This window comes from Triticum aestivum, chromosome 5B (assembly GCF_018294505.1).
Source record: "Triticum aestivum cultivar Chinese Spring chromosome 5B, IWGSC CS RefSeq v2.1, whole genome shotgun sequence".
Taxonomy (NCBI): domain Eukaryota; kingdom Viridiplantae; phylum Streptophyta; class Magnoliopsida; order Poales; family Poaceae; genus Triticum; species Triticum aestivum.
In genome coordinates, this window is record NC_057807.1 from 160,606,865 (window position 1) to 160,678,953 (window position 72,089).

The 72,089-nt window shown below is 47.9% G+C and overlaps 1 protein-coding gene across 1 annotated transcript; it reads right to left on the bottom strand.

Moving 5' to 3' along the window:
- Window positions 1-38,153: 38,153 nt before the first annotated feature.
- LOC123110909 (ATPase family AAA domain-containing protein FIGL1) lies at window positions 38,154-52,300 on the bottom strand. The gene is made up of 13 exons (XM_044531547.1): window positions 51,912-52,300; window positions 48,678-48,816; window positions 47,197-47,625; window positions 46,431-46,675; window positions 45,769-45,896; window positions 45,574-45,692; window positions 45,403-45,495; window positions 39,757-39,858; window positions 39,575-39,677; window positions 39,081-39,164; window positions 38,922-39,017; window positions 38,686-38,813; window positions 38,154-38,458 (listed from the first exon to the last, which is right to left on the bottom strand). The coding sequence occupies exons 1-13, from the start codon at window positions 52,208-52,210 to the stop codon at window positions 38,357-38,359; spliced, it is 2,067 nt and encodes a 688-aa protein (XP_044387482.1). The 5' UTR covers window positions 52,211-52,300; the 3' UTR covers window positions 38,154-38,356.
- Between the last annotated feature and the right edge of the window lie 19,789 nt (window positions 52,301-72,089).

The window sequence follows — 72,089 nt, forward strand, 5'->3', positions numbered from 1 at the left end:
GTCAAATTTTACAGTACCAAAAACTCGTTTAAGTTGATTAAACAGAAAGAGGGCTTTGAGACGAAACTTTAGGCGCTTGAATCGCCTGATTCCGATAAACAAGCGAAAAGATAAACTAAAACGAAAATCAGGGCAGAAATCACGATCGAAAATAATCGCGGAAAATCCCTGGAAAAAGAAAACTGACGAACAGGCTAATGAATGAGCGTTCGCTGTCTGCGGCTAAACGGTGAAAATCGTTCGTTAAAACGAACGAATGGGCGTTCGCTAAATAACTAAACCGAAAAAAAACCAATCTATAGAAAAAAATAAACCGCGGGTTCTAAAAAACCGTACGGTTTTCTGAAGAAAACCGGCGGCAGCGGGCGGCTCCGGCGGCTACCTCGACGGGACGGCGGCAGCGGCTCCGACGGATACGGCGTCGGGGGCGGGCTCCGGCGGCGTTGGGGTCGGGTGGTGGCGGGGTCGGCGGCGGCGCGGGGCTCCGGTGGCGCGGGCGACGGGCGGCGACGGCGGACCTCGCGCCTGTGGCGGCGACGGCTGGCGGTGGCGGCGCTGGCGGCGGTGGGGCTAGGGTTAGGGTTCGGCGGCGGGTGGGCTGAGGCGGCTCGGGCCTCGCTGGCGCGACTTATAAAGGGGCCGGCTTGGGGAGTCCTGGCAGGTTATGGCCCGAAGTCGGTTTCGTTTTTTTTTAAATAATTCTGCGCAGAAAAACAAAGAAAAGAAATACTAAACTGACTCAAAAATCCTAAAATAAATTTTCCCCGTCCGCTAAAAATATAGCGGACAAAGTGAACATTTATTTGGGCCTATAATGCAATTCTGAAAAACGTATATTTTTCCTAATTCAAATAAAACAACGACAAAACTCCGAATAAAATACTTATTTGATTTTAGTATTAAATCTCCAATACTTTTTTATTTTGGGAAATCATTTTATCCCCTCTCTTTTATTTTTATAAAAGAAATATTCGCAGAGAAAATAATTAAAATCAAACGATCCTCTTTTCAAAATTTGAGAAAACTCAAATCTGAAAATAATGAAATCTCCAACTCTCTCAGTGGGTCCTTGAGTTGCGTAGAATTTCTAGGATCAAGCCAAAGTGCAATAAAATATGATATGCAATGATGATCTAATGTATAATATTCCAAATTGAAAATTTGGGATGTTACAGTTTTCAGGCATCAAAAGATGGCCTGCCCGCTCAAAACTTCGCATGATACCTCCTTACTTTGCTCTTGATATTTTCTTAAGTTTCAATTCGAGAGTACTATCCGCCACCATCCCTGATGTTATCGACCAGATGGTCAATCTTGAAGAGGTCCGTTCTCCCGGGATACGCACCCTTTATTCTTTCGTAAGTACGATGGGATTCTTGAAGAAAGGATGTCGACTTCATCATGAGGACCTGAAACATAGAAATGAAGACATCAACGGAGTGGATCCACCTCTTCGAGAAGAGCAACCAAGGCCGAGGAGAATTGTTAGAATTTCGTAACCTAGTCTTACCCCTTACTCCACCCCTTAAATCTCAGAACGAGATTTCTTTTAGTGGAGGAGATTTGTAACACCCCCAGTGTCATGCTACAGTAACCTCACCCTAATGTGCCATGTCATCTTGTTTTATTAAGCCAATTGCCACTTATCCAAAATCAAATCAAATTCAAACTTAAATTACAAGTCAAAATTATTATTTCTTCAAACGATAAAACAAAATGTTCGCATTATTCTATAAAACAAAATGTTCGCATTATTCTATAAAATTCCCCGATCATTTTTCATGTTGTCAGGACCCCGACTCGATGTCACATTGATCTAGCCGGTAACACCTCATATCACTTTGCGGCCTCACGCACGGTATCCCCACGGGTGTCGCCTTACCTTTGCCCGGGACCGTTTGCGCCTTTTGGCTCACGTATATGATAGTGTCGCTAGCATCCATATGATAAGGAGCCCGGGCTAACATGACTAGTCGTAAAACCCAAAGTGGCACAGACTTACAGGGACAGGCATCCATGACCCAGCTTCGAACGTGTCGGTCATCAGCAAGTGGGTCCGGGCTGTAGCACTGGGCTAGCAGGACTCCGGTAAACCGGGCTGTAGCGGGCTAGCAGGACTCCGGTACTCAATGCGTGACATTTCCCCGAAGGGACAGACACCGGAACGAAGAAGGACACATGCCGGCCAGCCTAAGTGTTCCAGAGCAGTAGCAAGCTACCATGGCTCAGCGGTAACACTAGGAGACATTTCCCGGTAAGAGAGGCTACTAAGGATAAACAACTAGATAGTCAGATCCCACACATACCAAGCATTTCAATCATACACACAATATGCTCGATATGTGCAAATACAACAAGGCATCACAACATGACTCTATGACACAAGTACTTTATTTAAGGCTCAGAGAGCCATACATAACATACACAAAGGTACGGGTCACACGACCCAGCATTCAAGTCATACAGTCATACAAACCAGCAGCGGAAGTAACTTGTCTGAGTACAGACAACTAGAAAAATAAAAGAGGCTTGGAAAGCCTAGCTATACTACGTGGTCCTTCACAAGCTCAGGATCACCACCTGGGCCTTAGCCTACTCATTGATGTCAACGTCTACGTAGAACCCATCAGAAGGGGTTGCAGCGTCTTCTGTAAAAATGTAAATTATAGCAACATGAGTACAAAGGTACTCAGCAAGACTTACATCAGATCCTACATACATGCATATTATCAAGAAGGGTTGGTGGAGTTGTTGCAGCAAGCCAGCTTTGACTCTTGGCTAGGCTAACCTACGAGACTCCAACTTGAAATGGTTTTGCGTACACGAGTCCACTACTCACCAATTCAATACACTACCGAGGATCCACCTCCGTCTTCCTACGGAAGAGCCATCCTCGGCACTCACACTTATCTTGAGGCTTTTAGTAGTTTCCATTTACTTGTCTATGAACTGTATAGGCAACCAAGTAGTCCTTTACCGCGGACGCGGCTATTCGAATAGATCATGATAACCCTGCAGGGGTGTACTTCTTCATACACGCTCTCACCACTTACCGTCGTTTACACGACATGTACTCGGCAACCTTCAAGCGGAAGCCCAACGTGGGTGTCGGCCACGACCTACCTAATCACCTAAGCCTCCAGTCCAGGTTTATCGCCTATCCAGGTTCCATCCGTAGGGAGTCCGGCCGAGGTTTCCCATACGGCCCCGAACGATGTGAACAGGGTTCCCGAGATACCTAACGGGTATTCGGTACACCCGGCCACGTACCTACCGCATCACAGCCCACCCCTACGGTCAGCGCTGTCCACGGCCTCCAGTAGGCTACAAACACCAGAAACTACTTGCAACTCCTGGACGGAGAACTAGGGTGAATAAGAAGCCGAGAGGGTCCATTGGTTTCGGGCCCAATGCATGGTAGTAGCTGATTCTTAAATCACACATACAGATCTCAGTGCTTAAGGTCGGCTTCAATGAAACAACCCACCATGTACTCCTACATGGCCTCTCATCGATACCTTTACCAAATCGTGTTCACCACACCACTCTCATTACCGACATAATCATTTCACTCTAGCCCATCACCCAGATGAACCAGACCTGACACGACTCTAAGCATAGCAGGCATAGCAAGGTAGGAACAACACATACATATGGCTCAATCAACTCCTACACATGCTAGTGGGTTTCATCTAGTTACTGTGGCAATGACAGGTCATGCAGAGGAAGTGGGTTCAACTACCGTAGCACACAGCAGTTTGAAACGCGTTGTCTTAATGCAGTAAAAGAGAGCAGGAGCGAGAACATGGGATTGTATCGATATGATCAAATGGTTGGTTGCTTGCCTGATGGTTCGATGCACTGATACGGTTCTTCGTTAGGGTAATCACGGTACTCCTCGGAGGCAGAACCTGCCGCAAGAACACCGATACACAACCATCACCAAACAATGTGCAACAATATGATGCATGCATGAAACATAGCAATATGAGTGTGTTGGGCTAATGCAACTAAGACCAGAAGGGTTTGAACCAATTTGAATCAAAGATTCAAATTTCAAACTCAAATATGGTCCTTTAAAGTGTTTTTCCTTGTTCTGCATTAAACATCAAGTTAACTTGTTTAGTCATGCATGAAAATAGTACAGATGGATAGATTGGATTTTTCTGATCATTTTTCATATATAATTTGTCTGATTTGGAGTTACAGAATAAAAGTTATGAATTTTTAAAGTTTAAACTATATTCTGGAATTTCCTATATTAGATTAATTCCAGAAAATCAATTATTGCGTCGGCCTGACGTCAGTGTGACGTCAGCAGGTCAACGGGACATGTCCAGGTCAAACCTGACAGTGGGTCCCGCGTGTCAGGGTGATTAATTTAATTAAAGTTTAAATAAAACTAAACCTGTTTAATTAACAGGGCTGGGCCCCACCTGTCATTGACTCAGGGGAGTCAACCAGGGCCCACCCGTGGTCAAACCCGGGTCGGCTGCACCGGCGTTTAGCCGCCGGCGAGCCCGACGCGGCGGCGGAAGTGGTTTTGGCTGTTTCGGCCACCAAATGGGTCACGGAGACCACCGGAGTGGAGCTGAGGACGAGCCGCAGCTCTTGGTGGAGTCCGTTGGGGTCGGGGTGGCCGGAGTTGGCGCCGGCGACGACTTTGGCGGCCACCGGGGTTCGGCCGAAGACGAACTTGACGCTAGAGGGGTCGGTGAGGCTCGGGGAGTAGCTAGCTAGGTGCTACGGGACACGGTGAGTATGATGGACACCGTGGAGTGGTCGGAGGGTGACCGGGAGCACGTCGGCGACGAGCTCCACGGCGGTGGGTGCGGTTGAGCTCCGGGAGGTCGCTACACGGCTCGGGAGCAAGAAAAGGAGGGGGGAAAGATGGCTAAGCTCACAGTGAGTGCGACGAAGCCCTTGGTGCGGCCGGAGATGGACCGGAGCGACGACGGCGTTGAAGGGGATCTCCGGCGACGGCGGTTCGGGCGAGGTCGTTGCGGTGGACTCGGGCGTTGCGAGCGCTCGGGGCTCGGCTTGCTCGATGGAGTGGACAGCGGCGGAGCTCCTGGACACGATGAGAGGACGCACGGGCGGCGGGGAGCACGGCTACGACGAAGGCACGGCGATGGTGGCGTCGGTCATGGCGGGGGAGCGCGAGGGGGAGGAGCTGGAGAGAGGAGGGGGTGTCTGGGGGGTTCGGGGGAGCGAGGGAGGCTGATCCACGACGTCACCGGGCGCGGGGAGCGGCGAGGCGGCGAGCAGGTGCGTGGCGCGCGCTGTGGTCGCCGTCGGGCACCTGCCTGCCTGCCTGGCCGGCAAGCAGCTCGCTGGAGCGGCGCTGGGCTGGGCCGGCAGGTGGGCCGGGAGCAGGCGTCAGGTAAGTTTTTCCATTTTCTTTCTGTTTTCTGTTTTTTTAATACTTCTGCAACTTTGTTGAATTAAATAAAATACTTAGGCAACTCCTAAAATCACCAAACTACTCCTGGTCCATAGTTGGATTATTTCCAACATGAAACATTTTAGTTTGGAGATATTTGAGCATTTAAATATTTTATATAATTTTAAATGCCCAAATTCAAATATTTATGATTTAATTCAAAAACCCTAAGATGGCCTAGGAAAATGTGCATCACTTTTGGCAGAGGTTCTGAACCAAGACAAAAATGATGGGCATTTTAGAAGGGCATTTCAGGTTCATTGAAAAAGTTTTTAGTAAACCCTAATTGGTTTCAGAGGGGACTGGGGGTTCTGTCATCCCCATTTCAGGTTTCTGATGAAAGAGTAAACATGATGCAACACTCTAATGCATGGCTAACTAGGGTGTGACAACTCACCCCCACTCAAAAGAATCTCGTCCCGAGATTTGGGTTCCTCCGGAAAGAAGGCGGGATACTCAAGTCGAAGACGATCCTCCCTTTCCCAAGTTGCTTCATCCTCAGAATGGTGCGACCATTGTACTTTGAGAAACTTGATATTATGACGTCGAGTGGTACGCTCGGCCTGATCGAGGATACGAATGGGGTACTCTCGATATGTAAGATTATCTTGGAGATCAAGCGTTTCGTGGTCCACTCCACGGATAGGATCCGAGAAGCAACGCCTGAGTTGAGAAACGTGGAAGACATCGTGGACTCTGGAGAGGTGCGGAGGTAGTTCCAACTGGTAGGCAACTTCTCCTCGTTTAGCGAGAATGCGAAAAGGTCCAATGTAACGAGGAGCCAATTTGCCTTTGATGCCGAAACGATGGGTTCCCTTCAGAGGGGTAACCCGAAGGTAAGCCTTCTCGTCAACCTCGAAAGTCATAGCCTTATGTTTTCGGTCATATTGACTCTTTTGACGAGATTGGGCTGTTTTCAACTTTTCACGAACGATGCGAACTTGCTCTTCTGCTTCCTGAATCATATCCGGGCCAAAGAATTGTCTTTCCCCGGTCTCTGACCAGTTAAGGGGTGTTCGACACCGTCGTCCATAGAGAACTTCAAAAGGGGCTTTACCCAAGCTAGATTGATAGCTGTTGTTGTAAGCGAATTCGGCAAATGGAAGGCACTTCTCCCAATCCATTCCGAATGAGATAACAGAGGCTCGAAGCATGTCTTCTAGAATCTGGTTGACGCGTTCCACTTGACCACTCGACTGAGGGTGGAAAGCGGTGCTAAAGGAGAGACGGGTTCCCATAGCATTTTGGAAACTTTCCCAAAATCGAGAGGTGAAAAGACTTCCTCGATCCGAGTTAATTTCCAAGGGAACACCATGGAGAGACACTATTCGGGAGATGTATAAGTCTGCCAATTGACTAGCGGTTATACTCTCACGAACAGGTAGGAAATGGGCTACTTTGGAAAGACGATCGACAACGACGAAGATAGCATTATTCCCTCTCTTGGTCCTGGGAAAACCGGTAATGAAATCCATACTAATTTTATCCCATTTCCATTCAGGAATAGCTAAGGGTTGAAGGGTGCCAGCAGGCCGTTGATGCTCTGCTTTTACACGACGACAGACGTCGCAATTAGCAATATACTGAGCAATTTCTCTCTTCATCCTAGTCCACCAGAACCTCTGGCGTAGGTCCTGATACATCTTAGTACTACCGGGATGAATGGTGAGAGGAGATTCATGAGCCTCCTTAAGGATCAATCGCCTCAGGTTTCGCACTTTGGGAACCACTAGTCGATTCCCGAAGTATACGACCCCTTGATCATTAATGGAGAAACAATTCGCAACTCCTTTCTTGATGTTTCTCTTGATGCGGGAAATTCCCGGATCTACCTTCTGTGCCTTGACGATCTGGTCCGTAAGGGTAGGTTTCGCCACCAAGGTGGAAAGAAAACCTTGAGGAACAATGTGAAGGTTAAGCTTCCGAAATTCCTCATGGAGAAGCGGTTGACTTTGTTGTAACATTAGGTTGTTACAATAAGATTTACGACTTAGCGCATCAGCCATGACGTTGGCTTTCCCTGGGGTGTAAGTTATTCCTAAGTCGAAATCTGTGATCAACTCAACCCAACGTCTTTGCCTGAGATTCAAATCCGGTTGGGTGAAAATGTACTTCAGACTTTGGTGATCAGTGAATATTTCGCAACGGTTACCGAGGAGGTAATGTCGCCAGGTCTTAAGTGCATAGACTACGGCTGCAAGCTCTAGATCATGAGTAGGATAATTCTCCTCATGTGGGTGCAATTGCCGTGAAGCGTAAGCAATTACATGTCGATCTTGCATGAGAATGCAACCTAATCCTTGTCGCGAGGCGTCGCAGTAGATAACAAAGTCCTTAGAGAAGTCTGGCGGTACCAGTACGGGAGCAGAAGTCAGGCGTCTTTTCAGTTCCTGAAAGCTGTGCTCACATTGTGGAGTCCATTCGAACTTTTTATCTTTCTTGAGGAGTTCGGTTAGAGGTTTAGCAACTTTGGAGAAGTTCTCGACAAAGCGACGACAATAGCTCGCTAAGCCCAGAAAACTCCGAACTTGCTTGACCGATTCAGGTGGAGTCCAATTAAGGACGGCTTGAACTCGCTCAGGGTTAACAGCAATACCTTTACCAGATATTACATGACCCAGATAGGTCACTTCCGACAACCAGAATTCACATTTAGAAAATTTGGCATAAAGGCGATGCTCTCGAAGTTTCTTCAACACTAGCCTTAGATGTTCGGCATGTTCTTCCTCGTTCTTGGAGTAGATGAGTATATCATCGAGATAAACTACGACGAATTTATCCAAATACTCCATGAAGATTGAGTTCATTAACCGAGAAAAGGTGGCTGGAGCGTTGGTTAAACCGAAGGACATGACGGTGTACTCGTATTGGCCATAACGAGTAACAAAGGCCGTTTTAGGAATGTCCCCGTTTCTGATTTTGATTTGATGGTAGCCCAACCTCAAATCCATCTTGGAGAAGACTGAGGATCCAGCGAGCTGATCATACAGGTCGTTGATCCTGGGGAGCGGATATTTGTTCTTGATTGTGACCAAATTGACAGGTCGATAATCTACAACCATCCGGTCCGTACCATCCTTCTTCTTGACGAATAGGACGGGGCAAGCCCACGGAGATGAACTAGGTCGGATGAAACCCTTTTTCAAGGACTCATCGAGTTGTTTCTTAAGCTCGGCTAGTTCTAGTGGTGCCATCTTATAGGGTCTTCTAGCAATCGGAACGGTTCCTGGAATGAGGTCTATTACGAACTCAACATCCCTGTCAGGTGGAACACCTGGCAATTCCTCTGGGAAGACATCCGGGAAGTCACGGACTACCGGAACGTCCTCAAGGTCTGGCAAAGGGCTGGCGTTAAGAGAATATAATTGTCGCTTGGCTAATCGGGTCAAGACATTGACTATCTTCCCCGAAGGATGAGTGAGTTGAACAGTCCTAGAGAAGCAATCAATTTTGGCATGATGAGCTGACATCCAGTCCATACCCAAAATGATATTAATATCTGAAAATTTGAGAGCTATCAAAGATGCAAGGAAAACAAGTCTGTCGACTCGGATTTCATTTCCATAACTTACCCTGGAGGTCTGCCATCTAGAACCGGGAGTAGAAATTTCCATAGTGGATGGCATGTCACAGAATGCGGTGTTATGTAAACGAGCATAGTTCTCGGATATAAATGAATGAGAGGCTCCTGTATCGAAAAGAACAGATGCCGGGTGGCAATTAACAAGGAGCGTACCGAGAACGACGTTGGGATCCTCTTGAGCTTCTTCGGCAGAGATACAGTTGACATGGCCACGTGTAGCGGTGGCCGGCTTGGCGTGGAACACTTTCCCTGTCGGCTTGCCACGGCCAACAGCTTTAGCAGATTGGTTGGGGTTGGTCTGGGGACACTCACGCATATAGTGGCCAGATTCCCCACACTTGAAACAAGTCACGGAACTGGTACGTGGAGGAGCATTGTTGGTTGGACCCCCATAGGGCTTGGCTGGTGCAGACTGTTGAACGGGGCGAGGCGCCTGGAAGGATGGCCTCGGTGTGAACCTAGGTGGCAGGGCAGTGTTGGGCACCCACACGCGGCGCTTCTGAGGACCCGCACCGGATGAGGAACCCATGTCACGGCCATGCTTGCGTGTTGCGTCATAATCAGTCTGACCAGTCTCAGCACTGATGGCCTTGTTAACAAGTTTCTGAAAAGATGTGCACTCATGCAGACGGAGGTCGCGGCGAAGCTCAGGACTAAGTCCCTTACGGAACCTTGCTTGCTTCTTGGCATCAGTAGAAACTTCCTCAGTTGCATATCGTGCGAGGTTACCGAACTCCCTGCTGTAAGCATCCACAGAGAGTCGGCCCTGAGTGAAACTGCAAAATTCCTCACGTTTACGGTCCATGAGACCCTCCGGAATGTGATGTTCACGGAAAGCCTCGCTGAATTCAGCCCAAGTAGTGACATGGCCCGCTGGGCGCATAGCTCCATAATTCTCCCACCATAGACTGGCGGGGCCTTCAAGATGATATGCAGCAAAGGTGACCTTGTCAGCCTCAGCTACCAGCGCGGAACGCAGCTTGTGGGAGATACTGCGAAGCCAGTCATCAGCGTCGAGAGGCTCGACGGAGTGGTGGAACGTGGGTGGATGTAACTTGATAAAATCACTGAGTGACACCACGTTAGTCCTCTGATGGTGTGCTGTGTTCTGTTCAATACGCTCCAACAAACGGTTGGTCTCCCGCTTGTTTCTTTCGGCTTCCATCATAACCTCGGCTAGGGAAGGAGGATGAGGCAGATTTGCATTCCTGACTTCACTGCCTTCGGCCTGCTCTTGAGGAGCAGGGTTAGTGCGCGTGTTGACCATCCTAGGTAAACAAGACAATGATTTAGTCAGGATGATAAAATTCCGACATAGGATACAGAATGTAAGGAATAACTCGGAATGCAAGATGATCATCCGTATGACATGGTAGATACAGAAACTGCTTCTTTATTCCATCGTCATACACACCATACAGGGTTTAGTACAAGACCAAACAAGGTACTATTACGGTGAGAAGAGGATTACATCTCGTCGGAGGCATTCCAAGCTCCTATACATTATTTTTCTACACCTCCGGAAGGCGATACAAACCAGGTCATATCCCACGAGTCACGCAGGACGATAGACGACACAGCTAACACGAACTAGTGATACTACCACTAACTCAGACCGATCCGTAGTAGTCCTCGTAGAAGTCACCTCCATAGCCTGGAAGCTCAACATGATCATCCGGAAACAGACGATCTCGCGGAGCTTGTGGACCATAGGGGCTAGGATGAGGTCTTGGACCAACAGACGGTGGCCTGCGGGGACCGCGGGGTGGGGTGATGCCTCCTACATCACGCCAACCCATCACGTCTGGCAGAGCAGATCTCACAGGATAGAGATCGCGCATATCCGAATATCCAGCTTGCACCGCCGGTGCAAACCGAGTCAATGTGGCCCAATGGTCAGCACGGGTATTGAAGAGCTCTAACCTCAAGGCCCGATTTTCACGGTCCTTATCCTCGAGCATCTCAGCAGTGGTGCGAGTCCGTGAATCCTCCTGAGTGGGGTCAGCATAGATAGCCTGGAAATACCCTTGTGCTCCCGGAAGTGATCCTGGCATATACCGGAAATCAGAGTCCCGAAATAGGCCAGACCTGACTCGCATGATGGTCATCATAGAGTAGGCGGCGTCCTGCACAGCCATCTCAATAGTAACCCCGAGTCCATAGGAGCAGTGAAGGGGCTCGGTGGATCCAGGATAAGATGGAAATATCCTGACAGTGCAGAGATACTGGCTTTGATTAAAGTCTCGGAATTGCTCTTCGACCGTGTACTCAGGATACCAACGGTATCCGGCCTCAGTCATTACCCTGACCAACATGGCAGTATGGCCGGGTACATCTAGGCATCGAGTCAGGCGAACCACTTGATTGAGGTCGCGAGTGGCCATCTGAAAACACAATCATAATGCAAAGGCATTAGAATTTCTAGCAAAATTTCGGCAGCATAACAGCTGTAAATGCTCAAGAAGGATTTTGAGACATTTGACAAAGGATTTCATACACACTCAACATCATCATATCAAAGTTCTGAATCCATCCTAACAACATAACGTGGTAGTAGAACTGAACTAGGCTTGTATCCATCAACCCTATAAGGTACTACTGATTAGTAACACGTGATCCTGATAGAGAGAATAGATCCTAATTCCTTAACCCCCGGTGGAAGAATAGACTGACTCAGATCAGAATGTCATAAGATAAAGGAGTAAAAAGAGCCTTACGTTCCACCCACAAACAATTCCCCTACATATAACTAAAGAATTTCTAGACTCAACATCGACCAGTTTGGCTTGGAGAACCTACAGGCAGTCCGGCTCTGATGCCAACGCTGTCAGGACCCCGACTCGATGTCACATCGATCTAGCCGGTAACACCTCATATCACTTTGCGGCCTCACGCACGGTATCCCCACGGGTGTCGCCTTACCTTTGCCCGGGACCGTTTGCGCCTTTTGGCTCACGTATATGATAGTGTCGCTAGCATCCATATGATAAGGAGCCCGGGCTGACATGACTAGTCGTAAACCCAAAGTGGCACAGACTTACAGGGACAGGCATCCATGACCCAGCTTCGAACGTGTCGGTCATCAGCAAGTGGGTCCGGGCTGTAGCACTGGGCTAGCAGGACTCCGGTAAACCGGGCTGTAGCGGGCTAGCAGGACTCCGGTACTCAATGCGTGACATTTCCCCGAAGGGACAGACACCGGAACGAAGAAGGACACATGCCGGCCAGCCTAAGTGTTCCAGAGCAGTAGCAAGCTACCATGGCTCAGCGGTAACACTAGGAGACATTTCCCGGTAAGAGAGGCTACTAAGATAAACAACTAGATAGTCAGATCCCACACATACCAAGCATTTCAATCATACACACAATATGCTCGATATGTGCAAATACAACCAGGCATCACAACATGACTCTATGACACAAGTACTTTATTTAAGGCTCAGGGAGCCATACATAACATACACAAAGGTACGGGTCACACGACCCAGCATTCAAGTCATACAGTCATACAAACCAGCAGCGGAAGTAACTTGTCTGAGTACAGACAACTAGAAAAATAAAAGAGGCTTGGAAAGCCTAGCTATACTACGTGGTCCTTCACAAGCTCAGGATCACCACCTGGGCCTTAGCCTACTCATTGATGTCAACGTCTACGTAGAACCCATCAGAAGGGGTTGCAGCGTCTTCTGTAAAAATGTAAATTATAGCAACATGAGTACAAAGGTACTCAGCAAGACTTACATCAGATCCTACATACATGCATATTATCAAGAAGGGTTGGTGGAGTTGTTGCAGCAAGCCAGCTTTGACTCTTGGCTAGGCTAACCTACGAGACTCCAACTTGAAATGGTTTTGCGTACACGAGTCCACTACTCACCAATTCAATACACTACCGAGGATCCACCTCCGTCTTCCTACGGAAGAGCCATCCTCGGCACTCACACTTATCTTGAGGCTTTTAGTAGTTTCCATTTACTTGTCTATGAACTGTATAGGCAACCAAGTAGTCCTTTACCGCGGACGCGGCTATTCGAATAGTTCATGATAACCCTGCAGGGGTGTACTTCTTCATACACGCTCTCACCACTTACCGTCGTTTACACGACATGTACTCGGCAACCTTCAAGCGGAAGCCCAACGTGGGTGTCGGCCACGACCTACCTAATCACCTAAGTCTCCAGTCCAGGTTTATCGCCTATCCAGGTTCCATCCGTAGGGAGTCCGGCCGAGGTTTCCCATACGGCCCCGAACGATGTGAACAGGGTTCCCGAGATACCTAACGGGTATTCGGTACACCCGGCCACGTACCTACCGCATCACAGCCCACCCCTACGGTCAGCGCTGTCCACGGCCTCCAGTAGGCTACAAACACCAGAAACTACTTGCAACTCCTGGACGGAGAACTAGGGTGAATAAGAAGCCGAGAGGGTCCATTGGTTTCGGGCCCAATGCATGGTAGTAGCTGATTCTTAAATCACACATACAGATCTCAGTGCTTAAGGTCGGCTTCAATGAAACAACCCACCATGTACTCCTACATGGCCTCTCATCGATACCTTTACCAAATCGTGTTCACCACACCACTCTCATTACCGACATAATCATTTCACTCTAGCCCATCACCCAGATGAACCAGACCTGACACGACTCTAAGCATAGCAGGCATAGCAAGGTAGGAACAACACATACATATGGCTCAATCAACTCCTACACATGCTAGTGGGTTTCATCTAGTTACTGTGGCAATGACAGGTCATGCAGAGGAAGTGGGTTCAACTACCGTAGCACACAGCAGTTTGAAACGCGTTGTCTTAATGCAGTAAAAGAGAGCAGGAGCGAGAACATGGGATTGTATCGATATGATCAAATGGTTGGTTGCTTGCCTGATGGTTCGATGCACTGATACGGTTCTTCGTTAGGGTAATCACGGTACTCCTCGGAGGCAGAACCTGCCGCAAGAACACCGATACACAACCATCACCAAACAATGTGCAACAATATGATGCATGCATGAAACATAGCAATATGAGTGTGTTGGGCTAATGCAACTAAGACCAGAAGGGTTTGTACCAATTTGAATCAAAGATTCAAATTTCAAACTCAAATATGGTCCTTTAAAGTGTTTTTCCTTGTTCTGCATTAAACATCAAGTTAACTTGTTTAGTCATGCATGAAAATAGTACAGATGGATAGATTGGATTTTTCTGATCATTTTTCATATATAATTTGTCTGATTTGGAGTTACAGAATAAAAGTTATGAATTTTTAAAGTTTAAACTATATTCTGGAATTTCCTATATTAGATTAATTCCAGAAAATCAATTATTGCGTCGGCCTGACGTCAGTGTGACGTCAGCAGGTCAACGGGACATGTCCAGGTCAAACCTGACAGTGGGTCCCGCGTGTCAGGGTGATTAATTTAATTAAAGTTTAAATAAAACTAAACCTGTTTAATTAACAGGGCTGGGCCCCACCTGTCATTGACTCAGGGGAGTCAACCAGGGCCCACCCGTGGTCAAACCCGGGTCGGCTGCACCGGCGTTTAGCCGCCGGCGAGCCCGACGCGGCGGCGGAAGTGGTTTTGGCTGTTTCGGCCACCAAATGGGTCACGGAGACCACCGGAGTGGAGCTGAGGACGAGCCGCAGCTCTTGGTGGAGTCCGTTGGGGTCGGGGTGGCCGGAGTTGGCGCCGGCGACGACTTTGGCGGCCACCGGGGTTCGGCCGAAGACGAACTTGACGCTAGAGGGGTCGGTGAGGCTCGGGGAGTAGCTAGCTAGGTGCTACGGGACACGGTGAGTATGATGGACACCGTGGAGTGGTCGGAGGGTGACCGGGAGCACGTCGGCGACGAGCTCCACGGCGGTGGGTGCGGTTGAGCTCCGGGAGGTCGCTACACGGCTCGGGAGCAAGAAAAGGAGGGGGGAAAGATGGCTAAGCTCACAGTGAGTGCGACGAAGCCCTTGGTGCGGCCGGAGATGGACCGGAGCGACGACGGCGTTGAAGGGGATCTCCGGCGACGGCGGTTCGGGCGAGGTCGTTGCGGTGGACTCGGGCGTTGCGAGCGCTCGGGGCTCGGCTTGCTCGATGGAGTGGACAGCGGCGGAGCTCCTGGACACGATGAGAGGACGCACGGGCGGCGGGAAGCACGGCTACGACGAAGGCACGGCGATGGTGGCGTCGGTCATGGCGGGGGAGCGCGAGGGGGAGGAGCTGGAGAGAGGAGGGGGTGTCTGGGGGGTTCGGGGGAGCGAGGGAGGCTGATCCACGACGTCACCGGGCGCGGGGAGCGGCGAGGCGGCGAGCAGGTGCGTGGCGCGCGCTGTGGTCGCCGTCGGGCACCTGCCTGCCTGCCTGGCCGGCAAGCAGCTCGCTGGAGCGGCGCTGGGCTGGGCCGGCAGGTGGGCCGGGAGCAGGCGTCAGGTAAGTTTTTCCATTTTCTTTCTGTTTTCTGTTTTTTTAATACTTCTGCAACTTTGTTGAATTAAATAAAATACTTAGGCAACTCCTAAAATCACCAAACTACTCCTGGTCCATAGTTGGATTATTTCCAACATGAAACATTTTAGTTTGGAGATATTTGAGCATTTAAATATTTTATATAATTTTAAATGCCCAAATTCAAATATTTATGATTTAATTCAAAAACCCTAAGATGGCCTAGGAAAATGTGCATCACTTTTGGCAGAGGTTCTGAACCAAGACAAAAATGATGGGCATTTTAGAAGGGCATTTCAGGTTCATTGAAAAAGTTTTTAGTAAACCCTTATTGGTTTCAGAGGGGACTGGGGGTTCTGTCATCCCCATTTCAGGTTTCTGATGAAAGAGTAAACATGATGCAACACTCTAATGCATGGCTAACTAGGGTGTGACACATGTTGAAACCACATCATTTGACTGACCAAATAATCCCTAGTAAATTATAAAGTGGGCCATCAACATTTAATCATCCATATGAAATTCGAACCAATGTTTGTAAATGTCCAAATATTCCAACAAGTTGTGTGTGCGGCACTGTTGTATTGCGTAGTAAATTTGTGCAAAGATCCACTCATAACCATAATCATTTGGATATCAAAATAAATAGAAAACAACAAGCAAACACTAAAACAAAAAAAGGTATATAAAAAAAGAAACCATGTACTGTAGCCCACGGCTACAGTACACAGCCCAGCCCATGGGGAGGTCATCTTCCTTCCCTGTTCATCCAGAGCGTCGTGGACGCTCGTACGTCGTCCATGGCATGGATGCCACACACGGCGGCCATCCGCTACCTCCCCCAATGGAAAAGAAGGACCCCCTCGATCCCCTCCTAACCCTAGCGCCAACCACTCCCTCCCTCACTCATGTTCGCTCTCTCCCGAGCGCATCTCGCGCCACGCCGCTGTCGACCGCGAGGCCAGGAACCTCCCCGCGCTGCCTGGGGACGGCCGAGGGGGCCGCCGCCTTCTTCATCCTCTCCATTGCCCAGGGACAAGCCGGACTGCCCTGCAGCTCGCCATCGTTGTTGTCTTCCCCTGCGTGCGTGCTCCTCCGCCTCGCCTCGTCCTCGACGCTCCGGTCCAGCCCCGGCCTCCCCGACCTCGCCATCGGCCTCGTTGTGAGCTCCTTGACTGATTCCCCTCATTTTCCCCTTCGATCCGTATAGTTCACCGCCGCCCACCTGCATCGTACTTTGTTGTCCGCCATGGCCGACGGGCTTGAGCACCCCGAGCTCCCCTGCCTCGCAACCCCTGCATGTAGCCCCGCGCCACTGGTCCTCGCGCATGCGTTACCTCGCCCTAGGTCGCGCCCCGAGCCGCCCACTCGAGCGCTCGCGCGCCTGCTGGCTGCGCCCGCCTGAACTGTTGTTGCGCTTCTACTCCCTGCGTCGTGCTACGCTACGGCTTATGCTATGGCTGCCGCCACCACCATCTACAGCAGCCCAGCGCCCGACTGCTGCTCCCGCCTTGCGCCGCTCGCCCCCCCCCCACCCACCCACCCACCCACCCACCCGGTCTGCGCCCGCCCGTGCCTGCGTTGCCTTGCCGCTGCCGCCCTGACCCCGCGTTTCACCTTTGCCACTGCTGCCGGACCTACGCCGTTGCTCCCGTGCCGCCCACCGCCGAGCCTGGCTCCACCGCTGTTACCGCGCCCGCTCCGGCCGCCGGAGCCCCCCCCCCCCCCCCCGCCGGTGCCCGCCGTTGTCTTGGCTTGATCGCTACAGTGCGCAGCGCGCTCATGTGCGTGCGGGCGTGCCCAGCCTGAGTGGCCGAGTGGGCCACTGCAAGTGGGACCGGCCACCTTAATTAGGGCATTAACCTCCCTGTTTGCCCCTTCTAATTGTAATAGCTTGTCAATGACGTGTGTGACCGCTGTTGAATTAAAATGCTAAGTTAAACTAAAAATATCCAAGTCAATGACATGCAGGTCCAAGGGTATTGTTCACCATTAACTAGTCAACATTGATTGGGCTGTTGACTTTGGCCACTGTTCCCACATGTCAGCCTCACATGCAAAAGTGTGGGTACACTTTCGGGTACCAGTAGCAATTAGGTATTAATATGATTTCTAATTTAATTAAATCTGTAATTCCTGAAAACCATTAAAAACTTTGAAAATTAATATAAAACAAACCATAACTCGGATGAAAAAACTTTGTACATGAAAGTTGCTCAGAACGACGAGACAAATCTGGATACGCGGTCCGTTTGTCAGCCACACGTCACTAGCATAGCGAACGTGCAACATTTCACCTCCGGTTCATCTATCCGAAAACGCGAAAGACCGGGGATACTTTCCCGGATGTTTCCCCCCCTTTGCCGGTATCACCTACTACCGCGTTAAGGAACACCTAGCACCGCGTATTGCCATGTTACACTTTGTGTTGCTTTGATTGCTTTATTATTTATTTGTGTTCCCCTCCGTTACTTCTTTCCGGTAGACCTCGAGACAGCCGCCGATACCCCCCGTGATCGACTACATTGACGACGACCCCTCCTTCTTGCCAGAGCAACCAGGCAAGACCCCCCCCTTGATCACCAGATATCGCCTATTCCTTCCCTCTACTGCTTGCATTAGAGCAGTGTAGCATGTTACTATTTCGGTTAATCCTATTTTGTTGCATATCCTATCACTGTTGCGACAGTTTGATACCTTACCTGCAATCCTGAATGCTTAGTATAGGATGCTAGTTTATCATCTGTGGCCCTACATTCTTGTCCGTCTGCCATGCTGTACTATCGGGTCATGATCACTCGAGAGGTGATCACGGGTGTATATTATACATGCATACTATTCAGATGGTGACTAAAGTCGGGTCGGCTCGTAGAGTACCCGCAAGTGTTTCGAAGATGGGGGCTGAAGGGCCAAGTGGTTCCATCCAGGTAGTGATGGGCCTGGGTTCCCGATAGCCCCCTAATGGTTACTTTGTGGCGCAGCGACAGGGCAGGTTGAGACCACCTAGGCGAGAGGTGGGCCTGGCCCTGATCGACGTTCGCGGTTACTTCATAATAACACGCTTAACGAGATCCTGGTATTTGATCTGAGTCTAGCCACTGGCCTATACGCACTAACCAACTACGCGGGAACAGTTATGGGCACTCGACGTCGTGGTATCAGTCGAAGCCTTCTTGACGTCAGCGACTGAGCGGCGTGTGCGGATTGGACTGGAATGCCTGCTCTTGTATTAGGGAGGCTAGGTCTGCTTCCGGCCGCCCTCGCAACGTGCAGGTGTGCAATGGGCGATGGGTCCAGACCCCTGCGCGCATAGGATTTAGACTGGCGTGTTGACCTCTCTGTTGTGCCTAGGTAGGGCGGCGACGTGTTGATCTTCTGAGGCTGGGCATGACCCAGGAAAGTGTGTCCGGGCAGAGGGATCAAGTGTGTTGGGTTATGTGGTGTACCCCTGCAGGGAAGTTTATCTATTCGAATAGCCGTGTACCTCGGTAAAAGGATGACCCGGAGTTGTACCTTGACCTTATGACAACTAGAACCGGATACTTAATAAAACACACCCAAACAAGTTCCAGAGACAACCCGGTGATCGCTTTTCCACAGGGCGATGAGGGGAGGATCGCCGGGTAGGATTATGCTATGCGATGCTACTTGGAGAACTTCAATCTACTCTCTTCTACATGCTGCAAGACGGAGGCTGCCAGAAGCGTAGTCTTCGATAGGACTAGCTATCCCCCTCTTATTCTGGCATTCTGCAGTTCAGTCCACCGATATTGCCTCTTTACACATATACCCATGCATATGTAGTGTAGATCCTTGCTTGCGAGTACTTTGGATGAGTACTCATGGTTGCTTTGCTCCCTCTTTTCCACCCTCTTTTTCCTCTTCTTCTCGGATGCCGCAACTAGACGTTGGAGCCCAGGAGCCAGACGCCACCGTCGACGACGATCCCTACTACACCGCGGGTGCCTTCTACTACGTTCAGGCTACCGCCGACGAGGAGTAGTTTAGGAGGATCCCAGGCAGGAGGCCTGCGCCTCTTTCAATCTGTAACCCAGTTTGTGCTAGCCATCTTATGGCACCTTGTTTAACTTATGTCTGTACTCGGATATTGTTGCTTCCGCTGACTCGTTTATGATCGAGCACTTGTATTCGAGTCCTCGAGGCCCCTGGCTTGTAATATGATGCTTGTATGACTTATTTTACTTTTAGAGTTGTGTTGTGATATCTTCCCATGAGTCCCTGATCTTGGTCGTACACGTTTGCGTGCATGATTAGTGTACGATTGAATTGGGGGCGTCACAACATGCGTCCACCCATGTCACCCGGAGGTGCTCCCATGCCTTCGATGAGAGACGAAAAACTCATGCCTCCCATGCCTTCCATGATAGCTCCGAAGCCACCCATGCCTCTCATGCCCCCCATGGTAGCTCCGAAGCCACCCATGTCTCCCATGTCGCCCATGGTAGCTCTGAAGCCACCCATGCCACCTATGCCTCCCATAGTAGCTCCCATGCCTCCCATGGCCATGGCTCTTTTTTGGACCAAGAATTCTTCAAGGAAGATTGACGTACTCCTTTTGCTTCTCATCGAGGGTAGATGTGTCCATGAAGAACAAGTACTTCTCCCATTCCAACAATCTAATTCGCTCCTACATGGCCAATTTCTTGTCCTCCAATGCCACCTTCCTCTCCTCGGCCGCCACCCTCCTCTCCTCGGCCGCCGCATCTTGGTTCCTTGCCATCTTCCTCACCTCGTCCGCTTCCTTTCTTGCGTTCACAATAGCTTCCATAGTGTTTTTAGCTCATCATCTCCTTTTCTCTTCTTCTTTTCTTTTCCGTCTGTCTTGCCTCCATTTGGTCTTTTTGGCTTGGAGGCAACCTAGTTTGGTGTAGGTCCTCTCTTGTCGTCATCACTTGATGCCTCCTCATCATCATCATCATCCAAATCAATGGTCCGCTTGCGTTTGTTGCTCTCCTCATCGGCACCTTCACGGGGCTTCCATTTCTCATCATCCTTCAACGCATCATAGCAATGGGGCAAGGTAAATGGTCTCCCTTTCTTGATCATCCCCTTCTTAGTCTTCTTCTTGATGCGGAGCATCCCACGATCATCCCCATGGACGCATCTACATCTCCTACAACACCACTTGGACCAATGACAAGAGCACGTGCAAGAGCTCTCAAAACCGAGGTGACATTACTCCTCTCACAACTCCCTTTTGAATCACAGGAGACAAGGCTACTACCTCAAACGGAGACGCTTTGCATACTCAGGTACCAAGGAGTTAGCCATGGAGAAGCTAGGAAGCAAGGAGAATCGGAAGCGGAAGACATGCGTGAAGACGGAGAAGGAATCAACCAAGTCCTAGGCTGGCCGGACGATCCGGACAGAGCCCGGACGATCCGGACCCCGGTTCGGACGATTCGGATAACTCGCCCAACAACACCCAAAGCCGGATCATCCGAACGAGCACCCGGATCATCCGGACACCAGCCGGACATCCGGACCCCCCCCCCCTCCGGACAACCGGGCCAATGCCGCCACCGCCTGCATCTTCAACTCATCCGGGCCATCACCCGGATCATCCGGCTCCCCACCCGGATCATCCGGACCCAGCCTGCGCGCGCGTGTTGGGCCGAGGCCCATGTACCCCTTCGTCCCCTTAGCCTATATATATATATATATATATATATATGACTCCTCCACCTATCTTCTAGGGTTAGCATTGTGATAGCTCATACTTTGAGATAGAGCCTTGCTCATCCATCTGGATCTACTCCACCGCGAGGGCCCGACACCTCTTCGGAGAAGATCCTCATTGGATTCAAGACCTCCTCCCGGAGAAGACCCTCTTCAAGACCTCCTCATGGTGAAGAACCGGTTACCCTATGTATCGTCCTTTGTTGGATTCAGATCTTGTATCACCTTGTGTCTCGAGGATCTAGCGCATGTGTGACTATATTCTTGTTGGTTGAGTGTTTTCTCTTGAGTTTCCCTTGTGTTCCCCTCGTTTCCCCTCTCATGTTCTTCGTGTTCTTGGTAGGATTCCCTCCAAACGTGAAAGATCAGGCGTCTAGGGTTCTACCCTACATCATCTTGGTATCATGAGCCACGTTCATCACGTTTTTGGAGCCCCTACCCTTTGTTTTCTAGCTTGATTTTGTTGTTTTTCGTCCCAATCCGAAAATCCCCACCAAAATAGCCCCAAATTTTTTTTGTGATTTGTTGGTTTTGATGATGTTTTGTTGGTTTTGATCCGTGGATTCCTTGTGTTGCAAGTGGATCTTTCACCACCATCTCACCCTCGAAATCCATCCAAAATCCACGAAATCTTCGAATTTCTCCCCGTTTTTTGAGTTCATCCCGAGCCTTTCCCGTGCGAAGTTGACCTGCCCGGATCATCCGGACCTTGGCCCGAATCATCTGGATGTGACCCGGATCGTCCGGCTCCTGGCCCGGATCATCCGGCTACCTCTACCGAAACTGCATTTTCTGCAGTTTTTGTCCACCGCCACCTACGCCTCTGCATACCCACTTCGACCACCAGCACCTAAACTCCGCCAACCCCTCGACATACCCCACCGTACCACCATTCGACTTTGGGTCCGAGAATTTGAGTTGTGGTTTCTGTGTCCTATTGTGTTTCGGCTATATAGGTACGGCACGACATCAACATCACCACCGCTCATCTTCGCCGAGTACTCATCATTGCTATGGACGGTAACCTCGACGACATCTTTGTTTATGCTTTGCCATTGCATTGATAACCACCATAGCCTTACTTTTGCGTTGCTTACCCATCGAGACTAGCCTTTGAGTATTGCCGGCAACGTGACTTGTACACATTAGTGATCATACTTCCCATAAGCATACATACCATATCATCGTGGTGCATATCTTGATATCATCTCTTGTGTCACAAAGTTGTCATCGCATACACAATTGCTATCTTGGTTCGTGAAGTTTGCATGAGAAAAGAGCTCAAAAGTGAAATAGCCAAACAAGCTTTTAAGCAAAAAGGAAAAGATAGGCAAAGAGCTTATAAGCAAGAACCATAGCATCACACTACATTAAGATTGTCATATCCGATCATCTTGGATCATACCACCAAAATACCATACATATAGCATACTTGGGATAGAAGTCGTTGCATTTTTGCTTAGTAGGTTGTGCACAAGTTCCGTATCCGCCTATTGTGCAATCATGCTAGCGTCTCTCTAGTGTTGTGCAACAAGAGCATTTTCGTGGACTCCACATTTTGGCTCATTTTTGGTTTGCACAATCCAACTTATCTATTTGCGTGTGTGTTTCCGTGTACCGCTACTTGCTTGGTCTACTTGTTGCATTTGCGAATTTGCGAATCTTTTTCAACATCTTTGAATCTAACTAACAATTGCATCAAATTTTGTGCCACCATCCTAACCGAGCTCCACCATAAGCTTTTACTTGTGTAGGTGTGAGAACCGACAAGAATTGGTACCAATTGTGTTATCTCCTTGTCCACAATTGAGTGATCATTGATCCATCTTCAACATCGGTCAAGGTACATTTGGTATAAGTTCTTCTCTTTCTCCCACTCACATTTTTGTTTGGAATGATGGATAGGCCAAGTTATTCTACCAATCCACTCTTCATCGAGCAAGACGACGACATGTCATCATACGTCACCAAGAGCCACCTCTTTGGTGCACAACGAGCTTTGCATCAAGAGCAACAAGCAATGAGCGACCACATTGACAATCTCGCCACCGACTTGCGACTCTCCGAGCAACGAACAAGAGACTACTTCGACAACAAGCTCGACGCTCACAAACAAGAGAACGATGCAAGAATGGACGAGATTTGTGCCTTGTTGGTGAACCGCCATTCTTCCACTTCTTCCTACTCAAGACGGAGCCGCTCGAGTCGACACACCGACGATGCCCTCTCTGGCTCAAGTACACCGACATTGATCACTCTACGTCGAGCCGCGCATCAAGACCATCATGCATCTCGTAATCCTCTACAAAGCAATCATCCACAAGAGCAAGTCGACGAGCAAGCACAGCGTCATCGTCAACACCAAGCTCCTCTTGCACAAGCTCAAGAACGACAACTTCAATGTCACCAAGAGGAAGAGCGAGCGCGACAACATCAAGATGAACAAGACGCTGAGGCTTAACGTCTTCAACAACAACAACGTGAGGAACAAGCTCTTGAGGCGCAATGTGCCCTTCAAGAATCAAGTCGAGCAATTGCCAAACGCAACCGAGATAGGCGCAATCAAGAGGGAGCACTTCGTGAAGAAATTCAAGAGTGGAATAATCAACCAAGAGTGCAACGTCAAGTTCCTCAAGCTCCTCCACAAGCTCGACAAGCTCCTCCACAACCTCAAGTTCAACAAGAGCAAGACGACTATGGAAATCCTCCACGCCAAGAGCAACATGAGGTTGATAATCCTCCACGTTAAGGGTGTCATCATCATCCTCGACCCCAACACAATGAAGAGCAACGCTACGGCAAGCTAAAGTTCACCATGCCCAAGTTCAATGGAAGCAATGATCCCAAAGAGTACCTATCATGGGCATTGAAGGTCGACAAAATCTTTCGTTTGCACAACTATGAGGAAGAGAAGAAGATTGCTATGGCATCACTTGAGTTCCAAGACTATGTGCTCATATGGTGGGAACAAGTCCTTGAGCGCCGAGAAGCAAGAGGTGAACCACCAATCACCACTTGGGCTCAAATGAAAGATGTCATGCGTGCACGCTTTGTGCCCACCTACTACAACCGCGATCTCTTCAAGAATCTCTAACTCCTCAAGCAAGGAACAAAGAGTGTTGAAGAATACTACAAGGAAATGGAGATAGCCATGATAAGAGCCAATATAACGGAAGATGATGAGCAAACTATGGCCCGTTTCTTGAATGGCCTCAATCATCCCATCAAGAAGATTGCCGACTTCCAACCCTACTCCAACCTCATTGAGCTCGTGCATCAAGCTACCAAAGCGGAACGTCAAGTGCAAGATGACTTCAAGTACGCCAAGTACTCGTCCAAGACCTACGGCTTCTCCAACACCCAAGCTTCAACGACTCCAACAACTTCTACCTCAACCAAGCCATCTACAAGCAACGGCGACAAGTCGAGTTACAAGAAAACTTTGACAACCTCAAGTCGTCCTCCTTCTACTACAAGCAACTTCAAGCCGCGCGCTTCATCATCTACTCCAACCGATGAGACCGTCAAGACAAGCTCCATCAAGTGTTTCACTTGCGGCGGCCGAGGCCACAAGTCCTTTGAGTGTACCAACAAGTGCACCATGATCCTCAACGACGACGGAACCTATGACTCCATGAGTGAAGAGGAGATGGAAGCCCTTGAGCAAGTGGCCATGCACCGGCGCGTGAACGAAGATGAAGATGATCAAGTCTTTTGTGATGAGGATTCGAGCCCCGCTCTCGTTGTCTCCAAAGTCTTGACTCTTCAACATCAACAAGACCAAGACCAAAGATGCCACATCTTCCACACAAAGGCCGGCATCAATGGAAGGTCCGTCAAGGTCATCATCGATGGAGGTAGTTGTCACAACTTGGCAAGTGAAGAACTATGCTCCAAGCTCCAATTGGTCAAGATGAAGCACCCGCACCCATACAAGGTCCAATGGCTAAGCGATTCCGGCACTATACAAGTTGAGCATACGGTCAAAGTCTCCTTCAAAATTGGAGCATATGAAGACACTTTGGAGTGTGATGTCATCCCGATGTCCGTTTGCCGCCACCTTCTTGGTCGACCATGGCAATTTGACCGCTGCGTCATCCACAACGGGCGTACCAATCACTATAGCTTCAAGATGAAAGGAAATGAGTATGTGCTACGACCTATGTCTCCTAGTCAAGTGATCATCGACAATCAAGCCACCCATCATGGAGAAAAGAGTGAGAGAGTGATCCACCCAAAAGAGAGTGAGCGCCACAAGCCAAAATCGAGTGCCTCCATGATGAGCGACAAGAAAAACATAGTCCTATTTGCCACCAAAAGTGAGATGAGAGAAGTGTGTGAGAACCCATCAAGTGTTATGCACTTTGTCCTTGTGTGCAAAGATGAGGCACCAAAAACTAACACCTCTCACGATCTACCTTTAGTGTTGTCTTCTCTTTTGCAGGAATTCCAAGATGTTTTCCCCGATGAGCTACCTGCGGATCTACCTCCACTACGAGGCATTGAGCACCGAATCGACCTCATCCCCGGAGCACCTCTACCTAACAAAGCTCCCTACCGCGTCAACCCCGAGGAAACTAAGGAGATCCAACGGCAAGTGCAACAACTCATCGACAATGATCAAGTACGTGAAAGTTTGAGCCCTTGTGTCGTTCCGGTCATACTTGTTCCAAAGAAAAATGGTACTTATCGCATGGTCTCTGATTGTCGTCCCATTAATGCTATCACCATTACATATTGTTATCCTATTCCACACTTAGATGATATGCTTGATGAGCTTAGCGGAGCCGCCATTTTCTCTAAGATTGATCTTAAGAGTGGCTACTATTAAATACGCATCCAAGAAGGTGATGAATAGAAAACTGCATTTAAGACCAAATTTGGCTTATATGAATGGCTAGTTATGCCAATGGGTTTATCCGAAGCACCTGGTACTTTCATGCGAGTCATGCACTTTGTTCTTCGTCCAAATATTGGTGTATTTGTTGTGGTCTATTTTGATGATATCCTTGTCTTTAGCAAATCCCTCAAAGATCATGTCACCCATCTTGGAACCGTGTTGCAAAACCTTAGGAAAGAGTGCCTTTATGCTAATGTGGACAAATGCCTTTTTGGTGTTGATAAGCTTGTTTTCTTGGGTTTTGTTGTGTCTTCTAAGGGTGTTCATGTAGATGAATCTAAGATTAATGATATTAAAACTTGGCCCCAACCAACCAACTTGCAACAAGTGCGTAGTTTTCTTGGTTTAGCCGGTTTCTATCGTCGCTTTGTGAAGAATTTTAGCACCATTGCTTCACCTTTACGTTCTTTGAGCAAGAAGAATGCGCCATTTGTTTGGGGACCATCCCAAGATACCACATTTAATGAGCTTAAGAATTTGCTTACTCATGCTCCCGTGCTTGCATTACCCAACTTTGACAAACCTTTTGAGATTCATTGTGATGTTAGTGGTCATGGCATAGGAGGTGTGTTAACGCAAGAGAAGCGCCCCATAGCATATTTTAGTGAGAAACTTTCCGGGGCGCAACTCAATTACCCCATCTATGACAAAGAGCTATATGCTTTAGTGCGAGTTTTGCGTGAATGGGAACATTACCTTCGCCCTCATGAATTTATCATTCATACCAATCATGAAACGCTTAAGTACTTAAAAGGACAAACTAAGTTGAACAAGCATCATGCAAAATGGAGTGAATTTATAGAGTCTTTTCCTTATGTCATCAAGTACATCAAGGGTAAGGAAAACGTAGTGGCGGATGCCCTTTCCCGCATATGCACGCTTTTCACTAAACTTGAATTGAATGTTATTGGCTTTGAGCACATAAAAGACTTGTATGCGAATGATCCTACCTTTGCTATTACGTATGCTAAGTGTTTGACGCATACATCGTGGGAACAATATTACATCAAGGATGATTATCTTATGAGAGCTAACAAACTTTGCATTCGCGAGTCTTCTCTTCATTTGCTCCTTTTGCAAGAGGCTCATGGAGGCAGACTCATGGGACACTTTGGACGCGACAAGACTTTCGCCACGCTCTCCAAGAACTACTTTTGGCCCAATATGTTCCGTGATATCTCACGCTTCACCAACCAATGCTCTACATGTCGCAAAGCTAAGTCAAAAGCTCAATCCCATGGTCTTTACATGCCTCTTCCTATTCCTTATCAACCTTGGGAAGACATTAGCATGGACTTTGTACTTGGTTTGGCTAGAACTCAAAATGGAAAGGATTCCGTGTTTGTTGTTGTGGACCGATTATCTAAGATGGCTCATTTTATCCCATGCAACAAGATAGACGATGCTTCACATATTGCGAATATCTTTTGTAGGGAAATCTTGCGCCTCCATGGATTGCAAAAGACAATTTTCTCGGACCGCGACATCAAGTTCTTGAGTTACTTTTGGAAGACTCTATGCGCCAAGCTCGGAATCAAGCTCTTGTTCTCTTCGGCATACCATTCACAAATCGACGGCCAAACGGAGGTGACGAACCAAACACTCTCCACTCTACTTCGCGTGTTGATCAAGAAGAACATCAAGGAGTGGGAGGAGTGCCTACCCATCGCCGAGTATGCCTACAACCGTGCAAGACATAAGACTACCAGCAAGTCCCCTTTCGAGGTCGTCTTTGGCTTCAACCCGTTGTCACCATTGGACATTCTACCTCTTCCACTACAAGAGCGCACCAACATGGACGCGAGTGCACGAGCAAGCTACCTCAAAAAGATGCATGAAGATACAAGGAACACCATCGAGCGCCAAGTACAACGACTCGCGACCAAGCTCAACATCAACAAGCAACCCATGATATTCAACATTGGAGATCTCGTGTGGCTACACCTTCGCAATGATTGTTTCCCCAATGAACGCAAGTCCAAACTTCTACCATGAGCCGATGGACCCTTCAAGGTGCTAGCACGCTACAATAACAACGCATACAAGATCGACCTCCCACGCGACAAGTACAACGTGAGCGACATCTTCAATGTCAAAGACCTCTCGCCATACCATGGTGATGAAGTTTTCGATCCGAGGTCGGATCTTTCCCAAGGGGGGGGGAGATGATGTGGAGCATCCCACGATCATCCCCATGGACGCATCTACATCTCCTACAACACCACTTGGACCAATGACAAGAGCACGTGCAAGAGCTCTTGAAACTGAGGTGACATTACTCCTCTCACAACTCCCTTTCGCATCACACCAGACATGGCTACTACCTCAAACGGAGACGCTTTGCATACTCAGGTACCAAGGAGTTAGCCATGGAGAAGCTAGGAAGCAAGGAGAATCGGAAGCGTAAGACATGCGTGAAGACGGAGAAGGAACCAGCCAAGTCCCAGGCTGGTCGGATGATCCGGACGAAGTCCCGTACGATCCGGACAGAGCCCGGACAATCCGGACCCCGGTCCGGACGATCCAGATAACTCGCTCAACAACACCCGAAGCTGGATCATCCGGACACCAGCTGGACATCCAGACCCCCCTCTGGACATCCAGGCCAACGCTGCCACCGCTTGCATCTTCAACTCATCCGGGCCATCACCCGGATCATGCGGACAGAGCCTAGATCATCCGACTCCCACCCGGATCATCCAGACCCCGCGCTGCGCGCACGTGTTGGGCCGAGGCCCATGTACCCATTTGTCCCCTTAGCCTATATATATGACTCCTCCACCTATCTTCTAGGGTTAGCAATGTGATAGCTCATACTTTGAGATAGAGCATTGCTCGTCCATCCGGATCTACTCCACCGCGACGGACCGACACCTCTTCGAAGAAGATCCTCGTTGGATTCAAGACCTCCTCTCGGAGAAGACCCTCTTCAAGACCTCCTCACAGAGAAGAACCGGTTACCCTACGTATCGCCCTTTGTTGGATTCAGATCTTGTATCACCTTGTGTCTCGAGGATCTAGCGCATGTGTGACTATATTCTTGTTGGTTGAGTTTTTTCTCTTGTGTTTCCCTCGTGTTTCCCTTGTTTCCCCTCTCGTGTTCTTCATGTTCTTGGTAGGAATCCCTCCAAACATGAAAGATCGGGCATCTAGGGTTCTACCTTACATCACTTCTCCTCTTCTTAAAATAAGTTTTGTGCAATAGTGAGCTACAAACAAAAGAACAAGTTAGCACTTGAAACACCAAAGAAGAAGCATGAACATGGATGAATCATGAAAGAAATGGCACTTACCCTATCTCTATCATTAGTGCCACTTGGCTTTAGCATGTCAACCGCCAAGTGCGGCCGCCCGCCTTTGACAATCTTTGTTGATTGTCGACCACCGAGAGCGAAGAGATCTTTTCGTGCTATCAATTCCACTTTTGTTGTGTAAATCGAAGTGCTCCTTCATCCGGATCTAATATGCATATCTACTTTGATCCCCTCCGTCGGTGGCATCCCTAGACACTTTCAACCATGTATTGCATAGCAAGATGTCTTCATCCATGGAGTAGTTGCCCGCTCTTCCTTTCCGTGCATCGACGATACCCTCACCATCCTCGTCCACCTCAAACTCATGATCATCTAAATGCACATCATTGGTTTGAGACCAATGAGAATGTTGGATCCAACACCCATAATTGACATATATGTCTCATCATTGAAACTACAAAGTATATAGAACAAAACAAATAAGGTATCCATATGTATCCATTCATGTAAAAAACAACAACGAAAAAAAGTAGATGAAATCATACCTTGTGGGCATTTCATCGAACACCTTGTGCGCATCGGTACCGCCGCATCCGTCGCGTGCCCTGCAAGTTTCTTCTTCGGCCGCCTAGAGGAGTCGTCTGTCGCCTTGTTCTTCTTCCCGAACACCTTGCCCGCCTTCACCACCGCCACATTTGGGAGCTTTGAGAGGGGGGCACGTGGCTTCACGATGGGCCGCCGGTGCCGAAGTTGTTCGTGGCGCCATGAAAAGGCCGCGCATGAGACCGGTGCTTGGAGGAGCTTCGGCGGAAGCGAAGCCAAAGCTCCTCACGCTAGGGTTTGCGCTGGCGACAACGGCGGAGGGGTTGCAGGTGTAGGAAGGGGTGAGGGGGATGTCAGCGCGACCGTCCATAGGGCGAATTTGCCGGCGGCGGCGCGGGGCGGGGCGAAAGCGGTGAGCCTAGAGAGGATGGCGGCAGTGCGACGCGGGCGCTCGAGTGTGCAGCGCGCGGGAGCAGGCGCACGAAATAAGTGGCGTGTGATGCCGTTTCGCTCCGTGCGCTGAACCACTTATGTCGAGCGCGCGTTTTTTGCGCGTCCGCTGGATCGCCCAGAACGGATGCACGCGCACAAAAAATGGTATTTTTTTCCAACGCGGTGCTAATATCGTGCGCGTGTTGAAGATGCTCTCATGACTCTCCCATAGCTTCATTATATGGCTCATCAGCTTAATTCCACGATAATTAGTACAACTCTGAACATCCCCCTTGTTCTTGAAGATTGGTACTAATATACTCTCATTCTTCTGGCATCTTGTTTGCCCGAAAAATGAAGTTGAAAAGCTTGGTTAGCCATACTATCGTTGTCCCAGAGGCCTTTCCACACCTCAATGGGGATACAATCAGGGCCTATCGCCTTGCCTCCTTGACCTCAGACTCTTGGATTCGCTACACAAAACGCATGCTGGTCTCATCAAAGGAGTCGTCCAGTTCAATGGTAGAACTCTCATTCTCCCCATTGAACAGCTTGTCGAAATACTCCCGCTCCCGCCATCTATGCTTAATCTCCTCGTCCTTCACCAGGAGTTGGTTTGCTCCGTCCTTGATGCATTTGACTTGGCCAATATCCCTCGTCTTCCTCTCTCGGATCTTGGCCATCCTAGATGTCCCTTTCCCCTTCCTTCGTGCCTAACCGTTGGTAGAGGTCCTCATACACACAATGCCTTGCTTCACTGACAGCTAGCTTTGCGGCCTTCTTCGCCATCTTGTACTTCTCTATATTGTTTGCACTCCTATACAGTATAGGCATCTGAAACAATATTTCTTCTTTTTAATTGCCTTATGGACATCATCATTCCACCACCAGGTATCCTTATCTTCGCTTCTCCTTCCCCTGGATACTCCAAACTCCTCCGAGGCCACCTTACGAATGTAAGTCGCCATCTTCATCCACACATTGTCCGCATCCCCTCCTTCCTCCCAAGGGCCCTCCTTAATGACCCTCTCCTTGAACACCTGAGCTACCTCCCCCTTGAGCTTCCATCACTTTGTTCTAGCGACTTTGGCAAGCTTATCCCGCTAGACACGAATCCGAAAGCGAAAGTCAGCAACCACCAGTTTATGCTGAGGGACAACACCCTCTCCATGTATCACCTTACAATTTAGGCACGCACGCCTATCTTCTCTTCTCGAGAGGATGAAATCAATCTGGCTAGAGTGTTAGCGACTACTAAAAGTCATCAGATGTGATTCTCTCTTTCTAAAGAGGGTGTTATCTACAATCATGTCGTAGGCTAGAGCAAAGCTTAAGACATCTTCTCCTTCTTGATTCCTGATGCCATGGATAAAGCATGCACCCCTTCAAAACATGTGTTAGATGTACCCACGTGGCCATTGAGGTCTCCTATGAAGAGCTTCTCGCCAATCGATACACTCCTAACCATGTCCTCCAGGCCTTCCCAGAACTCCCTCTTGGTGTTCTCATTGTGGCCTACTTGCAGGGCATACGCGTTGATAACATTGAGAACTAGGTCCCCAACTACAAGCTTGACCAGGATAATCCGGTCCCCATGTCTCTTGACGTCTACCACTCCATACTTGAGGCTCTTGTTGACCAAGATGCCAACGCCATTTCTGTTTGCAGTCGTCCCCGTGTATCACAGCTTGAAGTCAGTATCCTCCACCTCCTCCACCTTCTATCCCCTCCATTTGGTTTCTTTGACGCAAAGGATATCAACACCTCTCCTCACCGTTGCATCAACTAGCTCCCGAATCCCTGTCAGAGACCCTACGTTCCAGCTACCTAAGTGAAGCAGCACAAAGATTGTGGAGGAGCAACTCCACCTTGCTGCTACAATGTGTACAGCACAAGTGTCGAAGGAACAACTTCAATGAGTTGCGCTAGATGTCGCTCTAGAGACGAATGTAGGCCGATATGGCAGCAAGAGTTCAATCCAGAACTCCTAGAGCACAAGATCTACTCCAAGATCTTAGATAGGAACAAGTTCTATTATAGATAGTGGGTACATAGTCTGGGTACAAAGTAGAGGTGAGGACCTCTATTTATAGGCTTTGGGAAGCCTTCACATATGAAGATGAAGTTGCAACTGCTTACAAGGTACTGCTACTGCTTCCTGAGGACTGCAAATTGCATCCCACATTTCATTTGAGCCAGCTTAAGAAACACATTGGGGATGGAGTTGTTCCAACATCAAAACTACCTCTGATTGATGAGAAAAGAATCATCAGAACTGGACTTGAAGCTGTACTTGAAAGAAAATTAATTCCCGGAGTCCAAGGAGAAATCAGTGTTCCAGTGGTGCATTGACTGGTCAAATGGATAAATTTGCCTGTAGAAGAAACTACGTGGGAGGATTCAGATTTCGTTATGAAGGTTTTCCCTGATTTTCGGGAGCTCCTATACGCCGCCCGTGTGCGTCCGATCGTTGCGACTTCGCTGAAGCGACGCGCACACGGGCCGGCCCAATCATCTCGCTCTGAGCGCAAAATCGAAAAAAGGAAGCGCATGCGTGGGATCGAACCGCCGACCTCGTGGTAGAATCCAATGGGGATAACCGGCCGAGCTACCTACCTCGAACGATTTGAATCCAGCGCCATACTTTAAGTAGACTACACAGCAAAAAATTCTTTTAAAAAATGTTGAACATTTTTATAATATACGTTGAAGAAAAATTAAAATACAGCAAACTTTTTGTAAAAAAAATACTGAAAAAACTAAAATACTAAAATGGACATTTTATGGGTATGTGTTGAACAATTTTTTAATATATGATGAACAAAACTTAAATACACAATGAACATTTTCTAATATACATTGAACAATTTAATATTATACAATGAACATTTTTGTACTACATAATGAACATTTTCTAATATACATTAACAATTTAATAATATACATTAAACATTTTCTGTAATACACAATGAACATTTTCTAAATGTACATTGAACAATTTAATATTACACAATGAACATTTTTACAGTGCAAGGTGAAATATTTAATAATATGCATTGAGCATTTTCTCAATACGTTCAAAAAATTTGTAACACATGGTGAACTTTTTATATAAATATGCAATAATAAGAAGAAGAACAGAAACAAAAAATAAAAAAGGAAAATAAAAAAAGAAAATGAAAGGACAAAAAGACAAAACAACTGAAAACCGGTCAAAACAGTGAAAAAACTGGAAGCAGAAAACCATAGAAGGAAAATGAAAAAAAAAACGCCAGAAACAAGGAAACAGCAGTGAACGAAAATCCGAACGTGGGCCGGCCCAAGTGGCGACTTGCTTCAGCGATGGCTCGTCCTTTTGACGCCCGCGGGCGTCAAATAGGATTTGCCTGATTTTCAACCTTGCTCTCAGTTTGGGGTCAAGATGGGAATAGGCTGGGTCAACCCACTGGGTCACTGACCCGGCCCCAAAAGTCAAGGCCAATGGGCCAGGTGGGTGGGCCTTGAATCATATACGGGTCAGTTGGAGCCGGCCCCGTGCGACCCAATGGTTCCGACGGGTCGACACAGCCAGCTGATAGTTATGCCCATCTCTGCCGCCCCCGACCATCTCTGCCTGCCACCGGCCGCCCCCGGACATCTTTGCTGCCACCGGTGTTCCTCCCGCTCCTGCTATGCTCGTCGTCTCGATCGCCGTCGACCTAGACCTTTCCGCGCCTCGTGGTCCCGGTCGCCGTCGACCTTGTCATTCTAGTGCCCCGCAGTCATGTTCCATTTCGGCCGCTGTCCTGTTCAGCTCGCAAGTGAGACTCTTGCTGGCTTCCTCCCCTAATCCCCTTCCCAATGCAGCTTGAAGCCAAGCCAGTGCATCTACTCCTTTGGTTCTTGTCAGTGTTATCTGCGATAGCTGCTTGGTGTTGGTTCTATCAGAACCACATGAACTTGTTAGATGGCTACAGACCAAAAAGACCTCTTGAGGTGCAAATAAACAGTGGTGTTTCCCAAATGTCACCTAAGAATCCAATTTCAGTTTTGAACTGCTGCTGTAAGAGATGAATGCTTCAAGATGTCCTAATCTTGAATAACCATGGGATTTCTCTCCATTCCCAGTTCGCTAACTTGCCTGTGCTTGCGATTTAAACAAGTTACTGCAGTGTGGTTCAGTGAATTTGTAGGCTTTGTTATATCTCTCTCAATTGTAGTGGAAATTTGTAGGCTATGTATAGAGACTGCCTAATAATCTAAGTTACCTGAATCTTTTTCAATTGATGTGGAGGCTCTGTTATATCTCTCTCAATTATTGGGTCAGCCTCATGTACCCAACGGGCCAGCGAGGCCACAAAATTCTGTTGAAATGGGTCGACCCATAGCCTCGCAAATTGAACTTGGGGCCAGGGCCAGGGCCAGGTCCAGGCCGGCCCATTCCCATCTTGAGTTTGGGACGGGGGGCAAGGATCTTTGAAGAAATCGGCACTTAGAGCATCTCCAGCCGTTCGGCCCCCCAACGCATAGGTTGGCGCTCTTTCGAGCGCTCACCCGGCAATTTTTAGGCCCTGGGGGCGATCAAGGCCCCGGCCACACCCCCAGGTGCTGCCCCCAAGGCGCCGTAAATTCAAACTTGGTCCATTCCCGCTCCCAAAAAAACGCCACAAGTCCAGCGATCGGCGCCACAGTTCGGCGATCATCACGCCACAGTTCGGCAACCAAATGAAAAGTTCGGCATACAAAACGAAAGGCCGCGCAGGCAATGCATCAGATGGCGGTGGCGGTGGCGGCCTCCGGCATTTGAGGAGTCGGCGTGCGCGCACAGGGCGGCATCGGCCGGCTTCTGTGTTGGGCGGCATCAGTGCGGTTTCTGTGTTGCTGGGCGTCGCGGAGGCATCACCGCTCGGGCTTTGCGGCGGCGTTGGCGGCGGCGTCGCTGGTATATGGTTCAGGATAAGGTCGCGCTCCGCCAGGTACCACGCCTTGAGCTTCTCGTCGCCGCTCTGGAGCATGTCCGCGCCGCCCATCAAGAAAGTCAGGTCGGTGTTCCTCTTCTTCGCGGCGACGTTGGTCCGGAGCAAGTCGAGTTTGACGGCGCTGTTCATCATCAACGCCGACCACCGCGCCTCGGTTTTCTCTTCCCGCAGGGCGGCCCGGGTCTTGGCGTCGGCGAGGCAGTGCTCGATGGACTCTTGCACACGTGTGGTAGCCGACTCGACGTGTTTCGCCTCTTGGCCCCTTTGTTGTCGTCCGGGCGCCCGTCGGCCGCGCCCGGCATCGACGCGTCCGGCTTGTACGTCTCCTTGGCCTTGGCGAGGGTGCGCCAGACTTCTGCCCACTTCTCGCACTTGTCGATCCGCTTGAAGACGTGGAGGTACTTGAACTCTTGGTCGCTGTTGTCCTGGCGAAACATGGCAAACATCCGCAACAGCTGCGCCGAGGAACATCAGCCAGCGGGCGCGCACACCGCGAAAAGAAAAGGGAGAGGCCGGCGTGCTATACTTGATCCTCGACGCTGGCGCCGCTCCCCGGGCGAGCCGCGATCTCCTCGACGATCCCATGCCATTTGTTGCACGCCGTTTGGATGAGCCCCCAATGGTTTGCCATAGCCTTCGACCGACGCTGCATGTAGACGGCTTTGAAGTAGGGGTCGACGAGATTGCGCTCGTAGAACTCGACCATGATGCGGTCCCAATACGTCTCGACGCTCTGGTTCGTGTCGGTGATCGGGTCGAGGCAGACGAATTTCCACGCTTCGGCGAGGCACTCGTCCTCCTTGGACGCCCACTTGATCGCGGCTCGCCGGTCCTGGCCGCCCGCTTCTTCTTCTTCTTCCCTTTCCTCGCCGGAGCAGGCGCCAGCTCCTCCTCCTCCTCCCCCTCCTCTGGCTCTTCCTCGTCGTAGTCGAGCTCGCCGTCCATGTCACCGTTGAGGTCCACTATGTCGTCTTGGGCAATGGACCCGGGGAAGGCCGCGGTCGCGGCCGAGCCAGTCATGATGATGTATTCCATGTCGACCTCCGTCGCGTCGGTGTCGCCGAGATGCGACGAGGAGGCTTGTGAGAAGAGCAGCGCGCAAGGGCGAAGAGGTGGCGTCGGGGAGGCTACGTACGCCGGCGGCAAGTAGGTGTACGGAGGGTACTGCACGCCGGCGAAGGCGGGCAAGGGCGTGCGCTGGGTCGGGTGAACATGGGGGACCGTGATGTTGGGGTTGAACCCGCCGTGCGCGTCGCCGTCGACATAGCCCGGCGACGACATGCAGCCCCAGCGTTGTGGCGACAACGAGAAGCCGGCCGGAGATCCGACGCTTTGTTGGCTCCAGGACGCGTATGAGCTATGGCCGCCGGGTGGATTCATCATCCCCGCGCGAGCCGCCTCGATTTGTTCGGTCGAGCGCTCCGCCTGCTCTGCCACCGCCACCGACGCGAGAGCAGCCATGTCCCTGGCCTTCTTGGCCCTGTTCCGCCTGTCGGCGGTGACTGCCTCCCGGCGCTGAACTTTCGCCCTCCAATCGACGTTAGTCAGGCCCGGGGCTTGGACGGTGGCGCCCTCTGCTTCCTCTGCTTCGACTGGGTGGCGACGACGGTGGTATCCCTCGCGGCATGAGGGACTACGTACTTCTTCGGCGGCATGGCGGCCGGCTTGGAAGGGAGGAGGAGATTGGCGGGAGGAATGGAGAATGAGAGGGAGGCCGAGGGGGAAACGGCAAGAAAAGGGCCTCCTCTCGCCAACAGAGCGGCCCCACGCCCCTTTTTGCTTCTGTCGGCGCCCACAGGCGACCCCCGGGCGCTTGGGTTCGACTCAGGGTCGCTGGCTGTTAATTCGGCCCAAACTGGCGCTAAATGAGATCCTGGGGGCGGCGGCCGGCGCTAAAAAATCGCCTTGGGGGGCCTGTTGGGGGCGCGCCTGGAGATGCTCTTACCGCTTTGCACGTTCTGATGCCGTGGTTGGCGTCCAATCTGCATCACTGGTCTCCAGCTCTCCTTATCGCTTCGTGTGGCGAGCTTCAACCCGTGTCGCAAATCATCCATCCAATGGTCGTCGTCTACCTAGCTGTCACTATTTGCTTTCCAACAAAAGATCTTACTGTTCATCTGCTTTATCACCTTTTCTTCATTTGCTTGGGTTGTAAGTCTATAAAAGCCACCATTCTCTTCATTTGCTTGGTTTGTAAGTCTATAAAAGCCACCATTCTGGATCTAAGTAGGTAGCTCATCTTGTACTCCCTCTATCCGAAAAAGCTTGTCTCTCAAATGGATGTATTTAGCATCAAATTAGTGCTAGATGCATCCATTTGAGGGACAAGCTTGGGACAAGCCATTGTTGTTCCAACTAGCCTATAAGAGTATCCGAAATCGCACTGAGTTCATTGAAATGATCCACCCAAATTCGCTACTTTTCCATTTCCTTCTAAAATGTTTGGTCAGTTCATAGCCTGAACTGACAGGGTCTAAATTGGACTTCTTACTAATAAACCACCTGTCATTTAGGGCCATGTTTGTTTGGACTCTTGCTTCTGCTTTTGCAGCTTTTCCACTTTGGCCAAAAAGCTTCTAAATAGGTGCTTTTGGAGCTTTTGTGGCTTCTGGAGCTAAATATTGTTATATTGATTCATCAAAAGCCATAAAAGCTCCAAAAGCACCTATTTAGAAGCTTTTATGGCTTTTTCGTCAAACTAGAAAAGCTGCAAAATCAAAAGGAAAAGCCGAAACGAACAGAAGTGTAGTGCTGCTATGAAGCATACAGGCTCACAAACATATTGTAACTTGGAATTTATGTAACAACAAGTTAGCTGTTATTTTCCATAGTTCATTTTCACTTAAGGTGATACTGAAGAGGTGCATGGCAGGCAGCACTATTAATGACGTGTAATGTTGTGGGTTAATCAATAAACCACTTATTTGTGGTAATACTCATGGTGAAATCATTGAGCCACTTATCTGTTGTGATGATTTTATTTGTACTTACTACTGCATCCCATAATGTAAGACGTTTTTTGCAAGCTATTTTGCAAGCTATCATAGCTTGCAAAAACGTCTTACATTATGGGCCGGAGATAGTACTTGAGAATATCCCCATACAAATTAGATTGATAGGCTGCCAAACTGCATGTTCCATTCTTCATAAATCCCCAATTCGCTTGTGGAAACAGAAGGTCTGACCTCCTGCAGAGCAGCCTCAAAGTCCTGTCATCCAAATAAGCATTCAGAATTAGAACATTACCATCTAGGGGAATGATTCATAAAACAGAAGCTTGTTAGAAATAAACATTTCATATTGATCGCTTGGGGAAAAATAGTACTCCCTCCGTCCCATAATATAAGTTGTTATTACAACCGGGGTCCGAGGGAGTACGTTTTTAGTGATCAGAAGGTCATCACTGTCTAAACTCAAATACGATATGACTAGTTACCTTGAGCATCACCGGACGCACTTCCTCCTTGTTTAGCTTTGTGATTTCAACACCCTGTTGGAGAGCTTCTCTCAGTGGCCCCATTGAGGCATCTTTCACAAGATTTTTCATATCAGATCCCGAGTAACCTGGAAATAACAGAGAACATTGTTTAAATCTTACAACAGGAAAATTCAGTAAAATGGCATGATGATCTAGGTTTAGAAACATGATGAAAGCTGAATGATTCTATGCACCTTCTGTTAACTTGCAGATGACACCTGTTTCTTTCTCTGAGAGCTTGAAAAGGCCGTCCTTTTCCAATAGATTGCGAATTATCCAAGTACGTGCTTCTTCACAACCATGAAATAGTCAGTTTTCTACAGCTATTCCATAGAACAGAAATAGAGCATTACCTGATGAAGGAAGGGGGATGTATAGACGCTTTGTCAGTCGCCTGCGTGCTGCTTCATCTAATTCTTGAGGTCTGTTTGTTGCTCCTGCCATCATTTTTACTCAACAATATTAGTATATGCTACAACACATAGTGATTGATGTTCCAAGTTCAAATTGTTGATCCCAAACTAAAAAATACGTGGAGCAAAAAGCGGATCTGCAACGAAGACAGGTCTAACAAGTAATGGTCGGCATAAGTCCCAACCCATGGAGGAGCTTTAGCCTGTTTATTAGGGATGTGTTGGTAAGCTCCGCTATTGTCGTTCATCACAATATGATATTCAACATCACTCCACGGGCTATGTGGTAGAACTTCAAAACATGTGCATACGCAATTTGCATTCGCGGAGAGGGAAAATGCAGACTTTGTTGATGCTTCAATCCCATAAGGCAAATCCTAGAATGACACTTGTAATATCATATAAGAAAGAACACCTTTCCATGCATGAGGTACCTATAAGTAAAATTTGCTCGTTTCCACTGTCAAAACCTTCCATCTCAATTAGAAACTGTGTTTTTAACCTCCTACTTGATTCATGTTCACCATCTGATTTGCGCTGCAATCATGCTAAGGCTGTCAAGTGTCAAAACATGCAATGGATATGGGCACAACAAAAACAACACATAGAACAAAACCTGAGATAGTAGTGAATCAATCTCATCCACAAATATGACAGCAGGCTGACGACAACAGGCTACACCAAATAGTGCCCGGACTAGCTTTTCGCCCTCGCCAATCTTGCACCAGCAAAAGAATTAACAACCAATATCAACATAGAAGACGAATTAACAATCAATATCAACATAACAACAGCACAACAACAACAACAACAACAACAAAGCCTTTAGTCCCAAACAAGTTGGGGTAGGCTAGAGCTGAAATCCATAAGATCTCGAAACCAACTCATGGTTCTGGCATGTGGATAGCTACATTCCACGCCCCTCTGTCCATGGGTAGTTCTTTGGTGATATTCCTGTCCTTCAGATCTCTCTTAACGGACTCCTCCCATGTCAAGTTTGGTCTACCCCGACCTCTCTCGACATTATCAGCACACTTTAACCGTCCGCTGCACTAGAGCTTCTGAAGGCATGTGTTCTATATGCCCAAACCATCACAGACGATGTTGGACGTTGGACAAACTTCTCTTCAATTGGTGCTACCCCGCTCTATCATGTATATCATCATTCCGGACTCAATCCTTTCTTGTGTGGGCACACATCCATCTCAACATGCGCCTCTCCGCTATACCCAACTATTGAACATGTCGCCTTTTAGTCGGTCAACACTCAGTGCCATACAACATTGCGTGTCGGATCGCAATCCTATAGAACCTTCTTTTTAGCTTTTGTGGCACTCTTCTGTTACAGAGAACGCCAGAAGCTTGGCACCACTTCATCCATTCGGCTTTCATTTGATGGCTCACATCTTCATCGATATCACCATCCTTTTGCAGCATTGACCCCAAATATCAAAGGGTGTCCTTCTGAGGTACCACTTGTCCATCAAGGCTAACCTCCTCGTGCCTAGTAGCACTGAAACCGCACCTCATGTACTCGGTTTTATTTCTACTAGGCCGAAAACCTTTCAATTCCAGAGTTTGTCTTCATAGATCTAACTTGCTATTAACCCCCGTCCGACTAGCACCACATCATCCGCAAAGAGCATACACCATGGGTATCTCCTTGTAATATCCCTTGTGACCTCATCCATCACCAAAGCAAAAAAGATAAGGGCTTGAAGCTGACCCTTGGTGCAGTCCTACTTAATCGGAAAGTCATCAGTTTCGCCATCACTTGTTCAAACACTTGTCACAACATTAACGTACATGTCCATGATGAGGTAACGTACTTTGTTGGGACTTTGAATTTCTCCAAGGCCCACCACATGAAATTCCACGGTATCTTATCGTAGGCCTTCTCCAAGTCAATGAACACCATATGCAGATCCTTCTTTTGCTTCTTGTATATCTCCATAAGTTGTCATACCAAGAAAATGGCTTTCATGGTCGACATGAAACCAAACTGTTTTTTTGGTCAAGCTCGTCATTCTACTTAAGCGGTTCTCAATGACTCTCTCCCATAGCTTCATTGTATGGCTCATCAGCTTAATTCCATGGTATTAGTACAGAACATCCCCTTTGTTCTTGAAGATTGGTACTAATATAATCTGCCTTGATTCTTCTGGCATCTTGTTTGCCTGAAATATGAGGTTGAAAAGCTTAGTTAGCCATGTTATCGTTGTCTCTGAGGCCTCTCCACGCCTCAATGGAGATACGATTATGGCCCATCGCCTTGCCTCCTTCCATCCTTTTTAAAGCCTCTCCGACCTCAGACTACTGGATTCTTGCACAAAACGCATGTTGGTATCATCAAAGGAGTCGTCCAGCTCAATGGTAAAGCTCTCATTCTCTCCATTGAATAGCTTGTCTAAGTACTCCTAACATCTATGCTTGATCTTCTCGTCCTTCACCAAGAGTTGATCTGCTCCGCCCTTGATGCATTTAACTTGGTTGACATCCCTCGTCTTCCTCTCTTGGATCTTGGTCATCTTATAGATGTCCCTTTCGCCTTCCTTCGTGTCTAAGCGCCGGTAGAGGTGCTCGTACGCCCAAGCCCTTGCTTCACTCACAGCTTGCTTTGTAGCCTTCTTTGCCACCTTGTACTTCTCTATGTCGTCCGATCCAGGTGTAGGCGTCTGAAAGTCTTTCTTCTCCTTAATAGCCTTCTAGACATCATCGTTCCACCACCAGGTATCTTTAGCCTCGCTTCTACATCCCCCGGTCACCCCCAAACTCCTCTGAAGCCACCTTACAAATGCAAGTCGCCTTCTTCATCCACATATTGTTTGCGTCACCTCCTCCTCCCAAAGGCCCTCCTTAATAACCCTCTCCTTGTAAGAGCATCTCCACTAGTCCGGCCCCCCAGGGGCTTGAAATAGAGCCGCCTGGGGGCGCGCCGACAAAAAAAATCAGCGTGGGGGCGGTCGGTCTCCCAACCGCCCCCCAGACGCCTTTTTTTTAAAACCAAACTCGGCCAAAATTCGGCCAAACACGACACAAATTCGGCCAAACTAGGCAATTTCATTGATATTTGTACAAAAATTGAAGACATAATTTAAAAACTAACTAAAACGACAACTAAATACTACTACTGCGCCGCCGCCCGCCTTCTACATGCCGAGGAGCCTGTATAACTTGGTGTAGTCGCCGTCGTCGTCGTCGTCGCCGCCGTCCTGCGTGCCGTCGGCGTCCCTGCTGCACCCCTGACTAGCGTCGCCGATGCGTGGGGGGTTGGACGGCCCGGGCGCCTCCTCATCACTGTCGTCGAGGATGACGACACCGCCCTTCTCGCGTCCGCGGCACCGAGCGGCAATCTTCTCGAGGGCGCGGCGCTGGCGCGCCATCTCCTCGCGGACGTAGTCCTTGCGCACCCATTTGAGGGCGGTCTCGTCGGCAGCGGCCATGGCCTCATGCTCCTTCTTCACGGGGAGCAGCCCCGGCTCGGTCTTCGGCCTGACGAGGCGGGAAGAGGGAGGAGAGGGGCCACGGCCGCCCTCGTTGATGACGAGGGCGTCGCCGCGGGTGCGCCGCCCGAGCGGCGTCTCCTGTGGCTCCGACTTGACGGGGCGGAGCGCCGGCGATCCGAAGGAAAGGGAGCCCGACGATGAGGAGGTTGCCATCTCCATTTGCCGCGGCGTCCAGGAGCTGCCGCGGCACTGAGAGGAGGGGGCGCTGGGTACTCCAAGTGGGCGTGTTGCGGGCCTCGATGTGCTCAAGGATGGCTTCAAGGGTGCAGTGGGCGCCCGAGGCATCGGGACGCCGCCGGTGCTCAGCCTCCACGAGCCCGGCACCCGCATGTCCGGCGGCGCCGGGTAGTCGGCCTCGTAGAGGAGGCGTGCCTCGTCCTCGTGCAAGTGGCGGCGGCCGAAACCGTTGGTGGCCGCACCGTCGCCTGGGTAGCGCTCGGCCATGGTCGTCGGCAGGGGAGAGAGGAGAGACGCGCGTCGGCGATGAGAGGGCGAGAGGGGCGTCGGCGGTGAGAGGGGAGAGGGTTCTGTGGCGAGGGAGTGTGCGTTCACCGGCGAGGGAGGGGCTTTTTTTATAGCCACGGGTGGGCGACGAGAGGGCGGCGCCGTGTGTACGCGTGGCGGGAGCGGGCAGGACACGCGTCGGCGCGCCTTCACTGCGCCGCCCGTGAGCAATCAATGGAGGGCTGACCGGCGCCGCGACGCGGCAGCCTTCGCATTGATTCCCGCGGGAACCGAGGCGATGAGGATGACGAAGGCGCCGAGTCAGCGCTGACTCAGCGAGCCCACTTGTTTTCGCGCCAAGAACCGTTTCTCCCGGCGCCCCCGGGCGCCCCCCAGCGCGCCGGGTTCGGCCTGGGTTCGCCGGCACCAAAAAAGGGCATTGGGAGGGCTTGTTGGGGGCGCGGCTGGAGATGCTCTAAGCCTGAGCTGCCTCCACCTTGAGCAACTTTGGCCCGCCTATCCCGCCGGGCATGAATTTGAAAGCAGAAGTTAGGCATCACAAGGTTATGTTGAGGGACAACACTCTCTCCAGGTATCACCTTAAAATCTAGGCAAGCACGCTTGTCTTCTCTTCTCGAGAGAACGAAATCAATCTGGCTAGAGTGTTGACCACTAGCAAAAGTCACTAGATGGCATTCTCTCTTTTTAAAGAGGGTGTTAGCTACAGTCACACCATAAGCTAGAGCAAAGCTTAAGACATCTTCTCCTTCTTGATTCCAGATGCCATAGCCAAAGCCCTCATGCACCCCTTCAAAACTTGTGTTAGACGCACCCATGTGGCCATTGAGGTCTCCTCCATGAAGAGCTTCTTGCCAATAGGTACACTCGTAACCCTGTCCTTCAGGCTGTCCCAGAACTCCCTCTTGTGCTCTCACTGTGGCCTACTTGCGGGGCATGTGCGTTGATAACATTGAGAACTAAATCCTCGGCTACCAGCTTGACCAAGGTACTCCAGTTCCCTTGCCTCTTGACGTCTACCACTCCATACTTGAGGCTGTTGATCAAGATGCCTGCTCCATTTCTGTTTGTAGTTGTCCCCGAGTACCACAGCTTGAAGCTGGTATCCTCCACCACCTTCGCCTTCTGTCCCCTCCATACGAGACTAGGACAATCAGCATGCTGATTTTGACTATGAAGTAAGCATGTTCAAACTCCCCAAAATAGGCAGCCACATACAGGCAGAAATAGAATCTCTATCCAGATTTTTTAACGCAAAAAATCTTCCACTTCTTCTATGACCATAGAATAAAGTGTTTTAGACATGATACAGATATCCGAGGATATACCTTCGACAGAAAAATAATACACTTTATGTTCTCATGACTAATACACCTTAAAGCTACAATAGACACCAATATTCCATGTATTTCTTGGCTAGTCCAGCAGTTATACAGTTACAGGAATCTCAGCAAGACAGACCCTTTTATTATTTACTGGGTTTTAGAATTAGAAAATTTACCAGGTACAAGATATTTATAAATGATTTATGTCAAGTCTAAATAATTCGTATACAAAATACTGATCACATTAAACTGCCCAAATAAGTCACTTTCAATTCTGTAAGTGTTTTTATCATTTAACCTACAATGAAAGATGAAATATACAGGAAAAGCATTATCAGAATTAATCTAATCTAGATCTATTAGGAATCAAAATAATATATAGAATTGGTAACAATATGCTCCATAGAGCTGGAAAGTGCCAAGGCCTCTCAAGAACCTTTGCAAAACTGTTTAGTTGAGCAATGCATTGCAGGAGTGGTACATGTACCACTCCCATGCATAATGCAGTCAGTTAATGCGGCATAAACATGGGAATGAACTAACAATTCCAAAAGAATAATTTTTGGAACACATTTGTTTGCCCATTTTCATTCTAAACAAATTTGATCTCGAGTTGTCAACTATCAATACTTTTGAGGAACACAGAAAACTGCATCCTGCCACAAGATTATTTGTGTAGGAAGTTAGGAGCAGGTTGTCAAAAGAATACAGGACAGATACGCTTAGAAACATGTTTACACACCCTACTATATACTGCTTCAAGTTCTTTGTTATTAAGCTTGGAAGCATGGACAATGACAAACTTATTATCACATATCACAAACATCAATTAGCAGATAGAAAAATCAATTCAGTTGTAACACCTCATTAGTATGTCAAAGATATTAACATAGCATAATAGAAAACTAATGACTGCAAAATGAGAGAAATGTGTCAGTATTGAAAAATCAAAACAAGTGCCAGACATACCCATTTGCTCGTGAGTGAACTTGCAGATATGTAGAAAAATGTTGCCTTAGCCTCACCAGCAATTGCTTTTCCAATCATGGTTTTGCCTGTTCCCTGTGGAAATAAGTGTGCATGCATTAAGATTAAGAAAGAAGGGTAGGCACAACACAGCCAGATGAGATAAGTACCCACAGGAGGTCCAAATAGTAGTAGTCCTCTTCCAGGAGACCGACAACCACGAAAGATGTCTGGACGCAGTAGGGGCCAAATAACCATCTCTGTCACACACTTCTTTGCATGATCCAAACCAGCTATTGCAAGTTGGCATGAATTAGTTACACAAAATACATTAAAAAAATCTGAAGAACTAGAAAGATATGTACCTACCTATGTCATCCCAGCGAACATTAGGGTCTTTATCCATTATTTCGTTACTAACATGCTCAATAAGGCGAGGTTCCAAATTCCTCAACTTCTCAGGAAGCTCACCATCAGGGCCACAAAGCATTTCTAAGCTGATGGTGGTGATTTTTATTAGTAAGATATGATAGCGAGCACCACCAATATATTTAACATACACATATATTTTTAAGGCTACTCATGCATGTGAAATCCAGATTGGATACCATATAAATTGATCCAAAATACAGTTAATGGCAAGAAACTGTAATAGTGATTTGCATGCTCGTGATTTGAACGGCTTTTACTAATGTACATTTAGTTAAGTGATCAAATTCAAGTTCATGTATTGGTTTAACATTAGACAAACCAGTAATTACATTTATTGGTACTTCAGTCAATTAACATTTGAGGTGAATGATAGCAATGCACAATTCAAGGGGGTCTTTGCCATGAAAGGGAGGGGCAACACTTTTTTCCCTAACATAGAAATGGTTGATATTTGAAGACAGAGACTATTTCCACAAAATGCTGCTTTTTACCATCACTAAGCAAGAAACCAGACGCTAAAATGGCAAACAAACTCGCTAGATATTCAGCACTCCATATTGGTTCAAATGCTACCAGACAATTAAGTTTGAATTACATACCATTTTTTTATTGAATCTTCCATGGAATCATCATTTTTTCCAGCAACTCCTCGTGAGTTGATTGCATTGCAAGCAGATCCTCCATTGTTTCGGATAGGGCGGACAAAATTACCACGTGGTCCACGACGAGAATTCCAGCTTGGCCTCACACCATAATTCCGTGTACTAAGGTTGTTATCAAATTGCGGAGATACAGAAGCACCTTGGTGGCCATTATGCCCATGCTTTTGCACAGTGTCCATCGCCTACAAAGCAAAAGCCAAAAGGCACCCACCGAACAAGGTTACAGCAAGTACAGATATATTGAACTTTAACCGAAGTGGATATAAGCCTAATCAACCCTTGTAATTTAGCGATTTAATGGAATAAAAGTGTCTTCTGCTAAAAGGATAGTGATGCCATCTGACATTATTGTTGGTGTGGGCCATGCAGCAAGAGCATCGTGCATCACAACAACGAAAATGAATAAAACAAAGAAACTATCTCATATTCAAACATATGCAATGTGCAAAAAACAACAAAGTCATGAAATGAAAAATTGTGAAGACAGAAGTCACTCATTACATATGAGTTAAGCTTGAATGGTAAAAACCAGTAGCAACCTATTACAAACCATAGGTGATTATGGCATGTCCACTTTTCTTGGAGGAACATAAAAGAATTCCTGTAAAAGAGCTTTCTCTAAAATGCTTATCCAACAGGGAATGAAAATTTTGAACCAGTATTGGCCGCACGGCTAAGTGCATAATTTGACAAGTGCACATACCAACTTTATCCTAGCAGTCACAAACCCATTGGCAGGAGCATCAGCTTCATCTTGGCTTAATGGAGAATTCGCATGTTCACATATAGGACTTCTGAACCCTGTATGCTTTCGTTTTGAAGTCTGCAATGGCCCACAATGTTTCTTATCCTCTTCAACCCCCAGATAAGCAGGATGTGTGTTATCATTTTGATTTGTTCTGATCTCATTCTCAACACAAGCAAACTCTTTAGACATGTTCCCCTCTGATTTGAACATATTCTTGTCTGACACACTATTTGCCTTCAAGAACTTGTTTCCGTACAATGATGTTATTTTTGATTGTGCCATCAATTTTGAAGCCCCGATGCTAAGCTTCTCATTGTCTATGTCAGCTGGGCTTTCCTCAATATGTGGACCCCCTTGAATCGTGAACTTCTCGCAAGCTGAGTTCTTTTGAATTAAATACATGCCAAGGAGAGAAAAATAGCAACAAAAATTAGCAGGCAAACACCATTATTTGTGGATAATCAAGATGTGTGTGTGCGTGGGCATGCGCACGTGTGGGTGTGGGTATGTCTTTTGCAAGGTTTTTAATGCGTAATGCGTTCTGTGGCAACCTACCCCCTTCATAACATTATAACGTTTATGGCGTATGGCGTGGCGACATCATAAACAAATTACAAATTAATAGAGTTAAATTGGAGGCCATTCTAAGTTAGTGTTGTCGTAGTACAAAGTTGGGTCATCTATTTTGGAACGGGGGGAGTATATGACAACACTAACTTAGAATGGCCTCCAATTTAACTCATAATCACTAGCAACTTAAATCAACACACAGCCTAACTAGTATATCCATTGCAAACACACAGAAAGCAGATGCAGAGAATCCTAGACTCATAGAACTCACATAAAGCTGATGCAGAGAATCCTAGACTCATAGAACTAAAAGAAAATAAGATGTAGCAAAGTCCAGACCATGGACCTGCTTCTCTGCCTGCAGTGTGCCTGCACAGTGCACGCTGTCTTTTCTCTCTACTTTCCATTTCACGGTTTCCTCCTAGTGAGTAGTGCATAGTGCACAGTGCACAGTACCCCAGCTTTTCAGTCCCTACCTCTCACCTATGACCTATAGAGCTCACGAGATTCCCTCCAACGCCCATTCTTGTCATTCCCACCCCTGGTTTTCCTTCCTGTGCATGTGCTTTTCGTCCTGCCCCCTACTTTTTTCCTCTTGCACGTGCGTGTTCAGCCAATATATTGTGAAGGCCGACGGCTTAGGCTAGAGGAGCGCCACAGCGTTATATCGTCGATATAGCGACGATATACCGACGCCTTAGAAACCTTGGTCTTTTGACCTTAAGAAAAAATAGAAATGAAAAGGAAATTAAGCAAAAGGGGCACCGACTGGATGCGCCCCAGAGAAAAGGTGAAACGAGATAGAGAAGGGAAAGGAGTTTGAGTGATGAAGATGCGCTTTAAGAATAATATAAACTAGATCATACCTGTTGATCAGCAACATTTCCTTTGGATTTCTCATGAAAAGCCTGAAAATACTTTGAACACTTCATCTTTTCAATGCTAACGTCTCCTTGCTTTGGAAAAACACAACCAGCATTCTTTTTTGCGAGCTCAAACGCTACACTGAGCTCAAAACACATCCAAAGTGAGGATTGATACCAAACTAAGATATGCTCAAGATAGCATGCTTCGAAAGTATAAACTTGAACATTCCCGCAGATAACATGACGTCAATAGTAAATTGGTTAGATGTGTGACTTATACATTCACAATAAACCCAAGAAATTTCTTAATAATATAAAGTGATGATAAAATGTTATATCTTCATCAGCACAGAAGAAAAAAGATCTCTCAATTTCAGAACTCTCACTGATTATATTTCCTAATTCCTATCCTATATCCATTGAAATGATGTCGCAGAGACCATTACAGATATCTGAAGTTAAAACCCAGAAGAAATGGTACGACAACGGGATTCTGCCCCTTCATCCTTGGTGGCGTCATGAGTCTATGCCGGTGATTCCTCCTCGTATTCTTCCCTCTTTTCCTCACTATTACACTCTTCGTCCGCGTGTTGTGGATGAGTCTACTGCCCAGCCATCCAATTCTAATGTCCCATATTCCTCATCTCAGCCTACCTATGGCTTGCGTCATCGCCCGCTTCTGCCAGTTGACCGCTAAGGTTTTTCTAGCGCTGGGACGCTTTTCTTGAGTTGACTTCTTATCGTGATGTTGTTATTCATCCCGAATGGCAGCTTTCAAATATTTAGGTCTTCCTATCTCTCCTGGTCTACTTCACGCGAATGACTTCGCTCCGGTGGTTGCTAAAGTGGGGAATAGGGTGCTTCCTTGGAGGGGTAGGTATAATACCAATGCTGGCAAAGTGGCTCTAATCAATTCTTGCTTATCCTCTCTCCCGATGTTCCTTATGGGCTTTTACCGTCTCACGGATGGTGTGCATGCTGGCTTCGACAAACATAGGGGTGGCTTTTATTGGAATTCTGCAGATAACAAAAGAAAGTATAGGTTGGTTAAGTGGCAGCTTATGTGCAAGCCTAAAAACCTTGGGGGGTTAGGCATTATTAATACTCGGGTGATGAATATTTGTCTGCTCATTAAGTGGTGGTGGAAAATTATGACGGTTGGGGCCGATGTGCTGTGGTTTTCGATTCTTAAGGCTAAATATTTTCCTAACTCCAACCCTATGTTTGCCCCTGCGCGGCGTGGTTCGCAGTTTTGGAAAGCCCTTGTTAAAGTTCGGCCGATTTTTTTGGAGCACGTTAAGTTTTGTGTGGGTAATGGGTCTGCTGTTCGTTTTTGGTTAGATTGGTGGTCTGGGGATGCTCCCCTGGCTGTTAGCTTTCCGGTTCTGTTCTCTTATTGCCCCGATCCGCAAATCTCCATCGCGGAGGTGGCTGCTAATAATTGGGACTTGGCTTTTCGTCGGGCCCTGTCTCCTAAAGAGTTGGAAGAATGGCAAAGTCTTTCTGCCCTCTTCCCTGTGCTCTCGGAGGAGGCTGACTCTGTGGTTTGGCCACTTACGGCCTCTGGGCTATTCTCGGTCAAATCGTTGTATTCTAGACTCATTGGTGGTACTACTTCGGCTCGCTTCTCTTGTGTTTGGAAATCTAAGGTCCCTCCTAAGATTAAGATTTTCCTCTGGCAAGCCTTCCGAGGTCGCCTTCCTTCTGCTGATCAGATCAAAAAACGCAATGGGCCGGGCTCGGAATTCTGTAACTTGTGTGGGGCTTTGGAAAACTCTAATCACATCTTTTTCAACTGTGTTCTTGCCAAATTAGTTTGGTCTTGCGTCAGATCCTGGCTTCGGGTCTCCTGGGATCCCTCCTCTTTCGCTGACACTAGAACCCTAGCCAAATCTCTGGTAGGGGTCACCAAGAGGGTATTCTGGGTTGGCTTGGGAGCCTTATGTTGGGCTCTTTGGACCATTAGAAACAAATTTACTATTGAGCTTACCTTCCCATCTAAGCCTGCTGACGTTCTTTTCAAATCATGTATATTCTTGCAGCAGTGGAGATTATTGACTAAGGAGCCAGATCGGGACGCCCTGGACCTGCTCATCGCCAAAATTCGGGCTTCAGCCTCTCAGATCTCCGGGACGAATCATGGCGTATAAGTTTGGTGCTGTAGTTTGCGGGATTAGGTCTCCTTCTCTCCCCGGCCTGAGTGCCGTGTTTGGCAGCTGCCTGTTTCGTTAGGAATTTGGGCCTATTTAACTTCTCTTTGTGTTTCTGAGACTGTGTGAACCTTGGGTATTCGTGACGCTGCCATGTGGCTTTATTTATAAAGTCGGGCTTTGGCCTTTTCTCTAAAAAAAGAGGTGATTGCTGCTCTTGAGCGCACTGGCACGTGGGATCTTGTTTCTCTTCCTCCCCATGTTTATCCCATCACTTGTAAGTGGATCCACAAGGTTAAGACTCACTCTGATAGTTCTCTTGAGCTACAAAGCTCGTCCTGTGGCTCGTGGCTTCAGCAGGAGCATGGTCGCGATTACGATGAGACTTCTGCTCATGTGGCCCATATGACCACTGTTCGCACACTTTTTGTGGCCTCTGAAGCACTGATACGTTCAAATGTGCCGTATCGGCGTGCAGGACGTCACCAATACGGCGATACGCATGATACGGCAGCAATACGGGTATCCCTGGCTTATCACGATTTTCAATCTAAAACAAAAAGAAATACCGATACGGCCGCTGGGACGGCGCGGAAGCCTAGTACAGGCCCACTCCAGCACTCCCAAAGTCGTAACCCTAAACAACTAGCACTCTCTCTCGCCATTTGTTGTGCAGCAGATTGGATCAAGGATTCAGCGGTGAACCCACGAGTTTGTCGCCGCGCTGCCACCACCGCCTCCGCTGCCTGGGTCCGCTCGCCCCCATCTGGACTCGCCTCGCCGTCCCGTGGAGTCCTCTTGTCTCCGCAGCCGTCGCCAGCAAGGTATTGCCCCCCCCCCCACACACACACACACACACACCCCACCTCCACCCCCACCCACCCACCCTTTCTTCCCAATTCCTCAACTCCTCCAATTTGCATATTCTTAAAGCTCAGTAACTACAACATTTAGTGGACCTCAGCAATAGCAATTCAGCTTTTGTATGATGAAATAGAGATGGAGCTGCCAAATCCTTGCGTGTATCATGAACTAAGCATGAAACGTCAAACTGAATGAATCAGACGCCAGGTAGGGTTCGTACCGGTCCGAGTCGGAGGCGCCAGCGCGGGAGGCAGCGGCGAGACGGGAAGAGGCTGCGGCGCGGATGGGCGCGACGAAGGCGGCTTCAGGACCCGTGTAGGCGGAAAGGGTCTGGGAATCGAGGAAGCCGAGGAGGCGGAGCACGAGAACCTGCGCCGCCGCCGCATCCCCGCGCTCGAGCGCGGCGTCGGCGCCGAAGAGGAGGGAGTGCATCCGCTGAAGCAGCTCGTCCACCTCCTTCCGCCAGTTCGTCTGGCTGGCGGCGGAGGAGGAATCGGCAGCGTGGGGTTGCTCCTCCATTTCGGGTGTTTCAGAGTTTCGGCGATTTGGGAATTCTCGATTCTCCTCCCGCTCTTTCGCGGCTGCAGGGTTTTGCGGCGTTTTTACCGCGTTTAGTTGGTGACAATTTTGGATGGTGGTTTTCAAAAGGAAAAAGCTTACCTTCAACCGACCGATAACGCTCGCGCGTCCACCAGCTCCGCGTCCGTCGGATCGTGTGTTGATCAGATGGACGAGAGCGTTCCTCGCTTCCGCGTCACGCGCATTCGTTTCTGAAACTGGGCGGCTGTTTCAGGAATAATTAACGCAGTTGTAACGCTCCCGCAGTGCTCCCGCTCCCGCAGCTCCGTTGTGTCTGTTAGGGCGGCGGCGGTGGGATCTGGTAGGGCAACGGCAGGCGGCGACCAACGGCAGGCGGCGACCAACGGCGGGCGGCGACCAACGGCGGGGGTGACGCAGGCGCATCCAACGCGGTGGCGACGACGACCGAGTCGGGGTCGGCGGTGGTCGGCGACGACACAAGCAGGTACGGCCGCGTGCTCCTTCCCCCCATTTCTGGTCGCCTCTCAGACGGTTCTCCTCTGCTCGGCGGCTCCTCCTTGGCGGCTACGCGGGCTCGTCACAGTGGTGGTCTGTTGTAGTGAGGCGCCAACATCGGCGCACCGATGTAGGTGTTGGATTGTAGATGTGTAGCTGTAGCAGGGGATTGGGATTTCCTCAGATCTGTTTTTGTTGCAGAAACTTCTGATTCCTTTGTAGCTAAAATTTGGATCGTTATAGTGATGTGTTGTAGGAATTTCTGTAGCTCAAATTTGGCTGTAGGTGCTCCGTGTATGCTATCCGTTTGCTGTACTATTAGGTAATCTCTGAATGTTCTAGGTTCTCCTGTCCTTTGATGTTTTAGGTTGTTATAGTTCAAATTGGCTAGTAGGTAATCTCTGAAGCCAATTTCTGTAGCCAATTTGAGCTACAGAAATTTCTGAAACTTAGTGATGTTCAGAGAGAAGTTTATGTAGCCAATTTCTTTGATGTTCAGAGAGAAGTTTCTGTAGCCAATTTGATGTTCAGATAGAAGTTTCTGTACCAATTAGTGATGCATTAGTGTAGGTTATGCTTCGGGAATTTTTATACTTTATGCTTTCTGAAACTTTTGATATTTAGTTATTGTAGGTCATGTATGATTTCTGAAACTTAGTTTTTGCTTTCTGAACTACAGATACGTTTTCTTTAAAATTTAGTTATTGTAGGTCATGTTTTCAATACTTTTATCTGAAACTACTCATGTAGTTATCCATTTTGTTTTCTGAAACTACATATATCCTTTCTCTGAAATTTTAACTACTGTTCCAATACTTTTCCATGATTTAGACTAGCTAATGTTCTTTCAAACCTTGTGTTGCAGAATGTCTATCTTTCAAACTCGTTGGTCAGCAAAGCGGCTGCGCGAAATAGCCAATAACATCAAAGGGAAAAAGAGAGATGTAATAAGCAAGTCCAGCTTCGGGGATTTGTTGTTTATATCTCCTTTGGTCCCTCCTCCCGAAGAGCTTCTTGATTTCATTATTATGAACATTGACCCTAAGAATCGTGTGCTGAAGTATGTAATCTTTTGCTTTTTTTGTATTTCTTTCCTGTTGCATAACACCTTTTGTTTTCTTTATTCTCGCAACATCTATTGTTTCTTTTTGTGAATTGCAGGATTAATGACCACAAGGAGATCCACTTTTCAAAAGACATGGTTAAGAAGATATTCAATGTCCCATCTGGTAGCAAATCGATAGAGTTCGGGAAGAGGGGCAAAGCTGATTTCCGTGAAGTTTATCTGCGCGGCGGGGATAGGGCTCCGATACCCAACGCAGTTTCTGTCTTATCAAAAGCAGATGATGATGACACCATCGAGAGGTCATGGGTATTACTGTGCCTGGCTTTGGTCCTAGCTCCTGGGACAGGAAACATGATCCCCCTAGATTATCTTTACACCCTACGAGATATGAGCATGGTCCATGAGTTTGAGTGGGATGAGCATATCCTGTGTGATGTGATGAGAGAAGTTAAAAAATACCAGGATAGGAGGAATGAGGGTAGAGGGAAATTTCTCATCGGTGGATGTCTATCAATGCTTCCGGTACACCCTTGATTCCTGTAACATCCCACTCCTTTTATCCCGCAACAACAAATCTTTTTCTTGAGGTGCTGATGTTTTCTTTTCTTTTTTGTGTCTTTTTTGCAGATAATTTATATGGACCATCTTGATGTGCCAAGAGGATGCATAGTTGATCACACCATCAACTACTCGCTTCCTAGAGCTTGTTTCGTTCATGAAATGGACTTTTATGCTGTTGTTGCAGTGGACACCCTAGATGATGGGTTTGGGAAGCGTCCTGTAAGTGATTGAAACTGAAAGACCTTGCTTTTTTTTATATAGAAGACATTTGTCTGTTGCAATTCTTACTTATTTTCTCTTCTTTGTAATGCAGTTCAGGACCAGTACACCGTACGCAGTAGTTGAGTTCATGTCATATGTAGATCAACATCACCAAGGAGCTACTAGTGAACATGTCACAGAGGAATTGCCGGAAATCAGCGACCAAGGTGTTGGAAATATGCCCTAGAGGCAATAATAAAAGTATTATTATATTTCCTTGTTCATGATAATTGTCTTTTATTCATGCTATAACTGTATTATCCGGAAATCGTAATACACGTGTGAATACATAGACCACAATATGTCCCTAGTGAGCCTCTAGTTGACTAGCTCGTTGTGATCAACAGATAGTCATGGTTTCCTGGCTATGGACATTGGATGTCGTTGATAACGGGATCACATCATTAGGAGAATGATGTGATGGACAAGACCCAATCCTAAGCCTAGCACAAAGATCGTGTAGTTCGTTTGCTAGAGCTTTGCCAATGTCAAGTATCTCTTCCTTTGACCATGAGAGCGTGTAACTCCTGGATACCGTAGGAGTGCTTTGGGTGTATCAAACGTCACAACGTAACTGGGTGACTATAAAGGTGCACTACAGGTATCTCCGAAAGTATCTATTGTTTTATGCGGATCGAGACTGGGATTTGTCACTCCGTGTAAACGGAGAGGTATCTCTGGGCCCACTCGGTAGGACATCATCATATGCGCAATGTGACCAAGGAGTTGATCACGGGATGATGTGTTACGGAACGAGTAAAGTGACTTGCCGGTAACGAGATTGAACAAGGTATTGGATACCGACGATCGAATCTCGGGCAAGTAACATACCGCTAGACAAAGGGAATTGTATACGGGATCGACTGAGTCCTTGACATCGTGGTTCATCCGATGAGATCATCGTGGAACATGTGGGAGCCAACATGGGTATCCAGATCCCGCTGTTGGTTATTGACCGGAGAACGTCTTGGTCATGTCTACATGTCTCCCAAACCCGTAGGGTCTACACACTTAAGGTTCGATGACGCTAGGGTTATAAAGGAAGTTTGTATGTGGTTACCGAATGTTGTTCGGAGTCCCGGATGAGATCCCGGACGTCACGAGGAGTTTCGGAATGGTCCGGAGGTAAAGATTTATATATGGGAAGTCCTATTTTAGCCACCGGAAAATGTTCAGGTTTTTTCGGTATTGTACCGGGAAGGTTCTAGAAGGTTCCGGAGTGGGGCCCACCTGCATGGGGGGACCCACATGAACGTGGGTAGTGGGGGCAAGGCCCCACACCCCTGGTCAAGGCGCAACAAGATCCCCCCTTAGAAGGAATAAGATCATATCCCGAAGGGATAAGATCAAGATCCCTAAAAAGGGGGGATAACAATCGGTGGGGAAGGAAATGATGGGATTTCTTTCCTCCCACCTTGGCCAACACCCCAATGGACTTGGAGGGCAAGAAACCAGCCCCTCCACCCCTATATATAGTGGGGAGGCGCATGGGAGCTTCAGACGAAGTTCTGGTGCAGCCCTCCCCCTCTCACAAGTACTCCTCCTCTCTCGCGGTGCTTGGCGAAGCCCTGCAGGATTGCCACGCTCCTCCACCACCACCACGCCGTTGTGCTGCTGCTGGATGGAGTCTTCCTCAACCTCTCCCTCTCTCCTTGCTGGATCAAGGCTTGGGAGACGTCACCGGGCTGTATGTGTGTTGAACGCGGAGGTGCCGTGCGTTCGGCACTTGATCATCGGTGATTTGAATCACGACGAGTACGACTCCATCAACCCCGTTCACTTGAACGCTTCCGCTTAACGATCTACAAGGGTATGTAGATGCACTCTCCTTCCCTCGTTGCTAGTTTCTCCATAGATAGATCTTGGTGACACGTAGGAAAATTTTGAATTTCTGCTACGTTCCCCAACACAAGGGGGTGTTGTTGGGGGCGCAACTCACACTGTAGATGTGCCTGAGAGCTCACACATGCAAGCAAATGTACATGTGGGAGCAGATGCGGGTTCTCAAAGCCCACCTCACGCCAGTATAGGGGGTACCAATGGTAGCGCAGAGCATGTGCATGAGCAGCATCCATCTAACACGGAGAGTGGTGACGATGTGTGCGGCTCTTTGGAGGAGTGGCTCCATGCATTGCCAACAATCGAGGAGTTAGATGTGGGTTTTTTTCTCGCAACTCATTGTTTTCCTTTTTTCCTTTTTCATATTTTTTGCACCTTCATCTCACTGGCATGTTACAAACTATTGTCCCTACCAATCTAACGCCATTGTTTCCGCACATTGCAGTTGCCCCCACAGACGCAAGTCATATTTAACAAGCACAAAGAGCTCCATGCCAGAGAACTTAATGCTGCATTCAGCTCATTTGGGAGGGTCTTGCAAGGCATGTACTTCAAGCGGATGGGCCTAATGTTGTCTGAGGCACACAAAGCTGAGTGCAGCATTCATGGACAGAGAGCTGAAGGTGAAGGCATCAGTTTCAGTGTACTAGGGGGGACTTCTGCTGCAGGCATGTCTGATGGGGCTGCAACTGAACCTTTTGCGCAACAGCCCAAGCATCCGGAGCAGCCCAACAATCATCATGTCACTGTACCGCCTCCGCAACAGCCCAAGCAACAGCCCAAGCAACCAGCCACTACCACTGTACCATCTCCGCAACAGCCCAAGCAACCAGCCACTGCCACAGTACCATCTCCGCAACAGCCCAAGCAACCAGCCACTGCCACTGTACCATTTCCGCAATAGCCCAAGCAACCAGCAGCGGAAGTAGGTCAAAACAATGATGCCCCACCCAGGTGTTGGAAATATGCCCTAGAGGCAATAATAAAAGTGTTATTATTATATTTCTTTGTTCATGATAATAGTCTTTTATTCATGCTATAACTGTATTATCCAAAAATCGTAATACACGTGTGAATACATAGACCATAACATGTCCCTAGTGAGCCTCTAGTTGACTAGCTCGTTGATCAACTGATAGTCATGGTTTCCTGGCTATGGACATTGGATGTCGTTGATAACGGGATCACATCATTAGGAGAATGATGTGATGGACAAGACCCAATCCTAAGCATAGCACAAGATCGTGTAGTTCGTTTGCTAGAGCTTTTTCAATGTCAAGTATCTCTTCCTTAGACCATGAGATCGTGTAACTCCCGGATACCGTAAGAGTGTTTTGGGTGTATCAAACGTCACAACGTAACTGGGTGATTATAAAGGTGCACTACAGGTATCTCCGAAAGTGTCTGTTGGGTTGACACGGATCGAGATTGGGATTTGTCACTCCGTATGACGGAGAGGTATCTCTGGGCCCACTCGGTAATGCATCATCATAATGAGCTCAAAGTGACCAAGTGGTTGGTGACGGGATCATGCATTACGGTACGAGTAAAGTGACTTGCCGGTAACGAGACTGAACAAGATATTGGGATACCGACGATCGAGTCTCGGGCAAGTAACGTACCGATTGACAAAGGGAATTGTATACGGGGTTTGATCGAATCCTCGACATCGTGGTTCATCCGATGACATCATCGAGGAGCATGTGGGAGCCAACATGGGTATCCAGATCCCGCTATTGGTTATTGACCAGAGAGCAGTCTCGGTCATGTCTGCATGTCTCCCGAACCCGTAGGGTCTACACACTTAAGGTTCGATGACGCTAGGGTTATAAAGGAAGTTTGTATGTGGTTACCGAATGTTGTTCGGAGTCCCGGATGAGATCCCGGACGTCACGAGGAGTTTCGGAATGGTCCGGAGGTAAAGATTTATATATGGGAAGTCCTATTTTAGCCACCGGAAAATGTTCAGGTTTTTTCGGTATTGTACCGGGAAGGTTCTAGAAGGTTCCGGAGTGGGGCCCACCTGCATGGGGGGACCCACATGAACGTGGGTAGTGGGGGCAAGGCCCCACACCCCTGGTCAAGGCGCAACAAGATCCCCCCTTAGAAGGAATAAGATCATATCCCGAAGGGATAAGATCAAGATCCCTAAAAAGGGGGGATAACAATCGGTGGGGAAGGAAATGATGGGATTTCTTTCCTCCCACCTTGGCCAACACCCCAATGGACTTGGAGGGCAAGAAACCAGCCCCTCCACCCCTATATATAGTGGGGAGGCGCATGGGAGCTTCAGACGAAGTTCTGGTGCAGCCCTCCCCCTCTCACAAGTACTCCTCCTCTCTCGCGGTGCTTGGCGAAGCCCTGCAGGATTGCCACGCTCCTCCACCACCACCACGCCGTTGTGCTGCTGCTGGATGGAGTCTTCCTCAACCTCTCCCTCTCTCCTTGCTGGATCAAGGCTTGGGAGACGTCACCGGGCTGTATGTGTGTTGAACGCGGAGGTGCCGTGCGTTCGGCACTTGATCATCGGTGATTTGAATCACGACGAGTACGACTCCATCAACCCCGTTCACTTGAACGCTTCCGCTTAACGATCTACAAGGGTATGTAGATGCACTCTCCTTCCCTCGTTGCTAGTTTCTCCATAGATAGATCTTGGTGACACGTAGGAAAATTTTGAATTTCTGCTACGTTCCCCAACACAAGGGGGTGTTGTTGGGGGCGCAACTCACACTGTAGATGTGCCTGAGAGCTCACACATGCAAGCAAATGTACATGTGGGAGCAGATGCGGGTTCTCAAAGCCCACCTCACGCCAGTATAGGGGGTACCAATGGTAGCGCAGAGCATGTGCATGAGCAGCATCCATCTAACACGGAGAGTGGTGACGATGTGTGCGGCTCTTTGGAGGAGTGGCTCCATGCATTGCCAACAATCGAGGAGTTAGATGTGGGTTTTTTTCTCGCAACTCATTGTTTTCCTTTTTTCCTTTTTCATATTTTTTGCACCTTCATCTCACTGGCATGTTACAAACTATTGTCCCTACCAATCTAACGCCATTGTTTCCGCACATTGCAGTTGCCCCCACAGACGCAAGTCATATTTAACAAGCACAAAGAGCTCCATGCCAGAGAACTTAATGCTGCATTCAGCTCATTTGGGAGGGTCTTGCAAGGCATGTACTTCAAGCGGATGGGCCTAATGTTGTCTGAGGCACACAAAGCTGAGTGCAGCATTCATGGACAGAGAGCTGAAGGTGAAGGCATCAGTTTCAGTGTACTAGGGGGGACTTCTGCTGCAGGCATGTCTGATGGGGCTGCAACTGAACCTTTTGCGCAACAGCCCAAGCATCCGGAGCAGCCCAACAATCATCATGTCACTGTACCGCCTCCGCAACAGCCCAAGCAACAGCCCAAGCAACCAGCCACTACCACTGTACCATCTCCGCAACAGCCCAAGCAACCAGCCACTGCCACAGTACCATCTCCGCAACAGCCCAAGCAACCAGCCACTGCCACTGTACCATTTCCGCAATAGCCCAAGCAACCAGCAGCGGAAGTAGGTCAAAACAATGATGCCCCACCCAGGTGTTGGAAATATGCCCTAGAGGCAATAATAAAAGTGTTATTATTATATTTCTTTGTTCATGATAATAGTCTTTTATTCATGCTATAACTGTATTATCCAAAAATCGTAATACACGTGTGAATACATAGACCATAACATGTCCCTAGTGAGCCTCTAGTTGACTAGCTCGTTGATCAACTGATAGTCATGGTTTCCTGGCTATGGACATTGGATGTCGTTGATAACGGGATCACATCATTAGGAGAATGATGTGATGGACAAGACCCAATCCTAAGCATAGCACAAGATCGTGTAGTTCGTTTGCTAGAGCTTTTTCAATGTCAAGTATCTCTTCCTTAGACCATGAGATCGTGTAACTCCCGGATACCGTAAGAGTGTTTTGGGTGTATCAAACGTCACAACGTAACTGGGTGATTATAAAGGTGCACTACAGGTATCTCCGAAAGTGTCTGTTGGGTTGACACGGATCGAGATTGGGATTTGTCACTCCGTATGACGGAGAGGTATCTCTGGGCCCACTCGGTAATGCATCATCATAATGAGCTCAAAGTGACCAAGTGGTTGGTGACGGGATCATGCATTACGGTACGAGTAAAGTGACTTGCCGGTAACGAGACTGAACAAGATATTGGGATACCGACGATCGAGTCTCGGGCAAGTAACGTACCGATTGACAAAGGGAATTGTATACGGGGTTTGATCGAATCCTCGACATCGTGGTTCATCCGATGACATCATCGAGGAGCATGTGGGAGCCAACATGGGTATCCAGATCCCGCTATTGGTTATTGACCAGAGAGCAGTCTCGGTCATGTCTGCATGTCTCCCGAACCCGTAGGGTCTACACACTTAAGGTTCGGTGACGCTAGGGTTATTAGGAAGACTTGTATGTGATTATCGAAAGTTGTTCGGAGTCCCGGATGAGATCCCGGACGTCACGAGGAGTTCCGGAATGGTCCGGAGGTGAAGTTTTATATATGGGAAGTTGTCTTACGGACACCGGAAGAATTCGGGGTCATATCGGTATTGTACCGGGGCCACCGGAGGGGTTCCGGGGGTCCACCGGGAGGGGCCACCCCTCTCGGAGGGCCACATGGGCCGCAAGGGGCAGGGAACCAGTCCCTGGAGGGCTGGGCACGCCCCCCACCTTGGGCCCATGCGCCTAGGGTTGGGGGGGAAACCCTAAAGGGGGCGCCCCCCTTGCTTGGGGGGCAAGTCCCCCCTCCCTGGCCGCCGCCCCCCCTCTAGATCCCATCTAGAGGGGTCGGCCCCCCTTGCCCCTTCCCCTATAAATAGAGGGGTGAGGGGAGGGCTGCTGTACACAACTCAAGGCGCAGCCCCTCCCCTCCCCAACACCTCTCCTCCTCCGTACGTGCTTGGCGAAGCCCTGTCGGAGTACTGCTGCACCAACAACACCACGCCGTCGTGCTGCCGTTGGAGCTGCCTTCCTCAACCTCTCCTTCCTCCTTGCTGGATCAGGACGGAGGAGACGTCGTCCGTCCCGTACGTGTGTTGAACGCGGAGGTGCTGTCCGTTCAGCACTTGGTCATCGGTGATCCGAATCACGGCGAGTACGACTCCATCATCCACGTTTTCGTGAACGCTTCCGCTCTCAATCTACAAGTGGTATGTAGATGCAAACTCACTCCCTTGACTCGTTGCTTAGATGAACTCATAGATGGATCTTGGTGAAACCGTAGGAAATTTTTTAATTTTCTGCAACGTTCGCCAACAGTGGCATCATGAGCTAGGTCTATGCGTAGTTCTCTATTGCACGAGTAGAACACAATTTTGTTATGGGCCTATCTTGTCAACTTGCTTGCCACTACTAGTCTTATCTTGCTTCAGCGGTATTGTGGGATGAAGCGGCCCGGACCAACCTTACACGTACGCTTACGTGAGACCGGTTCCACCGACTGACATGCACTAGTTGCATAAGGTGGCTGGCGGGTGTCTGTCTCTTCCACTTTAGTTGGAGCAGATTCGATGAAAATGGTCCTTATGAAGGGTAAATAGAAGTTGACAAAATCACGTTGTGGTTATTCGTAGGTAAGAAAACGTTCTTGCTAGAACCCAATTGCAGCCACGTAAAAGATGCAACAACAATTAGAGGACGTCTAACTTGTTTTTGCAGCAATTGTCATGTGATGTGATATGGCCAGAAGTTGTGATGAATGATGAATGACATATTGTGATGTATGAGATCATGTTCTTGTAATAGGAATCACGACTTGCATGTCGATGAGTATGACAACCGGCAGGAGCCATAGGAGTTGTCTTTATTTTTTGTATGACCTGCGTGTCATTGAAGAACGCCATGTAACTTACTTTACTTTATTGCTAAACGCGTTAGCCATAGAAGTAGAAGTAGTCGTTGGCATGACAACTTCATGAAGACACGATGATGGAGATCATGATGATGGAGATCATGGTGTCATGCCGGTGACAAGATGATCATGGAGCCCCGAAGATGGAGATCAATGGAGCTATATGATATTGGCCATATCATGTCACTACTATATAATTGCATGTGATGTTTATTATGTTTATGCATCTTGTTTACTTAGAACGATGGTAGTAAATAAGATGATCCCTTACAACAATTTCAAGAAGTGTTCTCCCCTAACTGTGCACCGTTGCTAAAGTTCGTCGCTTCTAAGCACCACGTGATGATCGGGTGTGATGGATTCTTACGTTCACATACAACGGGTGTAAGACAGATTTACACACGCAAAACACTTAGGGTTAACTTGACGAGCCTAGCATGTACAGACATGGCCTCGGAACACAAAGACCGAAAGGTCGAACACGAGTCGTATGGAAGATACGATCAACATGAGAATGTTCACCGATGATGACTAGTCCGTCTCATGTGATGATCGGACACGGCCTAGTCGACTCGGATCGTGTAACACTTAGATGACTAGAGGGATGTCTAATCTGAGTGGGAGTTCATTATAATAATTTGATTAGATGAACTTAATTGTCATGAACTTAGTCTAAAACCTTTGCAAAATATGTCTTATAGATCAAATGGCCAACGCTCATGTCAACATGAACTTCAACGCGTTCCTAGAGAAAACCAAGCTGAAAGATGATGGCAACAACTATAAGGACTGGGTCCGGAACCTGAGGATCATCCTCATAGCTGCCAGGAAACAATATGTCCTAGAAGGACCGCTAGGTGACGCTCCCGTCCCAGAGAACCAAGACATTATGAATGCTTGGCAGACTCGTGCTGATGATTACTCCCTCTTTAGTGCGGCATGATTTACAGCTTAGAACCGAGGCTCCAAAAGCGTTTTGAGCATCACGGAGCATATGAGATGTTCGAAGAGCTGAAACTTGTTTTCCAAGCTCATGCCCGGGTCGAGAGATATGATGTCTCCGACAAGTTCTATAGTTGTAAGATGGAGGAAAACAGTTCTGTCAATGAGCACATACTCAAGATGTCTGGGTTGCACAACCGCCTGACTCAGCTGAATATTAACCTCCCTGATGAGGCAGTCATTGACAGAATCCTCCAGTCGCTCCCACGAAGCTACAAGAGCTTTGTGATGAACTACAACATGCAGGGGATGGTGAAGACCATTCCTGAAGTGTTCTCAATGCTGAAGTTAGCAGAGGCTGAAATCAAGAAAGAACATCAAGTGTTGATGGTCAATAAGACCACTAAGTTCAAGAAGGGCAAGGGCAAAAAGAACTTCAAGAAGGACGGCAAGGATGTTGCCGCGCCCGGTAAGCCAGTTACCGGGAAGAAGTCAAAGAATGGACCCAAGCCTGAGACTGAGTGCTTTTATTGCAAGGGGAAGGGTCACTGGAAGCGGAACTGCCCCCAAATACTTAGCGGATAAGAAGGCCGGCAACACCAAAGGTATATTTGATATACATGTAATTGATGTGTACCTTACCAGTACTCGTAGTAACTCCTGGGTATTTGATACCGGTGCCGTTGCTCATATTTGTAACTCACAGCAGGAGCTACGGAATAAGCGGAGACTGGCGAAGGACGAGGTGACGATGCGCGTCGGGAATGGTTCCAGAGTCGATGTGATCGCCGTCGGCACGCTACCTCTACATTTACCTACGGGATTAGTTTTGAAGCTTAATAATTGTTATTTGGTGCCAAATTTGAGCATGAACATTGTATCTGGATCTCGTTTAATACGAGATGGCTACTCATTTAAATCCGAGAATAATGGTTGTTCTATTTATATGAGAGATATGTTTTATGGTCATGCTCTGATGGTCAATGGTTTATTCTTAATGAATCTCGAGCGTAATGTTACACATATTAATAGCGTGAATACTAAAAGATGTAAAGTTGATAGTGATAGTCCCACATATTTGTGGCACTGCCGCCTTGGTCACATTGGTGTCAAGCGCATGAAGAAGCTCCATGCTGATGGACTTTTGGAGTCTCTAGATTATGAATCATTATGCCTCATGGGAAAGATGACCAAGACTCCATTCTCCGGAACAATGGAGCGAGCAACCAACTTGCTGGAAATCATACATACCGATGTGTGCGGTCCAATGAGCGTTGAGGCTCGCGGAGGATATCATTATGTTCTCACTCTCACTGATGACTTGAGTAGATATGGGTATGTCTACTTAATGAAACACAAGTCTGAGACCTTTGAAAAGTTCAAGGAATTTCAGAATGAGGTAGAGAATCAACATGACCGAAAGATAAAATTCCTACGATCAGATCGTGGAGGAGAATACTTAAGTCACGAATTTGGTACACACTTAAGGAAATGTGGAATCGTTTCACAACTCACGCCGCCTGGAACACCTCAGCGTAACGGTGTGTCCGAACATCGTAATCGCACTCTATTGGATATGGTGCGGTCTATGATGTCTCTTACCGATTTACCGCTATCATTTTGGGGATACGCTCTAGAGACAGCTACATTCACTTTAAATAGGGCACCGTCTAAATCCGTTGAGACGACACCGTATGAATTATGGTTTGGGAAGAAACCTAAGCTGTCGTTTCTAAAAGTTTGGGGATGCGATGCTTATGTCAAGAAACTTCAACCTGAAAAGCTCGAACCCAAGTCGGAAAAATGCGTCTTCATAGGATACCCTAAGGAAACCGTTGGGTATACCTTCTACTTAAGATCCGAGGTCAAGATCTTTGTTGCCAAGAACGGATCCTTTCTAGAAAAAGAGTTTCTCTCGAAAGAAGTAAGTGGGAGGAAAGTAGAACTCGATGAAGTACTACCTCTTGAACGGGATAGTAGTGCAGCTCAGGAAAATGTTCATGTGATGCCTACACCCACTAAAGAGGAAAATAATGATGATGATCAAGGTACTTCAGATCAAGTTGCTACTGAACTTCATAGGTCCACAAGGACACGTTCCGCACCAGAGTGGTACGGCAACCCCGTCCTGGAAATCATGTTGTTAGACAACGGTGAACCTTCGAACTATGAAGAAGCGATGGCGGGCCCAGATTCCAACAAATGGCTTGAAGCCATGAAATCCGAGATAGAATCCATGTATGAAAACAAAGTATGGACTTTGACAGACTTGCCCGATGACCGGCGAGCGATAGAAAACAAATGGATCTTTAAGAAGAAGACGGACGCGGGTGGAAATGTTACCATCCATAAAGCTCGACTTGTCGCTAAGGGTTATCGACAAGTTCAAGGGATTGACTACGACGAGACATTCTCTCCCGTAGCGAAGCTGAAGTCCGTCCGAATCATGTTAGCAATTGCCGCATACTATGATTATGAGATATGGCAGATGGACGTCAAAACGGCATTCCTTAATGGACATCTTAAGGAAGAACTGTATATGATGCAGCCGGAAGGTTTTGTCGATCCTAAGAATGCTAACAAAGTATGCAAGCTCCAGCGATCCATTTATGGGCTGGTGCAAGCATCTCGGAGTTGGAACATTCGCTTTGATGAGATGATCAAAGCGTTTGGGTTTATGCAGACTTATGGAGAAGCCTGCGTTTACAAGAAAGTGAGTGGGAGCTCTGTAGCATTTCTCATATTATATGTAGATGACATACTCTTGATGGGAAATGATATAGAACTTTTGGACAACATTAAGGCCTACTTGAATAAGTGTTTTTCAATGAAGGACCTTGGAGAAGCTGCTTATATATTAGGCATTAAGATCTATAGAGATAGATCGAGACGCCTCATAGGTCTTTCAGAAAGCACATACCTTGATAAGATTTTGAAGAAGTTCAAAATGGATCAGTCCAAGAAGGGGTTCTTGCCTGTATTGCAAGGTGTGAGATTGAGCTCGGCTCAATGCCCGACCACGGCAAAAGATAAAGAAGAGATGAGTGTCATCCCCTATGCTTCAGCCATAGGATCTATTATGTATGCCATGTTGTGTACCAGACCTGATGTAAACCTTGCCATAAGTTTGGTAGGAAGGTACCAAAGTAATCCCGGCAAGGAACACTGGACAGCGGTCAAGAATATCCTGAAGTACCTAAAAAGGACAAAGGACATGTTTCTCGTTTATGGAGGTGACGAAGAGCTCGTCGTAAAGGGTTACGTCGACGCTAGCTTCGACACAGATCTGGATGACTCTAAGTCACAAACCGGATACGTGTATATGTTGAATGGTGGAGCAGTAAGCTGGTGCAGCTGCAAGTAGAGCGTAGTGGCGGGATCTACATGTGAAGCGGAGTACATGGCAGCCTCGGAGGCAGCGCATGAAGCTATTTGGGTGAAGGAGTTCATCACCGACCTAGGAGTCATACCCAATGCATCGGGGCCGATCAAACTCTTCTGTGACAACACTGGAGCTATTGCCCTTGCCAAGGAGCCCAGGTTTCACAAGAAGACCAGGCACATCAAGCGTCATTTCAACTCCATCCGTGAAAATGTTCAAGATGGAGACATAGATATTTGCAAAGTACATACAGATTTGAATGTCGCAGATCCGTTGACTAAACCTCTCTCGCGAGCAAAACATGATCAACACCAGAACTCTATGGGTGTTCGATTCATCACAATGTAACTAGATTATTGACTCTAGTGCAAGTGGGAGACTGTTGGAAATATGCCCTAGAGGCAATAATAAAAGTGTTATTATTATATTTCTTTGTTCATGATAATAGTCTTTTATTCATGCTATAACTGTATTATCTGGAAATCGTAATACACGTGTGAATACATAGACCATAACATGTCCCTAGTGAGCCTCTAGTTGACTAGCTCGTTGATCAACTGATAGTCATGGTTTCCTGGCTATGGACATTGGATGTCGTTGATAACGGGATCACATCATTAGGAGAATGATGTGATGGACAAGACCCAATCCTAATCATAGCACAAGATCGTGTAGTTCGTTTGCTAGAGCTTTTTCAATGTCAAGTATCTCTTCCTTAGACCATGAGATCGTGTAACTTCCGGATACCGTAAGAGTGCTTTGGGTGTACCAAACATCACAACGTAACTGGGTGATTATAAAGGTGCACTATAGGTATCTCCGAAAGTGTCTGTTGGGTTGACACGGATCGAGATTGGGATTTGTCACTCCGTATGACGGAGAGGTATCTCTGGGCCCACTCGGTAATGCATCATCATAATGAGCTCAAAGTGACCAAGTGGTTGGTGACGAGATCATGCATTACGGTACGAGTAAAGTGACTTGCCGGTAACGAGACTGAACAAGGTATTGGGATACTGACGATCGAGTCTCGGGCAAGTAACGTACCGATTGACAAAGGGAATTGTATACGGGGTTTGATCGAATCCTCGACATCGTGGTTCATCCGATGACATCATCGAGGAGCATGTGGGAGCCAACATGGGTATCCAGATCCCGCTATTGGTTATTGACCGGAGAGCAGTCTCGGTCATGTCTGCATGTCTCCCAAACCCGTAGGGTCTACACACTTAAGGTTCGATGACGCTAGGGTTATTAGGAAGACTTGTATGTGATTATCGAAAGTTGTTCGGAGTCCCGGATGAGATCCCGGACGTCACGAGGAGTTCCGGAATGGTCCGGAGGTGAAATTTTATATATGGGAAGTTGTCTTACGGACACCGGAAGAATTCGGGGTCATATCGGTATTGTACCGGGGCCACCGGAGGGGTTCCGGGGGTCCACCGGGAGGGGCCACCCCTCTCGGAGGGCCACATGGGCCGCAAGGGGCAGGGAGCCAGCCCCTGGAGGGCTGGGCGCGCCCCCCACCTTGGGCCCATGTGCCTAGGGTTGGGTGGGAAACCCTAAAGGGGGCGCCCCCCTTGCTTGGGGGGCAAGTCCCCTCCCTGGCCGCCGCCCCCCCTCTAGATCCCATATAGAGGGGTCGGCCCCCCTTGCCCCTTCCCCTATAAATAGAGGGGTGAGGGGAGGGCTGATGTACACAACTCAAGGCGCAGCCCCTCCCCTCCCCAACACCTCTCCTCCTCCGTACGTGCTTGGCGAAGCCCTGTCGGAGTACTGCTGCACCAACAACACCACGCCGTCGTGCTGCCGTTGGAGCTGCCTTCCTCAACCTCTCCTTCCTCCTTGCTGGATCAAGACGGAGGAGACGTCGTCCGTCCCGTACGTGTGTTGAACGCGGAGGTGCTGTCCGTTCAGCACTTGGTCATCGGTGATCCGAATCACGGCGAGTACGACTCCATCATCCACGTTCTAGTGAACGCTTCCGCTCTCGATCTACAAGTGGTATGTAGATGCAAACTCACTCCCTTGACTCGTTGCTTAGATGAAGTCATAGATGGATCTTGGTGAAACCGTAGGAAAATTTTTAATTTTCTGCAACGTTCGCCAACACCAGGATGAGCGATGACAACACTGAAAATGATCAAAGCAACAACAATGATCAGAGCAATGGCAGAGGAGAAGACTCAGGCAGCAAGGCAAACGACACTGTATCTAAGTCTCCTTGCAGCCCAAGCTTCGCACGTGTGAATCTGACGAGGAGGCCAGGCACGCTTGAAGATGGACCTTCTTTTGGATTGTTTGATCCGGGGAGTGATGATGATCTACTATTTCAGGAGTTTCCTCAAGTTCGTACTTCCCCTGCAAAAACTTCGATTGCAGATTTGGACTCCTTCTTGTCAATCCGTACGAGGAGCCCTTTGTTTGGTGAATCTCGGGCTACCTCAGCTGGGCCAGTTTACGATGTGACTCCCATCGCAACACGCCCTCCAATTTCAACAGGCCCTGCTGGTTATTTGCACTCATCTCTCCCCAACCACTTTGTGCTCCAACCCATGTTTTGTTTTGTTTACAGAAACTCGACACTTCCATGCTCCAAACCATTATTTTTTCTCATGTTGTTTCTGTTTTGTTTTTTCATTTTCATTTGTGGGGCAGAAGCAGGAGTAGCTGAGACAAGTGAGGAGGTGGTTATTGAAGTGAGCAGCGGGGGAAAACGTGATGCGAAGAAGCCCACACTCAAGAGAGTTGCAAAATCGCCAGAGAATGCACCGAAGCTGAAGAGGATGAAGAAGATCACAGTTAATGCTTCCGACGATGCCATATACAAGCAGTATTGTTGCACAAATTACCATATAAAGGCCCCTCCTGAAGGCGAGCCCTTGTAAGTGTGTTTTAGCCATTTTTTGTGCTGATGATTTGTTCGTTGCATCCATCTTGTTTGCCACTAACCGAGCCACTGTTTTTTTGCAACATGCAGACCTCCATTCATTAGGATAGGTGGGTTTGATGTTTCGTTCAAGTATTTCAGCAGCGGGCTAAAAAAGCGAGCTCATTTGAACAATGAGGTCATGTCACTTTATGTTGAAAGCTTCAACATCGAGCACATGTATAGCAAAAGCAAACCTAGGAAGTTTGCGTTCTCATCGCATACAGCCGTGAGTCAACTACCCATTTTTTATTTTTTCACAATAGAGTTTCTGCCCACAACTTCCATATCTTTCTAATCAATACCTTCTTCTTTGCATCAGTCCAAGCTTGCCGTGGACCCAAGCTCATTTCAGACACGTTCTTGCAGCAAAGATCTTGAGAGGGCCTGTGAAAGAAACAACATCATGAAATCTGATCAAGTAAGAAAATTTTGTTCTTGCATCAAAGCTATCCTAGCGCAACATGCTCTGTGTTTTTCTGATGTTATTTGTTTGTTTCTTAATTTTGCAGCTGTTCTTCACCATTGTCAAGGACGAACACTGGGCAGTTGTGGTTGCAAACTTGATGCACAAACAATTCAACATCTTTGACTCAAGGGGTGATGACCCTGACTATGTCAGCATCCTCGAGAAGCCATGTTGCAATCTGGTATGGATGCTACACCTCTTTCCTTTCTCTTTTTTCATTTTTTCTATATATAAATTTTGTTCTTGTGGTACCAATCATACAAGATTCAACTGTGTAATCCATCTTTTCGCAACATCAAATTTTGTAGATAGCCAACTTCAAGACTTTGGTCAGAGAGAAAAACCCATGGAACCTTGACTTTGACAAGTTTGATCATGTCAGCCCGAATGGGTATCCGCAGCAGTCAACAATGTATTGTTCTTTGACCATTTTCCTTTTTTTCATGTGTCCATCCACAACTTTTTTATGTTTTGTTGTCAAGTGAGCAAATTTTATATGTATTTGTGACTTTTATTTTTTTGTTTTTTGATAGGTTTGATTGTGGGTTGTTTGTTATTCTATACATGGAGAATCTAACTGGCAGGGGGATGAGACCATTCAGCGCGGTATGCCCTTTTTGCTATGCAACACTACTAGCTAAATAACTTGTTGTTTCCGGAGCACTTGTTGTTTCCATTTTTTGCTACTTTTCTAATGGTAATCACGTTTTTTGAATTTTTCTCCTAACTAACTTACAAAGCTCCCTTGTTGTATGCCCAGGACACGAGGTCATTGCTCAAATTCCGATCATTTGTTGCAGCGAAGCTTTTTAAGCACCCTCAAAACACACTCAACTCAGCCGAAGAGTTTCAGAAACTGCTGAGTAGCTCGTAGAAGATGTCAATCGGAGCAAAGTATTTCCTAGATAGTTTTAGGCTGCTTTTTTGTGGACAAATGTATGCGCTACATCCTTTTTTGTGTAACCAGAAACAACAAGATGATGTTAACCATCTACTGTATCTTTTGTGGAACCCAAGCTGGAGCATGTATCATGCTGGGGCATGTCCCTTTTTTCCTCTTTTTTATTTTGAAATATTGGAGCATCACCCATGTTCTGCTGTTAATGTAAACTTGAGTGCTATCAATGTGAACTAGAGACAGATGCAGAGATGAATGAGAATGACTAGGGTTTCTGAACTATCCATGCAGATATGTGAACTATCCATGTTGCAGTTTTTTTTGCTTACTGATTTTCTGAAATAAGGTGTCCTACCCCATAACAACACATGCTATGTACAAGCATCCATGTATACAATAGCTTTTTTTGCAAGCACTGGAAACATGATGTCGCAACTTGAAACAAATGGTACATTCATGTATATACAAATGGTACATTCACGAAACAAAGCATTACTAGAAATATGGAAAAGACCTCAAAACTACGGCACAATGTGAGAGATACCTTGTATGTCTCAAATCCAGGACACATATAACATATCTTGTAACAAAAATGTGAGCTATCTTTTTGTATGTCTCAAATTAGAATAGAACCTGAATACATCATACATCATCAAGGTTGCAAAAAAGAGTATTTTTATGTGTTTTTTGCTGAAGCACATGTAGTGAGTCTGAAAAGAAAATGCAAAACATCCTTCAACAGGACCAAGAACTTTCCCAAGTCTTTTCTCTCATTTTTTTCTTCCTAGAGGTTGAGTTGCGTTGCTTGGGCATTTCTTGGATCATTTGTCATCATGGCTCTCCAGTATGCACAAGTTGTTACAGTATGCCCCACCTCGGAGCAGAATTGACATGTAGGCGGTGCTGTCGCCGCCTCTGTTGTAGCTTTTAGTGGTCCACATGTCTGCACGTTGTGACCTTCTTCTTTGCAGAACTTGCAGCGAATACTTCTTTTTTCAGATTTTGGCTTCACTGCTGCCATTGGCTTCTTCTCTTCTTGTTTTGACTTCTTCTTCTGATTATCATCTAGCTGCTCCACCAGAGTCTTCTTCCTCTTCTCTCT

Bases quoted from the DNA above. Each gene is read 5' to 3' on its own strand.
- LOC123110909 (XM_044531547.1), bottom strand. From the start codon at position 52,210: ATGGAGGAGCAACCCCACGCTGCCGATTCCTCCTCCGCCGCCAGCCAG. The intron at 39,859-45,402 runs GTATGTCTGGCA...TGCTGGTGCAAG, and splicing joins GTTCACTCACGAGCAAATGG to ATTGGCGAGGGCGAAAAGCT. The intron at 39,018-39,080 runs GTAATGCTCTAT...ATGGTTGTGAAG, and splicing joins CATCCCCCTTCCTTCATCAG to AAGCACGTACTTGGATAATT.